The sequence below is a fragment of the Jatropha curcas genome, chromosome 5, assembly GCF_041381405.1.
Source record: "Jatropha curcas cultivar XTBG-Jc1 chromosome 5, XTBG_Jcur_1.0, whole genome shotgun sequence".
Taxonomy (NCBI): Eukaryota; Viridiplantae; Streptophyta; class Magnoliopsida; order Malpighiales; family Euphorbiaceae; genus Jatropha; species Jatropha curcas.
The window spans coordinates 13,815,304-13,887,392 of record NC_143155.1 but is presented as its reverse complement, the minus strand read 5'-3'; the positions used below and the strand labels follow the sequence as shown (position 1 = coordinate 13,887,392).

The 72,089-nt window shown below is 37.3% G+C and overlaps 2 protein-coding genes across 3 annotated transcripts; both read left to right on the top strand.

Moving 5' to 3' along the window:
- Nucleotides 1-35,691: 35,691 nt before the first annotated feature.
- On the top strand, nucleotides 35,692-36,348 carry LOC149496247 (uncharacterized). The gene is made up of 2 exons (XM_089721309.1): nucleotides 35,692-35,843; nucleotides 35,937-36,348. The coding sequence occupies exons 1-2, from the start codon at nucleotides 35,692-35,694 to the stop codon at nucleotides 36,346-36,348; spliced, it is 564 nt and encodes a 187-aa protein (XP_089577435.1).
- A 6,107-nt stretch (nucleotides 36,349-42,455) lies between these two features.
- On the top strand, nucleotides 42,456-51,647 carry LOC105648926 (CDPK-related kinase 4). Of its 2 annotated transcripts, none has more exons than XM_012235429.4 (11): nucleotides 42,456-43,253; nucleotides 46,444-46,574; nucleotides 46,860-46,901; nucleotides 47,032-47,140; nucleotides 47,323-47,401; nucleotides 48,378-48,674; nucleotides 48,859-48,968; nucleotides 49,980-50,084; nucleotides 50,238-50,300; nucleotides 51,014-51,181; nucleotides 51,265-51,647. In XM_012235429.4, exons 1-11 carry the CDS (start codon nucleotides 42,729-42,731, stop codon nucleotides 51,400-51,402), a joined length of 1,767 nt encoding a protein of 588 aa, XP_012090819.1. In that variant the 5' UTR covers nucleotides 42,456-42,728; the 3' UTR covers nucleotides 51,403-51,647. The 2 variants fall into 2 exon arrangements, with proteins under 2 accessions (XP_012090819.1, XP_089577689.1); XM_089721563.1 differs by having other exon boundaries at nucleotides 43,114-43,253; nucleotides 46,411-46,574.
- Nucleotides 51,648-72,089: the final 20,442 nt, after the last annotated feature.

Below are 72,089 nucleotides of genomic sequence, written 5' to 3'. Positions count from 1 at the left end.
GTGGCCCATGGGTATACGTACCGTTGGACCCACGCGAAACTCTTTGTTTCACATGTGGTTAGGTATATCCATACTCAAGGTTCAAGGGTCCCTTATAAGCCGATTCTCTATTTGAGTTATAGCCTATAGAACCTACCCTTTAGGGCCGTATGCACCCAATGATGTGAACCATACCACTAAACAGATTATGACGTGTTGTTATGCGCATTCACGACATATCATGAACATGGGGTAAAACACAGAAAGAGAGCAGAAAACACTCTTTTACTTCTCAGTCATGCACAGTTGGATAAAAGAGTCGGTCTACCTCACATCAGTTACTTGATACGCCAACCACTCCACCTAATCCAGCTACCCTCATCCTTACAGGTGCCTACAATCCAAGTGCCAGACACGCCTACAGCACTATCACCAGCTTCACCAGCTACACCTGCTTCACCTATAACTCCAACGACCCTACCTGCACCAATGGCATCACTTGCTGATATCCAAACCCTCATTGAACAACTAGAGGCTAGAATGGAGGCCAGAATGAATGAGGCACTAGCTGCCCAGAGGACCGCCCTGATAGCTGAATTGGGCAATGGGAATGGAAATGGAAATGGAAATGGGGCTTCTGCCGGGGGAAGTGGACCTGCTGCCTCCAACCAGGGTCCTGCTGCCGAACCTACAAACCATGCCCTAAACCTGGATGATATGCCCTCTAAAACTGCTTCTGAGCTGGAAGCTTAAAGAATGAGAGAGAAGTTAGAACTCCTGGAAAGATCCATCACTGCTCTCAAAACCCACAAGGAGGTGGTGGACATGGACTCTTTGTCCTTGTTCCCCGAGGCGAGACTGCCAACCAAGTTCAAGATGCCCAACATGGACAAATTCGATGGAACCACTTGTCCTAAAACTCACTTGAAGATGTATGTGGGTGCCCTTAACCCATTTGGACTGAGCAGCGAACTCCTTGCTCAATTGTTCAAACAATCTCTCACCGGTGCTGCTTTGAGGTGGTTTGTCAGCTTAGACCGATCCAAAATGAAAATCTGGGAAGACATCTGCAATGCATTTAATTCCCAATACCACTATAACATGGAGGTGGATGTCACTCGAAGAGAACTAGAAACCACCAAACAGAAAAATAATGAGCCCTTTTCCTCGTTCCTTACGAGGTGGAGAGCCAAGGCCGCCTAGATGATTAACCGGCCCTCTGAGCAAGAACAGGTAGACATAATAATCAAGAACCTACAACCTGTCTACCAACAGCAGTTGCGGACCCAGTATCTACCAACGTTCCAGTCGCTCATTGCCACTGCTACGAAGGTAGAAGATCTTATTCAAATGGGGCAACTGAAAGAAGACTCAGGAACCTCAAAGTACAAGAAACCTAGCCAAGCTAGCAAGGTCCACGAAGTGGCTAGTATCACCCCCACGAATCCTTTACGTGTGGGGAACATGAGAAATAATAATCAATCGTCCAGAAGAACTTATACTGATCTCGGGATGCCGATTCTTGTGTTATTCCGAGAGGCCGTCAAGGCCAACTACATTAAGCCTTTGGAAGCAAGGCCACCACCAAATCCATTACCAAGGAATTACAGGGCTGATGAATACTGTGAGTATCATCAAGGGCATGGGCACAAGACCGAAGCGTGTTGGACGCTCAAGAATCGCATCCAGGACCTGGTGGACAACGGTTCAATTATTCCCAAAAGTAAGCCAAACATTAGTACTAACCCCTTACCAAATCACGGGGTAAATGCTATTGTGGCTGATCAGGAATTGATCGATCCTTTCAAACTGTTCCTAGAAATGAATAACATCTGTGTCTTGGATTTGAATGACCTAACCGGAGAACTTGATGCTATAACCAGGAGCGGGAGACAATACGAACCGTTAGTTTTGGACAAAATTCAAAATAAACCCTACCAGAGGGCAGGACAGCCAAAGGAGGACCCGGTGCTGTCACAATTAAAAAAGACACAAGCTAGGGTGTCAATCTGGGAACTTTTGGCATCATCCTTTCCTCATCGCCAAGCTCTTTGCAAGGCTTTGAGTCAACTTCAGACGCCTGTGGAAGTTAGCCCTGAAGTGCTAGTATCCACCCTCACCCAATCATCTAAAACACGAAGCATCGGTTTCTCTGATGACGATTTGCCCAAGGAGGGAGGCAGTCATAACAATGCTCTTTATGTCACTGTTCAGACTCGAGACAAAACCGTTCCCATGGTTCTCATTGATAATGGGTCGGCGCTGAACGTCTGCCCACTGAGAGTAGCCAGCTGTCTAGGGTTGGAAGAAACTGACTTCACTCCTTCGGACCAGATAGTGAAGGCCTATGACAGCACCCGGAGGGAAGTGTTGGGGGTTGCTACGCTAAAGTTAACAGTTGGGCCAGTTGTGATGGAAGTCCCCTTCCAGGTAATTGATGTACCGACTAGCTTCAACCTGCTTCTAGGTCGACCGTGGATACATCACACTAAGGCAGTACCCTCATCTCTGCACCAAAAGGTCAAGTTTCCCTATGAAGACAAAGTTATCACCATACAGGGGGATGACTACAGTCAGCTCAAAAGGCCAAAGGGCTAGCCTCTCTTTGAGGTTAACCCTGAGACTGCCAATTTGCCCCTTTCTGGATTTCAATACGACACTGTACAGTTTATAGAGGGAAAGACCGCAAGCTCTCGAATTCTCTTTGATTTCGGGACAGTGCAAATAAACTGCATGGTGCCTCTAATGTTGAAAATGTCCTACCTACCAGGAATGATTATGGCAAGGTCCGGGAAGAAGTATCCTGCACTGCAAGCCTGGGAATGTCCAGTGAATGAAGGGACCTATGGTTTGGGTTATGAGCCCACTGATGAGGACCGTGCTGAGAGGACCCGAAGAGGAAGGAAAGAGAATGTACAGATGCGGCCTTACCTATTGACTCTGAACAGCTACTTCTGCAAATCGGGAGAAGCAGTTCCTTACTGTGGCTTCCAAGAACCCTTTTGCTGCCCAACCGCTAGGAAGATGCTGCCTGGGTTAAAGATATTCTCAGATGTCTGGGGCAACAAGTCCGAAACCGTAACTGAACTGGATACAGAAGACTTCATGCAGCCTAGTCTCTTTGACGAAGTTGCGGTTATCACAGGAAATGACGGGAATCGAGACCTGCTGGATCTGATCAAGCCGAATGAAGGACCTCTCACCAACTGGTACACCGAGGAGGAGCGCGCTGTTGATAAACCCCCTCCCGAGTCAAACCTAGTACCTAAGTTGGTAGTCAAGTCCTGTATTGAGTCTAAGTCTGACCCCGAGTCTGAAACCGAGTCAGAGCCCAGTTCCAGTTTTGAGTCGTCTGCGTCGGATCTAGAAGATCCAGATTTCAAATTTGATGTATTCTTTGAAGATGATTCCGTCATAATTAATAAAGGCTTGCAAATTCTTGATTACCCTGCGTGTCTATCTTTCCAAGCATTTCCAATCAAAAATAATCAAATAAATGAAATAAAAAATGAAAAGGAAAAAGTAATGATTGGCAAAGAAGAAAACGAACATACATACATTGCATCTGATTGCATGAACAGGGAACAGGTTAGTGAATGTTTGAAGAAATTTGCTGATTGCTTCATGTGGAAAGCAAGCGACATCACTGGAATTGACCCAGCAATAGTGGTGCACAAGATTCCAGTATACCCAGAGGCTAAGCCAGTGAAACAGAAGCTAAGAAGGCTGAAAACAGAATGGTCCTTGAAAATCAAGGAGGAAGTTGCCAAGCAGCTGGAAAACAAGTTCATAGAACCTATTGCCTACCCGACGTGGTTAGCGAACATCGTGCCGGTGCCAAAGAAGGATGGAAAAGTGCGAATGTGTGTGGATTACCGGGATTTGAATAAAGCATGTCCGAAGGACGACTTTCCCCTGCCGCACATTGACTTGCTAGTGGACCGAATGGCTGGACACGAGATGGTCTCCTTGACTGATCTTGCTGTCGGTTATAATCAAATAATGATGCATGGGCCAGACAAAGAGAAAACGGCGTTCATCACAGAATGGGGAACTTACTGCTACAGGGTCATGCCTTTTGGGCTCAAAAATGCCGGGGCAACTTATCAAAGAATGGCAACGACCATCTTCCATGACATGATTCACCAAGAAGTAGAAGTATACGTTGACGATATGGTTGTTAAATCGAAAACAGCCGAAGAACATACAACAGCACTTGAGAAGTTCTTCCTTAGACTTCAAAAGTACAATTTAAAGCTCAATCCGGCAAAATGCCTGTTTGGAGCTACATCCGGGGTGTTTCTGGGGCATATGGTCAGTCGGAAGGGCATAGAGATTGACCCTTCGAAAGCCAAGGCCATTCTGGAAATGCCAGCACCAAGGACAGAAAAAGAAGTTCGGGGTTTCCTGGGAAGGCTACAGTACATCAGCCGGTTCATAAATCAATTGGCCGATACTTGTGGTCCGATCTTCAAATTACTCAGGAAAGGAGTAGCGGTTAAATGGAATGAGGATTGCCAGAAAGCTTTCGACCAAGTCAAGCAATATCTGCTATCCCCACCAGTGTTACAGCCACCAAGGCTAGGAAAGCCTTTGTTATTATACCTATCGGTGACAGAAGAAGCAATGGGTGCGATGCTAGCTCAACAAGCTGAAGATACGAAGGTAGAAAACGCCGTGTATTACCTTAGCAAGAGGATGCTGGAATATGAGCTAAAATACAATAAGATAGAGAAGCTGTGCCTGGCTCTAGTTTGGGCCTGTACAAAGCTGCAGCACTACCTCTCGTCTTACACTACGTATGTGATTTCTGAATTGAACCCCTTGAAATTCCTTATGGAGAGGCCGGTTCTTGACTGTAAAATGGCTAAGTGGGTGTCGGTGCTCGCAGCCTATGACTTAAAATTTGTACAATGGAAGGCAGTGAAAGGCGGAGCCTTAGCTGATCAATTAGCAGAATTGCCGGTCGAAGACCAAATGCCGGAAGTAGAATTTCCTGATGAAGACTTGTTGAGCGTGGAAAGTGAGGTCTGGGAGATGTACTACCATGGAAACGGGGTTGGAGTCGTATTCAAAACTCCTTGTGGAGAATACGTCCCAATCGCAGTCAAACTAGATTTCGACTGTACTAACAATGAAGCTGAGTATGAAGCTTGCATCAAGGGGTTGGAAGCGGCCCTGGAAAAAGAAATAAAAATCCTTAAGGTTTTTGGAGATTCCAACCTGATAGTCTCTCAAGCTCTAAGGAAATGGAAAATTAAGGAAGAAAGTTTGGTTCCTTACCTGCAACGTTTGGACGAATTAGCTCAGCAGTTTGAGGAATTATCCTTTCACTACTTGCCGCGAGCCAAAAATCAGTTTGCCGATGCGCTGGCTACTTTAGCTTCCATGGTTAATGTAGAGGGAGACCAGGTCATTCGCCCTCTGACAGTCAGGCTACAGAAGCAACCAGCACATGTCATGCATCTAGTCGATGACAAGCCGTGGTTTTGGGATATACAGAACTATCTTCAGAATGGAGCCTACCCGGACGGGTCCAAAAAGGCTGATCAATGAACATTGAGACAGTTAGCATCCGGATATTTCCTTACCGGTGGAATTCTGTATAAGAAAAGTTGGAATGGCCTGCACCTAGGGTGCGTTGATGAAGGAGAAGCTCAAGCCATTATGGATTCCTTACATAATGGGGAGTCTGGTCCACACATGCACGGGATAGCCTTGGCTCGGAAAATCATGAACCTGGGTTATTACTGGTCAACCATGAATGCAGATTGCGTGAGGCACGCGCAGAAGTGCCACGAATGTCAGATTTTTGCTAAGCTGCAAAGGCGGCCTCCGGTCAACTTGAATCCCATTACTTCACCATGGCCCTTCGCAACTTGGGGTATAGACATAGTCGGAAAGATCTATCCAAAGGCCTCCAATGGCCATCAATTCATCCTGGTTGCTGTTGACTATTTCACTAAGTGGATTGAGGCAGCCTCCTATTCGGTCTTGAATGCCAAGAAGGCAGCGCAGTTCGTCCGTACCAACATCCTTTGTCGGTATGGAACACCATTCGAGATCATTACTGATAATGGGTCCCACTTTCAAAGCGAATTCTCGGATCTACTGAAGCAAAAGAAGATTCAGCATCACAAGTCTTCACCCTATCGTCCACAAACAAATGGGGCTGTAGAGGCTGCAAACAAGGCTATAAAAGTCATTTTGCAGAAGACAGTTCAAAAGCATAGAGCGTGGCACGAACAATTGCCAAATGCCTTGTGGGGATACAGGACTTCAATCAGAACACCTACTAGGGCAAAACCGTATTCCTTAGTATATGGCATGGAAGCAGTATTGCCTATTGAGCTGGAAGTTCAGTCGGCGAGGGTTATCCGGGAAAGCCAGATCAATGAAGCAAATTGGGCTGAGAATTATCATTTGCAGCTCTTGGGTATGGATGAAAAGCGATTGCGAGCAATCCACCAAACTCAAGTTTATCAAAGAAGAATGGCGCGACATTTTAACAAGAAGGTCAAAGACCGGAAACTGGAAGAAGGTTGTTTGATTCTGAAGGAAATTAGACAACCGGTCATAGATCCACGGGGGAAGTTCCGTCCTCATTGGGCTGGACCCTATGTGTTTAAGAAGATCTTGTCAGGCGAAGCCGTTATTTTGACTGATTTGGATGGCTTGGAATTCACTAATCCATGTAATTTAGATCGGTTAAAAAGATATTTTGTGTAAATTGTAATCATTTGCATAATGTAAAACGAACTACATTAGACCTGATTCTCTTTGGAAAAAAGAAATTATATATTGGAGATATGTAGGCAGCCTTCATTGGGCGCGGTCTAAACATTAATAAAAAATCATTTCATAATTCATCTCTTCTTTGCCAAATAGAAAAAAAAAAAAAAGAGGAAAGAAAAGAAAAAAAAGTGAAAAAAAAAAAAAAGAAAAACCCGCTAGGTCGAAAACCTGAAAGGGCGGCTTAGGCAAAAATGGGTAGCTCGCTAAGTTGAAAACCCGAAAGGGCAGCTTAGGCAAAAATTAGAGCTTGAAATAAATAAAGTTGGAAAATGCTTGGAAAGCTAAATGATATTCGCAATTTAAGCTAAAAAGTCAAATCTCATTCTAATAGCAGCCCAAAGTCAGGCAGAAAGCAATAAATCCAAACAAAATAAGCAAATGATGAAATCTAAAGTCCAAGTCCAAAGCAAAGGCAAAACTACATCCAAAATCCAAAGCCAAAACAAAAAAAAAACGATAAAGTCCAAAAGCCTGGAGAAGTCTAGATGTCCCGTCTCCTCCGTGGAGCAACATCCTCTGAGTCACCCTTAGCTGTTAAACTGTGATCCACCTCACCTGTCTTAGGAGCCAGCACAATCTCCTCACCAGTCCCAATCTCATCAGCCTGAACCCAACCCTCGAGTGCACTCAGCAGTGCAGTCCTTCTTGGTCTCTCAATTGGCCAGACAGTGGCAATGAACCAGGCTCGATACTCAGGAGAAGTCTGAATACTGGCAGGATTAGGCAAGGGCCTAACCATATGGTGATCTCTAACCCAAGCCCTAAGGACGGCTCGGGTAACAACCGGGGTGATGGCCGAATCAGCAGGAAAGTCATCCATAATCGGAACAGTCTGATCTACCCCCATCTGTCTCAAGACGCGCGAAGCACAGTACCAGGTACAATGTGTAAGGCCCAGAAGGTAAACTCGGGTGTGATGAAGGCTAACCTGGATAAAACGGTTGATGTTGTACCAGGAGATGAACCACAATATCTCGTTTGGGCCCAACTCGATCAACCATGAAGCCCATGCATCAGTAGTAGGATGCGAGATTAAGATCCTCCGCATGCGATACTGAGATGGGTTATAAGGAAGGGAAGTAGGAGCAGCAACCACTTGTAGGTGATCCTTCAACCAAACCTGAGTAATGGATCCTTTATATTACGAGGGAATGGTTTAAAAGGAAAAAAAAAATGAGAAAAGATAATAAAGAGAAATACCTGGAGAATAATGGGAGAAACTATCCAGTCATCAAACCCCAAAGCAGCCCTGTCAAGGCTCCTGATGGTTTCTGCCAGCACAATGCCACCAATACAACCCATATCCTCCATTTGTAGAACCATGGGGCAAAGACGCAAATCCCCAAAGCCTGGGTCTCGGTTAAATATAAAGCCAGCCAATAAACAGAAAACCAAGGCCCGCATCCTCAGCCTCATCCGGTTTGGGTCATCTGGGCAAGCCTCTGAGAATTCGTCAATCAGAGGCAGCAGAATTGCTTTTTGGTCATCAACAATCATAGCCCTAGCCTGGGGTCGGTTGAGCTGAAACAGGGTCTCAAATGACCTAACATACCCAATTTTTACCTCATGCTTGACCAAAGGGGCATTGGGGTCACTCCCTATAATTGCACAAAACTCCTCAAAGAGAGGGCACATTTCCTCCATCATCGCCCCAAACCGGAAAACATGGGCCTCAGGATCCCAAAGTCTAATACAGGCCCTTAAGAAAATCCAGTCAACTACTACACCCCTAAGAGTAATAACGGGGGAGAGACCATACCTCCCCAAGTTGATCTTTTCAACTTTGGAGAGACTCCTAGTCCAGCTGTGCATGCTATGGTTGTAGAAGGGATTCATTGTCCTTTTAGTTATTCTTTTTTATTTCTTGTTATTATTTATTGTGTTCTAAAAAAAAAAGGGAAAAATAAAATAAAATAAAAATACTGTAATAATAAAAAAATAAAAGAAAAAAAAAGAAGAAGAGAGAAGAAGAATCAGTGAGATAGGAGAAGCAAGCTAAACAGAAAAAATACAGAAATGGAGAATGTTCTTTACATTACCTCCCAGAAATAGAAAGTCCCGCTAAGCTTGCCATGGCCTCGGCTCAGGTCACACATATCATCATACATGCGACTCAAGATAGCACCGGCCCAATCATACTCCTTTAAAAGAGCCAAATTTTCCAAGCTCCTCAAGATAGAAGGATTAAACTTCTCCTTCCTGTTAGACCAAAAGGTCGAAGCAAACAACAACAACAAAGTGAACCTGGCCACCTGGGTAGCCGTCAACTCTCCTCGTCCGTAGCTGGCATAGATGCTAGGGGCCTGGAGAGATAACCAGCGTCTGGAAACACTCAAAGCAGGGGTAGCAGAACCTGGTTCGACCAGCCGAGGCAGATCTATCCCAATCAGCTCCACCATTCGGTCAGAGGAGATATCAATCCTCCAATCATCATATAGCTCGATCGGCCGAGTCCCAAAAGGGATCCCGGATATCACAGAAAAGTCTGCAGGGGTCATTGTCAGCTCGCCCCAAGAGAAATGGAAAGTATTAGTGGTATCCCACCACCTTTCGGCCAAGGCACACAATAACTCCTTGTAGTTACTCCGTGCCATGTCGAAGTGTCTCAGATAGCCCAAGTAAGATGGTCGGATGATCGCGCCAACCAGACAGTTGGGATCGAATAGTTCGAGTGGAATCCCAGCCACAGAACTCTCACCCACATCCAATTTGATGCGGCAATCCTAAAAAAGTGAAATCAACCTAAGAGTTACCTCCCGGTTCCTTACTAAGGGGAAACATCTTAATTCTATCCTAGCATGCATAATATTTAAGCACAGGCAATGTTCTCAATTCTGGCCTAAGGCCCAGAAACCACAATTGTGGCCTAAGGCCCAAATAATAGATAATTTGTACGCATAAGAATGAAAGGGAACTCACCTGGGCATAGATTCCGGTCCTGGAGGCGTGAGTATCTGCGTCTGCCATGAGGTCGACCTCGTCGAGGGTAATCCCTAGGGACTCGAGGAAGTCCTCATCGCTGCTATAGCTTGGAAGAGCCATGGAAGAAGGTGGCCTTGTAGCTTTGAGAGTTGAGAGGATTTGACAGAGTTTTGGTATGTGGGAAGTTTAGAATGAGTAAAATGAGTGATTCTTAAGCTATTTATAAGCAAATAGCCAAAAGGCACTTCTGGACGCGTCAAATTTTCGCCTCCAAAATTTGTGTTTCGAACAAACCACCGACTCCCATAAATCATTTTCCTATGGTCGCCGGTGGGGGGCAACTGTGAATACCCAAATTTTGAGACTCAAAGAGCCAGTTTTCCCGGACTGCAAACAGTCCGGCCGGACCGGAAGCCATTCGGAAAGTTCACCAGAAATATGCCAATATGGTACTTGAAATGTCCGGAAAATTATAGGGATCACAGAACCGGTCCCGGAATATTTTTTGGAGGTCCAGAACTCCCGGAAAAGCTCTCGGAGTGTTAAAGTAGCAAAACCACCAGGCACGGCGGTCCAGCCGCTGGCTTCCGGTGGCCCGAACCGCCGAGCACCGGCGGCCCAGCCGCCGGCCACCGGCGATCCAGCCGCCGGACGCCAGTGGCCAGAGCCGCCGGTAACAAGCGGCCCAGCAGCTGAGTCTCGGCAGCCCGGCCGCCTGAGTCCCGCGGGCCGAGCCGCCGATCATAGGCGGCCCAGCCGCTGAGTCCCGCCAGAGACCGGCGGCCCGGCCGCCTGAGTCCGGTGGTCCGGGCCGCCGAGCCACGGCGGCTCAGCCACCGAGCCCCGGCGGCCCAGCCGCCGAAACAGTTTTTTTTATTATAAATAGTGGCCCCAGGCCTTCTGTTTTGGACACTCAGTCTGTGTTGACGGACGCTCTTTCTCCCCTACGCTCTTTGCGATTCTTTACTGCTTTCTTGCATTTTAATTGAGTTTTATCACTTTCTTACTTTGTTAAGTGGTCACCAAAATTAAATTAATTAAAATTCCCTTAACGAGGAGCTTAACCTGGAGTTAAGAAGCGGTCGACGATTAAATCAGGTACGTAAGTTAAACTCTGCCTATTTAATTTTAGCACTTCATGCATGCTTCTTTTCTACTCCTAATAATTCTACAATTGCATAAAAGCATTTACGTCAATCATTAGGCAAATAAACTGCCTCAAATAAATAAGTTTAGGCTAAACGCCCGGTTAATCAATAATCGTGGTGTTAAGTTTAAATCCGACAATATTGGCTAAAAAGCCTAGTTAACCAATAACTATGGTGAAATTGCCTTTTATTTCGAACAAATTCAGCTTAAGTCCAATTAATCAATAATTGTGGCCAAATAGCCTTCATTACACACATCATTTTTTTTTTTTCTTGGCAATCAATTGCCTACATTACAATTCAGTTGATCAATTTTTGGTAAACCAATTGCCAATAAATTAGATTAACCACTTTTTTAGCGACGAATCGCTTAAATCAAAAGCTTTAGCAAAATGTCTTAAAATTAATCAATCTTTTGGCTAAAAGCCTTAAAATCAATCATTTTGGTGACAATCGCCTAAAATCAATCATTTTGGCAATCAAATTGCCTAAATCACTCTTTTTTGGCTAAAAGCCTTAAAATCAACCTTTTTTTTTTTGGCAACAATTGCCTAAAGTAAATCTTTTTGGCTAAAAGCCATTATGTTTTCGCCCAAATCCCCCCGAAGGACCTGAAAACATCTCTTTTCGTGGTTTTTGATAAAATGTGTTTATTTTGATTGCGGTGCCAATAAATCGGTCTTATAAACAATTTTGAGTCGCCACCCATTGTTTAGGCAATGGGACCATTTTTATAAAAATGACTTCATTTTAAACCCAATTTTGTTTTAAGGCCAAATTATTTTAAAAGACTGGTCAGGCGCACCAATGCGATTCTGGGTAAGGGAATTGGGTACGTCGGCCCGTTGGAAGCCGACGCCCGGAAAAACCGGCCTCTATTATTAACCTATGATTTCTAATTTATTTTTATTAGAAAAGCCAAATTATTTATTTACTTAAACCCAACCCAAATAAATCGGACCGAGTTCCTATTTGGAAAATTATTTAATCGTCCCAAACAAATCTAATTATCACATAGCAATTATTCAAATTAAAGCAATTAAATCAAAGCAATCAAACCAAATAAATAAAAGACCCGCTCTTGCCTTATGGTTCAAGGCGGGCGACAAACTGAATCAAAAATAATAAATCAAATAATAAAAGACCCGCTCTTGCCTTATGGTTCAAGGCGGGTAACAAACCGGATCCAAAAATATATATACAGATCAAATGAAAAATTAAATCCATAAACCAATAAAAATTCATACAAATAATAAAATAATAAAATTCATACAAATAAATATATATAATCACATTTTAATATTTTAAGCTTAATTAAATTATAATCTGTTCATAGTTGGGCATTCTCAGATTTATTGAAGAAATTAAACTTTATTTTTGTACAAAATTTATATTTTTTTTATTATTATTTCTGGAAAAATTGATGAATAATACTGTTCATCGATGAACAAACAGTTACTGTTCATCGATCATTTCTGGGAAAAATAATGAATAGTGCGTGAATAGTGTGTGAACAGTATCAATTTCTGGAAAAATTAAGAACATTCACTGTTCATCGATGAACAAACAGTTACTGTTCATCGATTAAATTCTGGGAATATTGATGAACAGTTACTGTTCATCGATGAACATTTATGTGATTTTTGCCCAGAATCCATTTTTAAGTATTTTTTTTACATTATTTCTTGTTCAAATGTAATTTAAGAACACATAAAATGGCCAAATATGAACAGAACATAATTTAAAGAAGCTTAAAATATTAAAATCACAAGAATATGTAAAAACACAAAAATATGTAAAAAAAATACAAAAAAAAACGTTAAAGAAATTACCTGATCCTCAAATTGAGGATTGTAAATGGATCAAGATCTCCAGAAGCTTTTTTCCAAGGATTGATATATTTTTTTATCTTTTGATTTTTTTTTCTTTTTATGATTTAAATCACCTAAAATTAATATCTAACACCAATTTCTCTTCAAATCAATTCATAAGAATTTTTTGGAGAGAAATTGAGCAACACAGTATATTGTGGAGTTGTGAAAATTGTGTGTTGTTGTGTGAAAATTGTGAGAAAGAGATAAATTTATAGAGCTAGGTTAACACTGTAGCAAACCAAATACTGCAGCACACGGCTACTGTAGCAAACCGAATACTGTAGCACGCGGCTACTGTAGCACGCAGCTACTTTTTTTTTTTTTTAAATTAATTAATTTTAATTTTAATTAATTAATTTAATTTAATTTTTTAATTAATTAATTAATTTTTTTTATTTATTTATTTTTTTATAAAAATCTTTGGATGAAAAGACTTCTAAATACCATTAATTCATTTATCCTCGTGTCCTCATCGGATCAGGCGGGGCATAAAAAACACGCGTCAACACATTAAAATCAACATTTTTGGCATCAAATGCCTAAAACAATCAATTTTTCAGGCAAAATGCCTAAACAAAAATGCACAAAGCATACACACACTCATGCATTAAGCATACCCATTCAAAGCCCTTCAAAGAAGGCCTATCGAACTACGTCGACTTTGATCTTCCATTCAAACGGAAGTACGTAGGCACGTTTGGGATTTAACCCCGAGCGGCAAGTCAAAATCACATTTCATTCGTCTAAATCACATTAATCACCCTGCAAAGCATTCATTCATAGGTTAGTTCCTCAGCATGACATAGTCTCGGGGTCCATCTCGGGTTTGTAGACCATGCTTTAACATTGGGTTAATTAATCTAGTAATTAGGTTAATTAAAATTTGAGTCAACTTAGGTTTTTTTTCCTAGTTTACCCTAAAATAATTAAACAAGGTGGCGACTCACACATCACGTGCATTTCTTCCTTAGTCACATGCATCCATATGCTATGATGTTTGGGGAGGGGTCCACACCCAGCAGCTGAAGCCACATGAGAAGAACTACCCTACCCATGATTTGGAGTTAGCAGCTATTGTGTTTGCCTTAAGAGACATTACTTGTATGGTGAGAAATGCCACTTGTATACGGATCATAAAAGCCTTAAGTATTTGCTTACGTAGAGAGAGCTTAACCTGAGGCAGCGCAGATGGTTAGAGCTACTTAAGGACTATGAGTTCACTATTGATTACCACCCGGGTAGAGCTAATGTAGTGGCAGATGCACTCAGTAGAAAGGCATTAGTTGCTCTTCATGCTATGAATGCACACTTATTATGACTAGAGATGGTGCTCTTGTAGCAGAGCTTATGGTGAAACCTAGCCTACTACAGCAGATTAGAGATGCACAGCAGGGTGATGAGACTATTACCTTGTGGAAAGGCTTAGTCAGAAAGGGTGAGAAAAAGAGATTTATGATTAAAGATGACGACTGCCTGTACTTTGGGGATCGGATTTGTGTGCCTAAAATTTCAGAGTTGAGAAAGAGTATCTTAAAGGAAGCTCATAGTAGTCCCTAAGCTATGCATCTTGGCAGTAATAAGATGTATCATGATTTGAAATCACACTATTGGTGGCCGGCGATGAAGAGGGATATCACAGATTATGTGTCGAGGTGCTTGACGTGCCAGCAAGTGAAAGCAGAGCATCAGTTTCCTTCTAGTTTGTTACACCCTACTTCTATTCTATAGTGGAAATGGGATAAGGTTACTATGGATTTTGTGATTGGATTGCCTTTAACTCCTAAAAAGAAAGATGCTATATGGGTAATAGTTGACAGGCTAACTAAGTCAGCACACTTTCTTCCTGTTAGGACTGACTTCACCATGGAGCAGTATGCAGAGCTTTATATAGATGAGATAGTGAGATTACATGGGGTTCCTTCTTCCATCATTTCAGATAGAGATCCGAGATTTACTTCTAGATTTTGGAAGAAGCTACATGAGGCCCTGGGTACTAAGCTGAATTTCAGCACAGCTTTTCATCCTCAGACTGATGGTCAGTCAGAGCGGGTTATTCAGATTTTGGAGGATATGTTAAGAGCTTGTGCTATTGAGTTTGAGGGCAGTTAGGAGAAGTACATTCGACTTATAGAATTTGCCTACAATAATAGTTATCAGTCGAGTATTCAGATGGCCCCTTTTGAAGCATTATATGGCAGGAGATGTAGGACTCCACTATGTTGGTCAGAATTGAGTGAGGGCAAGATTATAGGTCCAGATTTGATTCGAGACACAGAGGATAAGGTCAGAATTATCAGAGATAGATTGAAAGCAGCTTCAGATCGTCAGAAGTCCTATGCAGACTTGAAGAGGAGGGATATAGAGTATGCAGTGGGTGATAAGGTTTTCCTTAAGGTATCTCCGTGGAAAAAGATATTGAGATTTGGAAGAAAGGGTAAGCTTAGTCCTAGGTTCATTGGTCCATATGAGATCATTGAGCATGTGGGTCCATTAGCCTATAGACTAGCTTTACCACCAGACCTGGATAGGATAAATAATGTTTTCCACGTGTCTATGTTGAGGAGGTATCGGTCCGATCCATCGCATGTGATACCAATTGAGTTTGTTACCATAGAGCCAGATTTGACCTATGAGGAAGAACCAGTGAGGATAACTTGCGAGGGAAATCAAGGAACTAAGGAATAAGAGAATTCCTTTGGTAAAGGTCCTTTGGAGAAACCATAAGACCGAGGAAGCTACATGGGAAAGTGAAGATATCATGAGACAACAGCATCCTCAATTATTTACACCAGGTAAATTCGAGGACAAATTTCTTTTAAGGGGGGAGAACTGTAACAGACTGATTTTTCTTTTAGTGTCGGTAATAGTGATTTACCAGTCTGTGAATAGTACCATCGGTCCGGGACTTGGTATTATTTTAGTCCGGAAAAATTACTATGCATAGTTAATATTTTATTTACTATTTTTGGAGCATGTTTGCATGATTTAGGTGGGTAGAAAATATTTAATGAATATTTTTGGAGAGTTTATGTTACATAATATTTCTAGTGTGGTATACTAGAGGAATTATTTTAGTGGAGTTAATTTAATTAATTGGTGGAGTTAAATAATAAGTAGAAGAGAATTATTTGAGGAATATTTAGAGCCATTGGATGAGATTATTTAGGACTTGATCTTAGCCACACATTTGGCATGTGTGAACCCCTCCCCCAAAAGGATTAGGCATGTGAATGCATGTGACTAAGGGCAGAAATGCACGTGAATCTATGAGTCGCCACCTCATTTAATTATTTTAGGGTAAACTAGGAAAAACCCTAAGTGACTCCAATTTTTAATTAACCTAATTATTAGATTAATTATCCCAATGTTAAGGCATGGTCTACGAACCCGAGGTGGATCCCGAGACTATGTCATGCTGATGAACTAACCAAATGAATGAATGCTTTGCAGGGTAAATGATGCAATTGGACCAAATGAAATGTTTAAGTGATTTCGACTTGCCACCCGGGGTTAAATCCCGAACGTGCTTACGTACTTCCGTTTGAATGGAAGATCAAAGTCAACGTAGTTCGATAGGCCTTGTTTCAAGGGCTTTGAAGGAGTATGCTTAATGCATGAGTGTGTGTATGCTTCGTGCATTTTGTTTAGGCATTTTGCCAAAGGATCGATTGATTCGATTAGGCGTTCGTCGCCAAAAATGTTGGTTTTAAGGCATTTGTGCCAAAAATGGTTGTCAGGCGATTTCTCGCCAAAGTTGATATTTAGGCTTATTATTGCCAAAATTGATGTTCGGGCTTATTTTTGCCGAAATGATTGATTTTAAGGCTTTTAGCCAAAATGTGTTGATTTAGGCAATCTGTTTGCCAAAATGATGTGATTGGGCGATTGTCGCCAAAATGATTGATTTTAAGGCTTTTAGCCAAAATGTGTTGATTTAGGCAATCCGTTTGCTAAAATGTGTAATTTAGGCGATTGTCGCCAAAATGGTTGATTTTAGGGCCTTTGGCCGAAATGTGTCGATTTAGGCAACCTGTTTGCCAAAAGTGTTGATTGGGCGATTGTCGCCAGAATTGATTGATTTTAAGGCCTTTGGCCAAAAGATTGATTAATTTAAGGCATTTTGCCAAAAAGTTCGATTTAAGCGATTTGTCGCTAGACAGTGGTTAATCTAATTTATAGGCAATTTGTTTACCAAAATTGATTAAACCGTAGGCAATTTGTTGCCAAAATGTGATTGATTAAACTGTAGGCAATTTGTTGCCAAAACGCGATTGATTAAGGCTTTTAGCCACAATTATTGATTAATTGGACCTTTAGGCGAAGTGTTCGAAATAAAGGCAATTACACCGTAGTTATTGATTAACTAGGCATTTTAGCCAATATTGTCGGATTTAAGCTTTAACGCCACGTTTATTAATTAACCGGACATTTAAGCTTAATCGTGTTTAATTAAGACAGTTTATTTGTCTAAATGATGACGTGAATGCATTTATGCAGTTGTAGAATTATTAAGAGTAGAAGAGAAATATGCATAAAGTGCTAAAATTAAATGAGCAGAGTTCCGGTGTTACCTGATTTAATCGGCGACCGCTTCTTAGCTCCAGGTTAAGCTCCTCATTTAGGAAATATTAATTAATTTTAATTTGTTGAATTTTAGTGGACAAATATCACAATAAAAATGCAATAAAAATTAAATTAAATGCAAAAAGCGGTAAAGAAATCGCAAGGAGCGTGGGAGGGAGGAAGATCGTCCGTCAACACAGACAGGGGTGACGAAATGAGGCTGAAAATGGCCTATTTATAGGCCAAAAACGGGTCCAGGGCGGCAGGTGCCGCCGGCGGTCCGGCGGCAGGTGCCGCGGTGGCCGGCGGCATGGGCCGCCGGCGGTCTGGCGGCAGTGCCGCCGGCGGGCCGGCCGCCGTGCTAGGCCACGGTTACTTGGGCTTTTTCACTCCGGAGGAGTTTTCGGGAGTTCCGGGTCTACGAAAAATATTCCGGGACCTGTTCCGTGATCGTTGCAACATTTCGGACGTTTTAAGTACCATATTGGCATACTTTCGGTGAGTTTCCAAAATGGCCTCCGGTCCGGCCGGACTGTTTACAGTCCGGCAAAACTGGCTCTTTGAGCCATGTAAGTCAAATTTACTGTAGCAAAGTCAAACTAATTGGCATGGCACTGTTGCAGGCCGGACTGTTTGCAGTCTGGGAAAACTGGCTTTTTGAGCCTCAAAATTTGAGTATTCACAGTTGCCCCCCACTGGCTATCATAAAAATGATTTATGAGAGCCAGTGACTGTCTGGAGGAGCAAATTTTGAGGATGGGCAGAGGAGGAAACCCCGCCGTTGGTTTTTTTTTTTTTTTTTTTTTTTTGAAATGAAATGATCAAATGCATGGATTTATGTTTGCAGCTTAAAGATGTTTTTGCCTCTTTGAGGACTTGAAAAGATGTTTTGCCTCTTAGAGGGCTTGAAAAGATGTTTTGCCTCTTAATGAGGGCTTGAAAAGATGTTTTGCCTCTTAGAGGGCTTGAAAAGATGTTTTGCCTCTTAGAGGGCTTGAAAAGATATTTTGCCTCTTAATGAGGGCTTGAAAAGATGTTTTGCCTCTTAATGAGGGCTTGAAAAGATGTTTTGCCTCTTGATGAGGGCTTGGAAAGATGTTTTGCCTCTTAGAGGACTTGAAAAGATGTTTTGCCTCTTGATGAGGGCTTGGAAAGATGTTTTGCCTCTTAGAGGACTTGAAAAGATGTTTTGCCTCTTAATGAGGGCTTGAAAAAGATATTTTGCCTCTTAATGAGGGCTTGAAAAGAGATTTTGCCTCTTAGAGGACTTGAAAGGATGTTTTGCCTCTTGATGAGGGCTTGAAAAGATATTTTGTCTCTTAGAGGACTTGAAAAGATGTTTTGCCTCTTAATGAGGGCTTGAAAAAGATATTTGCCTCTTAATGAGGGCTTGAATAGAGATTTTGCCTCTTAGAGGACTTGAAAAGATGTTTTACCTCTTAATGAGGGCTTAAAAAGATGTTTTGCCTCTTAGAGGACTTGAAAAGATGTTTTTGCCTCTTAATGAGGGCTTGAAAAGAGATTTGTTTTATTTTTGTTTTTTTTCTTTGAGAACCAAGGGTCCACCTAAAGTCGAAATGATCAAATGGCTTGGTTTTGGATGAAAAACTGTTGGTTATTGGTTAGAGTTTCACCCTAGGTTTTATGTAGAAAAAGGTTAACCATTAACCGGGTTCTACCCTGGGTTTGTGTAAAAGAGATTGACGATGGTTGGGTTTCACCCTGGGTTGTGTATTATTTTTTTTTTATAACACTTGCCCCTGAATCCGACTTGGAGGATTTTGCCCCCTGCTTGAGAGAATTGATGCCCTTATTAGCTGAAATAGAATTTCTTCCTAATGAAAGACTAAAAATTCCGTGATTACTTCTGTGATGAGAGAATGGTGAAGGTTCTTATCACTTCTTGCCCACAGAATGGTGCTGACCATGGAATACTTCAAAACATTGGTGTTGTACTTGTCCAATCGATTGAGGAATCAAAGAGAACAAAGCCACTTATATGCTCGAGGAAACGGACAACGTGGATGACATCGCTCGTCTGAAAGGATCGAAGAAACGATGGTCCGAGTGGAGACGAGGTATTAAAGGATTACCTCTCAACGATTGTGTTTGACATTTTTTTTTAGGGTTGTTTTGGAAACCCCGGGGATTGAATTGACATTTTCCTCTCTCTCTTCTTTTTTTTTTCGAGGAATGACTCAAAGAGTGACGCTTTCAAATGAACTTTTGAGAATGACTCGATTTTTGTGACTCGTTGTGGAATGACCACTGGTGATGGGGACTTGATTTTAGAGACTCATTGGAGACTCGATTTAGAGACTCAAATTTTTCTTGTAGTGAATTTTGACTCGAAGGAAATCAGTGATTCCTGAAAAAAAATGATTTATATACTCCCAAGGAGACCTTTGAAAGCTTTTTTTTTTTTTCCTTCTTTTAAGGACATACTTTGCTGTTTATCCTACAAAAATGGACTCTAAAAGAATTCATGAAAGCACTTTTTTTTTCTTTTTTTTTTTTTTTGCCTAGTAGCCGCCCTTTCGGGTTTTCGACTCTAGCAGGCTCTTTGCCCTAACTTTTGCCTAGACCGCCCTTTCGGGTTTTCAGCCTAGCGGGCTCAATTCTTGCCTGAAGTCGCCCTTTTGGGTTTTCAACTCCAGCTGTTTATTTTTCTTTTCTTCTCTTTTATATATATATATATATTTTTAATTTTTTATATTGGCAAAGAGAAAATGCTTTTTATGATGCAAACTTAGGTTTGTGACCGTGCCTTTGCGGCTGCCTACGTATCTCCAAGAACTCTTCGGGGGATGGGGAGAATCAGGTCTTTCGTAGTTCCTTCCGGGGTGCGAACTTCGTGCTCGGCTGGTGCGGAATTCATCTCTGTCTTGATGTTAGTGCGGAATTCCTTTCCGTCTTGGTGCGGAATTTATTTCCGACTTGCTGTTGGGGCGAAATTCAATTCCGACTTAATGCTGATTGTGGAATTCATTTCCGATTTGATTTCTTCGGGATTCCTTCCTGACTTGATATTAATACAGAATTCATTTCTGACTTGATTTCTTCGCGGGATTTCTTCCCGGCTTAATGTCTTTGCGGGATTCCTTCTCGACTGGATGTCTTTGCGGGATTCCTTCCCGACTTGATGTTGATGCAGAGTTCATTTCTGACTTGATTTCTTCACGGGATTCCTTCCCGGCTTGATGTCTTTGCGGGATTCCTTCCCGACTGGATGTCTTTGCGGGATTCCTTCCCGACTTGATGTTGATGCAGAGTTCATTTCTGACTTGATTTCTTCACGGGATTCCTTCCCGGCTTGATGTCTTTGCGGGATTCTTTCCCGACTTGATGTTGATGCAGAATTTATTTCTGACTTGATTTCTTCGCGGGATTCCTTCCCGGCTTGATGTCTTTGCGGGATTCTTTCCCGACTTGATGTTGATGCAGAATTTATTTCTAACTTGATTTCTTCGCGGGATTCCTTCCCGGCTTGATGTCTTTGCGGGATTCTTTCCCGACTTGATGTTGATGCAGAATTTATTTCTGACTTGATTTCTTCGTGGGATTCCTTCCCGGCTTGATGTCTTTGCGGGATTCTTTCCCGACTTGATGTTGATGCAGAATTCATTTTTGACTTGATTTCTTCGCGGGATTCCTTCCCGGCTTGATGTTTTTACGGGATTCATTTCCGACTTTGATGATGTTGAATCAACTTATTGACTCGAGCTCGTATGATAGTGATGACCCTAGGCGAATCTGACTTTGTTGTTGTAGTGGTTTTACCACTGGTTGACTGAAATATGACTTGTATTCATCACAAAGAGTTTTGAATACCCACATTATGGTGGTAACTTGAGTGGCTTGAGTGTTGAAGAAGCTTTTATGCTTTGAGTTTGTGGCTTTGCCATGTTTGAATTCTTGAGGTTAATTTGATTCCTTTTCTTGAACTTTATCTTCCTCTGAACTTGGAACTTATTTCCTCAATGGTTCTCCTCTCCATAAGGAATTTTGAGGAGACTCTTCCTTTTCCTTGTTTTGAGAAATGATCCTTGTTTATAAGGACACTTGTATTTGTGCCATGTTTGGCGCTTGATTTTCAAGGTGTTTGTTGTCATCCAATTCGTGGAAATGACTGCTTCTTTTAACTTGCTTTTTTAAAATGTGAGCAGCCGCTTGGTCTTTGTCCTTATGGCTGAAATGATCTGTCATCTACCCTTGATGGGCTTGAATTTAACGGAGAGCTTGCAGTTGACCCATTTTTGACAACTTGATTTCCTGTAGCTTTGTCTTTGATTTCTTTTTGTGCAGAAGTTCCTTTTGACCAGGGGTTCCTTTTGTCCCATTTTTCCTTTTGCTTGCTTAGAAGCAGCCTCTCCATAAAGAATTTCGAGACAACTTGATTCTGAGATGACTTGAGTAGTGTATGGATAGCATTGCGACTTCGTGCAGACCCAACCCAATTCCAAGCATAACTTCTTTATTCTGTTGCTTTTAAGCTCAAAATTCAGACACCTCTCTATCGGAGCATCTTCCATTCTTGGGTTTTCGGAGAAACCATTCTGGCCCTAACCCCTTCAATCGGCTTTGTCTCGGTACTGTTTGAAGTCTTGCGTACCCTTTGCTGGATCCTTTCCATGATTACCCTTCAAAACTTCCCCTTTGATGGTGCTTCTTAAGATGCCCCCAGCTTTGATTGATGCAGAGCAAATGAATGCATTTTTCTTTGCCAATTTTTATTATCTTTTTTTTTTTTTTCATCATCATTTTTTTTTTAATTTTTTATTTTTTTTTCACAGGGAAGGATAGGGAAAGAGTATAAACATGATTGGAACGTAAACTGATCACGTTTTATTGATAAGACAAAATTTGTGTACAAAAGACACTTAGATTTACAGATGAAAACTTGAATGGAAATGAAAATGACAAGAAAAAACTAGACCCTAAAAGATAGACTCTAGGTGGACTGTGATGGACTAGGATTGGATTGACTGTAGTGACTTTGTTCTTCTCGATGCTTAAATCGATCAGACAGGTTGTTGTTGGTCTTGAACAATTCCTTTGTTCTTTTGGAGGTTTGATCTCAACCTTCTCAGACATAAACTTCATTCATTTCTAAGAAAAGTTCGAAAGGATCGAACGATTCTTGTTCAGCAATTTTTTTTTGCATTAATCCCATGGTTAGGCAAGGGATTGGTTGATGTTCAGTTTGCTCTTGGGGATGATAGACCCATTGTCAACCAGGTCTTGTAGGCGGTTTTTTAAAGTCCAGCATGATTCTACTTCTTGTATGAGTCTTCTTTGAGTTGGCCCAACTGGATTAAGTCTTCCACCTTAGTTGCAGTTGCAATGTGCGACTGGAATGTTGGTAGGTACTGGGTTTGTAGCTGCTGTTGGTAGACAGGTTGCAGGTTTTTTATTATTATGTCCACCTGTTCTTGCTCAGAAGGCCGATTAATCATTTGGGTGGCCTTGGCCCTCCACCTCATAAGGAACGAGGAAAAGGGTTCATTGTTTTTCTGCTTGGTGGTTTCTAGTTCCCTTCGAGTAACATCCACTTCGATATTATAATGGTATTGCGTGTTGAAAGCATTGCATATGTCCTCCCAATTCTTCATTTTGGAATGATCTAAGCTTACAAACCATCTTAATGCAGCACCAGTCAAAGATTGCTGAAACAACTGAGCAAGGAGCTCGCTGTTCAGGCCAAACGGGTTGAGGGCACCCACATACATTTTCAGGTGTGTTTTGGGACAAGTGGTTCCATCAAACTTGTCCATGTTGGGCATCTTGAACTTAGTTGGCAGTCTTGCTTCGAGGAACAAGGATAAGGAGTCCATGTCCACCACTTCCTTGTGTGTCTTGAAGGCAGTAATAGACCTTTCCAATAGTTCCAATTTTTCTCTCATTTTCTGAGCTTCCAGCTCAGAAGCAGTTATGGAGGGCATGTCATCCAGGTTAAGGGCAGGGTTTGTCGGTTCAGCAGCAGGACCCTGATTGGAGGTAGCAGGTCCACTTCCCCCAGCGGAAGCCCCATTTCCATTATCACCACCTAGTTCAGCTATTAAGGCAGTCCTCTAGGCAACGAATGCCTCATTCATTCTAGCCTCCATTCTGGCTTCCAGTTGTTCAATGAGGTTCTGGATGTCGGTGAGTGATGCCATTGGTGCGGTTGGTGAAATTGGTTTTGTGGGTGAGAGCTCAGTTGGCGTTTCGGGTGCAGGTGGTCTTTGGAGGGGTACCTGTGAAAGGATATAGTCAAAATGATTAGACTAGCCTATATAAGGTGTTTTCATAGGGGATGTGAGATAGTGTGAGGTAGGGTAGTGTAAGGGTAAGGTATTTGGAATTGACCCTTATGATGTGGGGTGGTATGACCAAACAATGTAGGGTAGTGTTGGTAGGCTAGGACACCTAGGATAGGACCCAATGGGATGTGATATGTAAGGTAGAGTGCTTAGGGCTGGACACCTCGACTTTTCGAAAGGCCCTAAGTTCTCAAAAAAAAATTTTTTGGGCCTTAGGGGCCAAAATGTGAATTTTTGGGCCTTTGAGGCCAACATGTGAGTTTTTGGGCCTTTGGGGCCAAATTGAGAATTTTTGGGTCTTTGGGGCCAAATTGAGAATTTTTTGGGCCTTTGGGGCCAAGATTTGAACTTTTGGACCTTAGGGACCAAGATGGGAATTTTCGGGCCTTTAGGGCCAAATTGGGATTTTTTGGGCCTTAGAGGCCAAAATGTGAGTTTCTGGGCCTTAGTGGCCAAATTGTGAATTTTCGGGCCTCTATGGCCAAATTGTGAATTTTCGGGCCTCTGTGGCCAAATTGTGAAGTTTCGGGCCTTAGTGGCCAAATTGTGAATGTTTGGGCCTTAGGCCAAATTGTGAATTTTTGGGCCTTCGTGGCCAAAATGTGAATTTTTGGGCCTTTGTGGCCAAAATGGAAATTTTTGGACCTCTGTGGCCAAATTGGAAAGTTTTGGGCCTCTGTGGCCAAATTGAGAATTTTTTTTTTGGGCCTTTGTGGCCAAATTGGGCATTTTTGGGCCTTTGTGGCCAAAATGTGAATTTTTGGACTAAAATGTAATTTTTCAGGTCTCAGGGACCAAAAATGTAATTTTTCAGGTCTCAGGGACCAAAAATGTGATTTTTCAGGTCTTAGGGACCAAAAATGTGATTTTTCGGCTTTGAAATGGAATGCCTTTTTTATCATTTTCCATACCCTTTTTGTTTTGTGAAGTATGGGATGAATGCGTGAATGAGCACAACATCACAACATAATTCATTTTAATGGAATGATTCAGCATCATTGGGTGCATACAGCCCTAAAGGATAGGTTTTATAGGCTATGACACAAATAGAGAATAGGCTTATAAAGGGACCCTTGAACCTTGAGCGTGGATATACCTAACCACATGTGAAACAAAGAGTTTCGCGTGGGTCCAACGGTACGCATACTCATGGGCCACCCCCAAAAGGATTAGGGATGGTTTGCGGTAACAGGGAGGACGCTTTGGCTGTCTGTCGACATAATCAAAGAGACCTGCCGATCAGCGCTACTTGCTATCCAGACTCAGAAGTTTGAACAGAAGGAGAAGAAATCCGTTTGAAATTCATTTTTTTATGCAATGGAGAAAAAGATTCTCAATCGTGCAAATAAATCAACAAGTTTTAATGTTTTAATCACATTTTATGATTAAGTCCAAATTTCCTTATCAAGTATTCTTAAAGAAAGAACACTTGATTCGTGCTAGGATATCCTGCAAAATAAGGCACAACAAAATAATACCCTAAAGAAGGGCAAGTTAGTCGACACAGCAATTGTAGTCCACTTTTATGCAAAAAGATTACATAATTAATTTCCCCAGTGAAGTCGCCAAACTGTGAACCCCTCCCCCAAATATCATAGGCATGTGAATGCATGTGACTAAGGGCAGAAATGCACGTGAATGTATGAGTCGCCACCTCGTTTAATTATTTTAGGGTAAACTAGGAAAAACCCTAAGTGACTCCAATTTTTAATTAACCTAATTATTAGATTAATTATCCCAATGTTAAGGCATGGTCTACGAACCCGAGGTGGATCCCGAGACTATGTCATGCTGATGAACTAACCAAATGAATGAATGCTTTGCAGGGTAAATGATGAAATTGGACCAAATGAAATGTTTAAGTGATTTCGACTTGCCACCCGGGGTTAAATCCCGAACGTGCCTACGTACTTCCGTTTGAATGGAAGATCAAAGTCAACGTAGTTCGATAGAACTTGTTTCAAGGGCTTTGAAGGAGTATGCTTAATGCATGAGTGTGTGTATGCTTCGTGCATTTTGTTTAGGCATTTTGCCAAAGGATCGATTGATTCGATTAGGCGTTCGTCGCCAAAAATGTTGGTTTTAAGGCATTTGTGCCAAAAATGGTTGTTGGGCGATTTGTTGCCAAAGTTGATATTTGGGCTTATTATTGCCAAAATTGATGTTCGGGCTTATTTTTGCCGAAATGATTGATTTTAAGGCTTTTAGCCAAAATGTGTTGATTTAGGCAATCTGTTTGCCAAAATGATGTGATTGGGCGATTGTCGCCAAAATGATTGATTTTAAGGCTTTTAGCCAAAATGTGTTGATTTAGGCAATCCGTTTGCTAAAATGTGTAATTTAGGCGATTGTCGCCAAAATGGTTGATTTTAGGGCCTTTGGCCGAAATGTGTCGATTTAGGCAACATGTTTGCCAAAAGTGTTGATTGGGCGATTGTCGCCAAAATTGATTGATTTTAAGGCCTTTGGCCAAAAGATTGATTAATTTAAGGCATTTTGCCAAAAAGTTCGATTTAAGCGATTTGTCGCTAGACAGTGGTTAATCTAATTTATAGGCAATTTGTTTACCAAAATTGATTAAACCGTAGGCAATTTGTTGCCAAAATGTGATTGATTAAACTGTAGGCAATTTGTTGCCAAAACGCGATTGATTAAGGCTTTTAGCCACAATTATTGATTAATTGGACCTTTAGGCGAAGTGTTCGAAATAAAGGCAATTACACCGTAGTTATTGATTAACTAGGCATTTTAGCCAATATTGTCGGATTTAAGCTTTAACGCCACGTTTATTAATTAACCGGACATTTAAGCTTAATCGTGTTTAATTAAGACAGTTTATTTGTCTAAATGATGACGTGAATGCATTTATGCAGTTGTAGAATTATTAAGAGTAGAAGAGAAATATGCATGAAGTGCTAAAATTAAATGAGCAGAGTTCCGGTGTTACCTGATTTAATCGGCGACCGCTTCTTAGCTCCAGGTTAAGCTCCTCGTTTAGGAAATATTAATTAATTTTAATTTGTTGAATTTTAGTGGGCAAATATCACAATAAAAATTAAATTAAATGCAAAAAGCGGTAAAGAAATCGCAAGGAGCGTGGGAGGGAGGAAGATCGTCCGTCAACACAGACAGGGGTGACGAAATGAGGCTGAAAATGGCCTATTTATAGGCCAAAAACGGGTCCAGGGCTGCAGGTGCCGCCGGCGGTCCAGCGGCAGGTGCCGCGATGGTGGCGGTAGGTGCCGCCGGCGGGCCGGCCGCCGGTGCCGGTGGCAGGTGCCACCGTGACGGTGGCCGGAGCCACCGTGCTAGGCCGCGGTTACTTAGGCTTTTTCACTCCGGAGGAGTTTTCGGGAGTTCTGGGTCTCCGAAAAATATTCCGGGACCTGTTCCGTGATTGTTGCGACATTCCGGACGTTTTAAGTACCATATTGGCATACTTTCGGTGAGTTTCCAAAATGGCCTCCGGTCCGACCGGACTGTTTACAGTCCGGCAAAACTGGCTCTTTGAGCCATGTAAGTCAAAGTTACTGTAGTAAAGTCAAACTAATTGGCATGGCACTGTTGCAGGCCGGACTGTTTGTAGTCTGGGAAAACTGGCTTTTTGAGCCTCAAAATTTGAGTATTCACAGCATGATTTTAGGAAGTGAAATTTGACTTTGGCACTTAAAGTAACACCACAACATTTTTTTCTTTCTTCTCTTCTCTTCTCCACGCCATTTCCATCTTCTTCCTTCTTCTTTCATTTTCTTCATTTTCTTACCTCCAAATTTACCACCAAAATCCCTCATTAAACCATAGAATAGGACTTAATGCTTAAGAATTAAGGAGTAGAAGTTGAGATTGGTGATTAAAAGCAAAGAGAAGTGAAGTTACCATTGAAGCAAGTAAGTTGTGGTTTTTGAGTTTTGTGAATTGTTAAGTAGAATTCATGGTTTAGACATATTATTGATGCATTAAATCATGCTCCAACTATTTCTTTTGTCAAGTTATGCTTGTAATGTTGATTTTTCATGCTTTGAAGAGGTTGGAGAACCATCCTCAAAGGGTAAAGAGAAAGTCAAGGAGTAAGGCTTTCCAAGCTTTTTCAAGCTTGTTAATAAGGTTAGTGCAATCATAATTTCACTTGTTTAAGTTGTTTTTACATGGTTAGGGTTTTGAATATATTTTGGGAACTTTGTATGTTTTGTAGAAATTGCTGAATTTTAATGTGAGATGTGTTCTGCCGTGGGATTGGAACTCATTTTTGACCCCTTTATACTTCCCATTTGTTTCTGACTTCTTCATGAAAGTTGTAGCTCTATTTCTCAGCTTTCCAAAACATATTCTTATGTCTAATTCCAATACTTGTAGCTCAACTTGTGATTTAAATACCAAAACTGGTTCTGTTATGATGTCTTACCTGTCTATCCGAAATGATTGTCCATTTTGACCACTCAAATGGCAAAATAACGTTTTATGTTCTTCATAAACATTATATCTTTACTTCTTATCTTTCCAACCCATCCTCATGTGTCCAAATTGGATATACATAGCTCAACTTATGGCTGAAACACCCAAACTGACTCTGTTGTGTCGGGCCACATGCATTACTAAATTGAGTGCCCATTTTGACCACTATAATGATAAGATTAGGTTCTGAGATCTTCATAAAAGTTGTTTCCCTGTGTCTTTAGAATTCTCTCGTTCTAGATTGGTTTCATTTGAGTGTTTGGTGAAGTAGGAATTCAAGAAACATTGGACTTGGTTCTGCTGAATCAGGTCTGATCTGTTGGTCTGTGTTCTGAGCTTTTGTTTGCTATCTTACTGTTTGATCTGGGCTGTGGTCCCTTCTAAACATTTGTATAATTTTGTCTTAAATTTCTAATGAATCTAATTTCATTCAATTTGGAGACCCATAACTCAAATTAGGTGTTAAAAACCCAGAAAAGGTCAAGTTTGTGAAAATGCTGAAAAGTTCTTGATTTATGTACTTTTATACTATCTTAAGTATATATACATCTATAGTGTTTTGAGTAAAAATTTTGAACTGATGAGTACTAAATGAAGAGGTTTTGATTAAGAATTATTGCTTTTGTGAAAGAATGATTTTGATTTGGGCTCTACTATGCATGATTGAGACGTGGTATGATGAGATGGATTTTCTTATTGTGAAGCTATGATCATATGCTAGGGTTATCAGCCCTTATAAATAGGCGGACGCGCTTATTTGTGTGATGGGGTGGTGCTTTCATAGGCCACGGTGGTGCTTTCATAGGCCACAATTGTGTGATGGGGGTGGTGCTTTCATAGGCCACGGTGGTGCTTTCATAGGCCACGAGTATGTGATGGGGGTGGCGCTAACATAGGCAACGATCAAATCTGCTTATGTTCATTCTGCATGAGTATGAGCCTTAACGAAAAATGAAATTTTATTGTTGCTATAAAAGAATGAAGACATATTTGTATTTATAATCTTCTCATTGCTTTCAAAGTATTTGAATTAAATGAATGCGATATCGGTATTTATAAAGTTGAGTAATTTAAGTTTTGCCTTGGTTATTATTGTTAATTAAATTGTTGGTTATTTAGCACCACTGAGTCTTCCACTCAGCGCGTTGATTTTTATCACGCGCAGGTTAGGAGCGGAGGGTGTTCTTCAGGACCAGAGGACGAGCATCAGAGTAGATATCACATTTTGGGTAGGATATTTTGTAAATGGTGATTTTTGGCATGTATATAAATATTGTGTTGTGAAGGTTGGATATAATAAGTTTGTCATGTATTAAGAGTTATGAGTATTTAAGGAAATAACATCTTATTATATTTTTGGTGTATGATGATTATAGATTCCTTGAAAAGAATGTGTTTCGAATATTATGCGTATGTTGATGGATATTTAGAAGTGCTTGTGGTATGTTGTGTTGAATTGGAGTTTTGGGGGTTTGGAGAAACTTGGAAGTGTGTATATTTTCTTTGTGTGGCAAGTTAATTTTTAGGGGAAACTCTTGGGAAATTTTCGTAGGAATTTCCTTAAACATTATTTTTGTAAAAAAAAAAAAAAAAAAAAAAAAAAAAAAAAAAAAAACAAAATGTTAATTACTTGCCTCTTATGAAAATTTAACCACTTCTAATTTGTGATCTAGCTTTTATAGTGACATAAGATGGTGCTCCGGCACCGATTGTGGCATCCACCGTCTGGTTCTCTGGGATTGGTCGGTGGGTGTTACATTAGTTTTGGTGAAAAAGTAGGTTTTAATCAATATTGTCAAAAAGCTTTAAATTCTTCTAGTAAAAGAGTGCCAAGAAATACAGTAAAACAAAGCATTATTTCTTTATATAAAAAAGGAAAAAAAGAGTTAGAACTTTTATTTTCTGAAATGAAAATTTGTGATTCAATTTGTTATGATATTTGGAGTGATCATACGCAAATGCATTCTTATATGGGTATTATATGTCATTCGATAGATGATGATTAGAAAATTCAAAAAAGAATTATTGCATTTCGTGCTTTTGATGATAAAGATACTGCAAATAATATTTATAGAATAATTGTTTTAATTTTAGATGAATATAAATTGACCAAAAAAATTTTTTCAATTTCATTTGATAATGCTTATGCCAATGCTAAATCCATTATTGAACTTAAATCAATTTGTGAACCAAATATTGATGAAAAATTTTTTCATATTAGATGTGCATGCCATGTTTTAAATTTATGTGTACAAGATGGTTTTAAAGTTCTTGAATCTTTTATTTCTTCAATTAGAAAAGTTATTTAATATTTATGGGGACATCCCTAAGCGAAGAAAAATTCGGCTAAATTTTATAAGGAAAATAAGAAAAGACCAAAACTGAAATAACCCGAAATTTTCTTTTCAAAGATTTTCCATTTAAATTTAATAAACTGACAGCCTGAAAATGTGTTTAATTATTTAAATGCAAATTAATAATTCGTATAGTGTTAAACCGATAAAAAAAAACCGGCTGGAAATTTGAAAACCAATTAAAAACCATGATTTGGACCGAACCAAACCTGAATTGAATCAAACTAGCCCAACTCACCCAAACCACTTCTAGAACCCTCTTCTTCCCCTATTTCCAGCGCACACTTCATCCTCCCCTTCCCCATTCTGTGCCTCCACCTGCATGCAGCACCACCACTGCCTCCTCCTTCTCCTTCTTCTTCTTCTTCTTCTCCTTCTTCTTCTTGTCCGCTCTTTCCCTGCGTCTGTGTCTGCATCTGGCGAGGCTTAGAGCAGTAGCAGCGACACCAGGTCGATCAGGTCTCCTTGCGTGCCACCTCGCTGCCGCTCGCCGTCGCAGTAACTCCCCCAGCAGTCTTGCTTCGTCCTCGGTCGAATCGCGCAGCACCACAGCCCCTCCTGCCTTTGATCGAGCGAGCGCAGTCAGCCACAGCTGTTCTCCTCCCTTGTCACGACAGTTGCCGGTGGTCTAGCTGCTTCAGCGCAACCCCGGCCACCAGCCTCCACCTGCTCTTTGTTCCGGCACGCGTAGCCTCCATTTTTGGTCAAGCAAATTTCGGCAGCAATATATTGGATCGCTCGGACCGTTCTAGTGTTCCTCTTGGGCAGAATCAAAGCTAGAGCTTCGTTCTCCACCACTGAGTAATAATAAATAATGCATATTAACACTGCATTTGCATAACATTTATTTATAAACATTATATTTATATATTAACAGTATATTATTATGCGTATCTTATAAATATATTATGTCACTATTACTGTATAATTATAATTTTATGGTTGCACATTTGGATGGATTTGGTGTAATACATTGAATGAATTGTTTGATTACTTGTGTTGTGACTATACTGCGATTTGTTTGTGTGGAATTGCGATGAAGTGGGTCACCATGGGTTTGTGAGACCGTTACCGTTATATGGATCCTAATTATGATTACCGTTAGCCGGGTAAATGGGAGATCGGCGCCCCCGTGTGCACCTACCGTTATGATCTGTATGGTATGGAAAACCACATGTTGGTCTCTTTATTTGGCGCACTTGATAATCTAGATTTGATCACAGCCCGCAGGGTGGCCTCCTGTTGTGAGCGCCTGATGATCTAGATTTGATGGAGACGACCGGATTACCTCCTGTTGGTATAAAAAAAAAAGAAAAGAAAAGAGAGACTGGAAAAATAATGATAGGACTGGTCGTGTGAGGATTATACCGATCGGCCAGAATGAGGGATTGGCTCCTGGTGCACACGTGAGTGGATGGGCCATGTGGGAGGACGGCTCATCGGGGTTTCAGTGACGCCACTGACTAATTTCCACGTGATGTGATTATTTGAAGGTGATATTAATTGTGGGTGCTGAAATGATGCCATATGATTGACTGTTGTGTGTTCATTCAATACTCTAGGATGCATTTTGCGTGACTGTATGTGGTGTGTATTATTAATTATTATTAACTGAGTTGCAAAACTCACCCCACCTCTATCCAATCTCTCAGGTAGTAGAAAGTTGCTGATTCGACTGAAGCTCTGCAATCTTCTCCGCAGAGTTACAAATGTAAAATTCATAATTTTGTTATTTAAATTGGTTGTATTAATTACTCTGCTTTCAAATTATTATTGAACTCCGCAGTTATAGGGTTGTGTATTTTCAATTGGGCCTTGCCGTATGCGTTACTTTATAAATGATTTGTTTTATAATTAGACACAGGTGAATCAGCATACCTATATTATGAATGTGATTTATCATGATTAGGCCCAAACTAAACTTTATTTGAGATAATTAAAATTGGGCCGGATTGTATAATATTTATTTATATTTATATCCTAACTTGTATGGGCTTACTGTTCCTGTTAAGTAGTGTGGTATGTATAAGTTGAGTAGTTTAGGCTTACTACAGACCTCGGGGGCCTTAAGCTTACCTAGGCCCTAGTGCCGGTCTGGCCCATGGAAACGGGTCGTGACAAAAGTTGTATCAGAGCATAAGTTTCTAAGTCTAGAAATGACTGCGGAGTTATTTCTGTCATGTCTTGATATAGTTTTATCTTGCCTCTTAAAGTTCAGCATGATTTCCGTTAGAGTCATAATTTAAATTAGGCTAATCAGCTAATTGATATTAAAAAAGATAAGACATATTATATTTTTAATAAATTCTACTTTATACTTTGAATTTCAGAATGGTGAATACTAGGAGAAGAGCATCCGAAAATACGGGGCGAGAAGCTCTAGACGAAGCCTCTTTCGGGCATCCAGCCAACCTTAGACACCGAAGGGGTAGACGTGTTTGAAATGTAAATAATCAGGATGAAGGTATCCAGGAAAATCAAAACGAGGAAAATATGACTGGAAATCCTATAGAAATGAACACATTAATGACCGGGCTTCAGCAGGCCATAGCTGCGATGAATAATATGTTAATGCAGTAACAACAATTCTTTTAGACTTAGCAGCAACAACAACAGATGCATCCACCTATGCCCGATCCAGTAGTGCAACCATTTCAGCCGACTCCACCTCCTACTGTTTTGAGGGCTGCTAATGACAACCTTTATGACAAATTCATTCGTTACAAACCACTTTACAGGCACTGAAGATGCTTATTCCTTTTTTGCCAGAATCAGAGAGTTCTGCATTGAGTTGGGTTGTGATGATGAGAGGTCCATCATATATGTGGGCCGCACAATGGAGGGCGTGGCTGAAATGTGGTTTAGAGATTATGTCTTGCCTGTTGTTAATGGGATGATTTGGCAATAATTTTCTTCTCTCTTTATGGACCGCTTCATACCAGAGCGAACTAGGAGGGCTAAAATGAGGGAATTTGAGTCCTTGGTACAGGGAAATTTATCTGTGGATGAGTATGCTACTAGATTCATAGAATTGAGCAGGTATGCTCTGGGGTCTATACCTGACGAGGGCACAAAAGTATATAGGTTTATCAGCGGGTTGAACGCCGTATACGCGACTCTATTTCAGCAGAGGGGGCAAGATTTTAATGCTGTGGTAGATTCAGCCAGGCAAATGGAGACTAAATATATTTTTGATGGAGTTATTTCAGACAGAAGGGGTAATAGAACCGTAGCTCCGCTTGGGACTCTAGGCATACCAGGGATGAGTGGATCCTTCGTTATGGGTGCACAGTCTTCGAGTTCTCAACTCCAATGAAGAGGAGATTTTGGTAGAAGAAAAGATAAAAGGAGACAGTGGCCAAGAAAGAGTGCTCATACAGGTGGTTCCAATAGTGGTTACAGTTCAGGTAGCAGCAGACCGAGTGTGACTGTCTGTCACAGGTGTGGCAAGGCTCGTAAAGGAGAATGTGACCTTGATGCTAACACTGGCTTTAGGTGTCACCAGACGGGACACTATGCTAGAGACTGCCCACTTCCACCGCCACGATATGTGCCACCCCAGTCTTCTATGGGTAGTATGTCAAGACCTCATTTTCTACACCATCTGCATCAGGTACCAGGTTTGTAGGCCAGCGCGGCCGTGGTTCTGTTAGTACGGGCAGAGGTCAGAGTTTTGGACAAAATTCGTATGCTGTAGGAGGACAACCCCGACTCTTTCACTTGACTCTAGGAGATGCTCAAGCATCTAATGATGTGGTGGCAGGTATTCTTATTATTTGTTCTTTTGAAGCACGAGTATTATTTGACCCAGTGCCACCCATTCATTTGCATCTCCTAGGTTTGCTATGAAAATAGACATAGTGCCCGATCAGTTAGAGTTTCCCTTACTGATATCTACACCTTTAAGTGAACCTGTTTACACTAGTACAGCCATTCTGGACTGCCCTATTGTTCTTGAAGGTGTAGACTTACCTACGAACTTAATTATTTTGGATGTGATAGACTTTGATGTTATTTTGGGAATGGACTGGTTATCAAAGTATGATGCAGAGGTTCACTGTAAAAGGAAAGAAATTGTTTTTAATCTACCAGATGGCAAGAAGCTTATCTATAGGGTAGATAAGAATATAGCTCCTTACAATTTGATTTCTACAATAAGTGCTAGAAAGATGTTGAGAAAAGGCTATTAGGGGTATTTAGCACTGGTAAAGGACACTACGACGGAAACTTGTAAAGTTGAAGAAATTCCGATCGTGAATGAGTTCTTGGATGTGTTTCCAGAAGAATTACCTGGTCTTCCTCCAGACAGAGAAATTGAATTCTATATTGATTTAATGCCCGGCATAGAGCCTATATCTATGCCACCATATCGGATGGCACCTTTGGAATTAAAAGAGTTGAAAGAACAGTTGCAAGAATTGTTAGATAAAGGTTTCATCAGACCAAGCACTTCACCTTGGGGTGCTCCGGTCCTTTTTGTGAAGAAGAAAGACGGTTCGCTTCACCTATGCATTGATTATAAGCAGTTGAACAAGGTGACTGTGAAAAATAAATATCCGCTTCCAAGGATTGATGATTTATTTGATCAATTACAAGGAGATACATGTTTCTCAAAGATCGACCTTAGATCTAGTTAGCATCAATTGAAGATCAGAGGACAAGATGTTCTAAAAATAGCTTTCAGAACCAGATATGGTCACTATAAGTTCCTTGTTATGTCCTTCGGACTCACTAATGGCCCAGCAGCTTTCATGGATCTGATGAATCGTGTATTCAAGCCATACTTGGATCAGTTTGTGATCATGATTATAGATGACATTCTAGTTTATTCTAGAACCGAAGCAGATCACATATACCATTTGAGGATTGTGCTACAAACTCTGAGGGAGCATCGATTATATGCTAAATTTTCCAAATGTGAATTCTGGCTAGGGAATGTAAACTTCTTGGGTCATGTGGTGTCTAAAGATGGAATTATGGTTGATCCGAAGAAAGTTGAGGCAGTTATCAATTGGCCAAGGCCGACTACTGTCACAGAAATCCGTAGCTTTCTAGGTTTAGCTGGCTATTATCATCGTTTTGTGCCAGACCTTTCAAGAATAGCTGCATCATTAATAAAATTGACCTAGAAGAATGCTAAGTTCGTATGGTCCGATTCATATGAAGCAAGTTTTTAGAAGCTAAAAGAGTGCTTAACCACAGCTCCAGTATTAGCCTTACCATCAGGCAATGAAGGATACGTAGTGTTTTGTGATGCATCCAGAGTGGGGTTGGGATGTGTTTTAATGCAGCATGGTCGAGAATGGCGTATGCTTCCAGACAGTTGAAGAAACATGAACAGAATTATCCCACTCACGATTTGGAAATGGCAGCAATCATTTTTACACTGAAAATATGGAGGCATTACTTGTATGGTGTATCTTGTGAGATATTCACTGATCATAAAAGTCTGAAGTATATTTTTGATTAGAGAGATCTGAATTTGAGACAAAGGCACTGGATGGAGGTCCTTAAAGATTATGATTGTACCATTCAGTATCATGCTAGGAAGGCTAATGTAGTAGCAGATGCTTTAAGTCGAAAATCGTTGGGGAGCTTAACTCACATTGCAGCGGAAAGGAGACCGTTAATTCGGGAATTGGATGACATGCGTGATGAAGGCCTTAACTTGGAAATACCTGCTTCAAACTGTTTGTTGGCTCATTTCAAAATAAGACCGATGTTGTTTGACAGAATTAAAGCTGCACAAGACAGAGACCCACAAATACAAAGAATTGTGCAAGAGGTAATTACTGGTGGGTCAGTAGACTTTTTGGTAGACAACGATGGTGTACTCAGGAAGGGTACTACTCGTCTCTATGTACCCGATGTTGATAATCTGAGAAAGGAGATCTTGGATGAAGCTCATTATGCTGCCTATAATGTACTCCGGGTACTACTAAAATGTATCGGGATCTGAAAGAAAATTTTTGGTGGTCGGGAATGAAGAAAGATGTAGCAGAATTTGTGTCCAGATGTCTCGCTTGTCAGCAAGTCAAGGCAGAGCATCAAAGACCTTCTGGATTAATGCAACAATTACCGATACCAGAATGGAAATGGGAAAGAATTACCATGGACTTTGTGGTAGGACTACCAAAAACACTAGGAGGCTATGATTCGATTTGGGTGATAGTGGATCGACAGACCAAGATAGCTCATTTTCTACCAGTAAGATCCTCTTATAATGCTGACAGGTTGGCAAAGTTGTACATTAAGGAGATAGTGCGCCTTCATAGGGTTCCGATATCTATCATCTCTGACAGGGGAACACAGTTCACTTCGAGATTTTGGCAATCATTGCAGAGGGCTTTGGGAACCCGGCTTGACTTTAGTATAACCTTCCATCCGCAGACTGATGGGCAATCTAAGAGAACTATTCAAACTCTAGAGGATATGCTTTGAATGTGCATATTAGATTTTGGAGGATATTGGGATACGCAATTACCATTAATAGAGTTTGCCTATAACAATAGCTACCAAGCGAGTATAGGCATGGCACCTTATGAAGCTCTGTATGGCAGAAAATGCAGATCTCCTATCTGTTGGGAGGAAATAGGAGATAGACAACTGGTAGGGCCCGAGTTGATACAAATCACATTTGAAAAGGTTCCTATCATTCGGGACAGGATCAAAATAGCATTTGATCAACAGAAAAGCTACGCGGATCCTAAGCACAGAGAAGTGACATTTCAAGTGGGTGATTTAGTCTTTTTGAAGGTATCTCCTATGAAAGGTGTCCTTCGTTTTGGCAAGAAAGGGAAACTACCTCCAAGATATATTGGACCGTATCCTATAGTTGCAAGAATTGGGGAAGTAGCTTACCAACTGGAAATGCCTAATGAATTTTCTCACGTACATCCAGTTTTTCATGTGTCCATGCTAAGAAAGTACGTTCCTGATCTGTCTCATGTGTTAGAGCCGCAAGAGGTTCAGGTGGGTGAAGATTTGACATATGAAGAGACACCAATTAGAATCCTCAATTTTCAGATTCGTAAACTTCGATCCAAAGAGATTCCTATGGTCAAAGTTTTGTGGAGGAACCATTCTATAGAGGAATGTACATGGGAAGTGGCAGCTGAAAGGCAAAGAGAATATCCTCATCTTTTTCCCTCCATGTAAAGTGTTTTTGTATCTTTAGTGATCGCCTTTGAATTATTTCTCTTTGGCTGAATATGATCTTTCTTTGTTGCTCGTATATACTTTGACTTTATTTTGCTTACTACTAAAATTCGAGGATGAATTTTTATAAGGGGGGAAGACTGAAATAACCCGAAATTTTCTTTTCAAAGATTTTTCATTTAAATTTAATAAACTGACAGCCTGGAAATGTGTTTAATTATTTAAATGCAAATTAATAATTCGTATAGTGTTAAACCGATAAAAAAACCGGCTGGAAATTTAAAAACCATGATTTAGATCGAACCAAACCTGAATTGAATCAAACCAGCCCAACTCACCCAAACCACTTCTAGAACCCTCTTCTTCCCCTATTTCCAGCGCGCACTTCACCCTCCCCTTCCCCATTCTGTGCCTCCACCTACACGCAGCACCACCAATGCCTCCTCCTTCTCCTTCTTCTTCTTCTTCTTCTCCTTCTTCTTCTTGTTCGTTCTTTCCCTACGTCTGCGTCTGCATCTGCATCTGGCGAGGCTTAGAACTGCAGCGGCGACACCAGGTCGATCGGGTCTCCTTGCGCACCACCTCGTTGCCGCTCACCGTCGCAGTAACTCCGCCAGCAGTCCTGCTTTGTCCTCGGCTGAATCGCGCAGCGCCACAGCCCCTCCTACCTTTGATCGAGCGAGCGTAGTCAACCACAGCCGTTCTCCTCCCTTGTCACGACGATTGCCGGTGGTCTAGCTGCGTCACCGCAACTCCGGCCACCAGCCTCCACCTGCTCTTTGTTCCGGCATGCGTAGCCTCCATTTTTGGTCAAGCAAATTTCGGCAACAATATATTGGATCGCTCGGACCCGTCTAGTGCTCCTCTTGGGCAGAATCAAAGCTAGAGCTTCGTTCTCCACCACTATGAGTAATAATAAATCATGCATATCAACACTGCATTTGCATAACATTTATTTATAAACATTATATTTATATATTAACAGTATATTATTATGTGTATCTTATAAATATATTATGTCACTATTACTGTATAATTATAATTTTATGGTTGCACATTTGGATGGATTTGGTGTAATACATTGAATGAATTGTTTGATTACTTGTGCTGTGACTATACTGTGATTTGTTTGTGTGGAATTGGAATGAAGTGGGTCACCATGGGTTTGTGAGACTATTACCATTATATGGATCCTAATTATGATTACCGTTAGCCGGGTAAATGGGAGATCGACACCCCCGTGTGCACCTACCGTTATGATCTGTATGATATGGAAAACCACAGGTTGGTCTCTTTATTGGGCGCACGTGATAATCTAGATTTGATCGTAGCCCGCAGGGTGGCCTCTTGTTGTGAGTGCCTGATGATCCAGATTTGATGGAGACGATCGGGTTACCTCCTGTTGGTATTAAAAAAAAAAAAGAAAAGAAAAGAGAGACTGGAAAAATAATGAGAGGACTGGTCATGTGAGGATTATACTGGTCGGCCAGAATGGGGGATTGGCTCCTTGGTGCACACGTGAGTGGATGGGTCATGTGGGAGGACAACTCATCGGGGTTTCGGTGACGCCATTGACTAATTTCCACGTGATGTGATTATTTGAAAGTGATATTAATTGTGGGTGCTGACATGATGCCATATGATTAACTGTTGTGTGTTCATTCAGTACTCTAGGGTGCATTTTGCATGACTGTATGTGGTGTGTATTATTTATTATTATTCACTGAGTTGCAAAACTCACTCCCCTCTATCCAATCTCTCAGGTAGTAGAAAGTTGCTGATTCGACTGAAGCTCTACAATCTTCTCTCCAGAGTTACAAATGTAAAATTCATAATTTTGTTATTTAAATTGGGTTGTATTAATTACTCTACTTTCAAATTATTGTTGAACTCCGCAGTATAGGGTTGTGTATTTTCAATTGGGCCTTGTCGTATGCGTTACTTTATAAATGATTTGTTGTATAATTAGACGCAAGTGAATCAGTATGCTCATATTATGAATGTGATTTATCATGATTAGGCCCAAACTAAACTTTATTTGAGATAATTAAAATTTGGCCGGATTGTATAATATTTATTTATATTTATATCCTAACTTGTAAGGGCTTGCTGTTCCTATTAAATAGTGTGGCATGTATAAGTTGAGTAGTTTAGGCTTACTACGGGCCTCGGGAGCCTTAAGCTTATCTAGGCCCTAGTGCCGGTCCAGCCCACAGAAACGGTCGTGACAAAAACGTTTTTCAAGGGATGTTCCAACTCGTTGAAATTCAACATATGAATTATTAAACGAGTCTTTTTTTATATAAAGAATTATTGTGCATTTTTGTTACTAACAATATTGATGAAATTAATTTATATCCTCAAAATTGGGAGATTTGTACAAAAATTTTGGATATTTTAAAAATTTTTAATGAGGCTACATATAAATTTAGTGGGGTTTATTATCCCACATCTCATTTATTTTTGCCTATATGCATTAATATTGTTAGTGCATTTTAAGATTTTGAAAATGATATTTTATTACAAAATTGTGTTTTATCAATAAAAGAAAAATGGTTATCTTATTTTAAAAATATACCACCCCTTCTTCTTGTTGCTTGTGTATTTGATCCTAAATGTAAATTTGAAATTTTATCTGAATATTTGTCTCTTTATTATGAAATATTAAATCTTGATATAGAAGGTAGTGCTAATATAAATGTAGTATTGCATGAAGTTAGACAAAATATTATAGAATTATATATTGAATTTGTTCAATATTCTAGTTTATCTACTTTTTCTAATTCTTCTCAATTCAATAATCAATCTTTTCCAACTGAAAGGGTAAGTGTTAGTGCTGTTGAATGTATATTACTACAAAGATAAAAAAGACCTAAGGAATCCAGTTCTTTTTCCGAATTTGATAATTACCTTACTTCTTCTTTTGAGTTTGGTGCTAGTTTTGCAGATAATAACTTTTCAATTCTAGATTGGTGGAGTCGTCGCGCTAATGCATTTCCAATCCTTTCACCAATTGCAAAACAAGTTTTAGTAGTTTCGCTCTCCTGTTGCGGTTGAATAAGTTTTTAGTCAATGAGGAAACATACTTGATGAAATACGATTTTGTATGACACCCGATTCACTAGAAGCATAATCATGCGTGGATAATTGTAGCAAGGCCGAACTAAGAGCACAAGAGAATATCAAAGAAAATAAAGATTTATATGATCTTTACGATTGGTTCTCAACGGGAACATCAACCGGTGGTGGAAATAGTGACTAAGGTAAAAGGGTTAAATTAGTACAAGGTAAGTAAGAACTACGTGAGCTTTGATTTCTCTAAACCCAAAAAGGAGCCCTATTTTTTTTAAAAAAAAAAAATTAAGTTCCAACTTTTTAAAACAAAAATAAATTTAGTTGAAGACTTTTTTTTTTAAAAAAATAAATTAAGTTCAAGTCTTTTTAAAAAAATAAATTAAATTCAAGCATTTTTTAATTTTTTAAGTGTATTTTTTTAGAAATTATTTCACAAATTTTTAAATTTTAAATTTTAAATTTTGAAGAAAAATGTTCTCTACTTTTTTATTTTATAATTATGCGATTCCCTGGAAAACCAGCAAGAACTGTTGGTTTTGGAACCCGTAAGGATTCAGAATCGGAACTGAAATCGTTCGGTTCCAAATCGAAACCAAAACCGTCAATTTTGGGTTCTAAATTTTTTAGAACAGGAACCAGCGGTTCCAGAACCGTGACCATGTCTAACTACTTATACATTTGTATATGAGATGAAAGCAACTTTTGTTGTTGAAATTGAGGTCCATTCTTTAAGGGTGATCTTAGAGACTAAGATTCGTGAATAACTAGATAGAGGTCATTACTTGGAACTAGCTTTATGAAATGGGAGAAGGCATATATTACATCCAAACATATTAAAGAAGGATAGTTTCAGCTTTTAATAAGCAAGTCATTATACCTAATTAGGAAGTTCAAGCTAAGCTGATCCTTTCCTTGTTAAGATTTTATATTTAAGTAAACAACTAAGCTATGTATCAAGAAAATAATGAAATAGTCGAATTTGTCAAGGTGGATTACCTTAAAAGTGAAAAAATGATTTTTTTTTTTTTTTTTTAAGTTGGCCTTTAGCATTGCTATAGTTTGATTTCAAATTTCGTTTTCAAATTGAGAATAAAAACATATTGAAGCATGTTAGAAGTATCATAAGAATTCATTGAATTAGAGTCGAAATGCACCTATAGTTGAAATTGGAGGTTCAATTTTGGTTCCAAACCAATTAAAAAAAATTGAAAATTTACCTTGAAAATTAATTGGAACTAATCTAATCCAACGAACTAAAATATCAGGTTTGGTTTCGATTACTCCACTTAGAAAACTGGTTCGGTTCGAACCTTGCCGGAGGCAGGCTAATTGGCCCACCTAAGACAATTATTCTACCTCATCTCCACTCGTGGCAATGGAATTTAGAGATAAATATACAGTTTCCATAATGCAATTTCTACATTTCCTTTACTTATCACATTCTTAAATTGGTGGTTACTTCTTTGAGCATGGAAGATAATGCAGCCAATTGATGCAGCTTCCTATTAATTGTCAACACTGTCTACGCAAGCGATGCCTCCAAAGGCCAGGCTATGCGAATGCGACCAACTTCTATAAACTTCAACGCCAAATCTGCGCGTCGTTTCCTTTGCTGAAAGATACCGACTACTAGTAGACATATGGCCCCTCTTTTCAACAGGAAAAACGAAAAAAAAAAAAAAAATGGAAAAACGCGTCTTCTCCTCCTTGCCTACACAACAGAATTGGCAAGTATATTGTACTTACTATATCAAACATACGTGGCCCACTGTACACTTCATGATTGCTCTTGTCAACGGCCGCATCTACGGCTTTTACCACAAATACGTAAAGTTGAATGTCACGCTAGCTCATTCTCTCTCAAACTCTTTTCAAATTTATACATAGAGAACTTGCCCGCATTTTCAATATTTCCTTCATTTTCTCTCTTTCTCTCTTCTTCTTCTTCTTATTTGTTTTTATTTCTTATTTCCGAGTTTTGATCGACTCTGTTGCCATAAATTTACATAGATTGTAAGTTTATCTGAGCTAATTTCTCCGCCGCCTATGATTTCACTGTTTCCTTTTATTACTTGATCAGACAGACTCTGACCTCTATATCCGACCATGGGCCATTGTTGCAGCAAAGGTGTTTCCGTTGTAAAAAATGATGGAATCACACCTGGTAACTCTACCGCCGGCAACCACTCTAAGACCCCTTCCGCGCCATCTCCAACTGTACGTCCAGGGGAGACTCCTTCCTCCACTGATTTTAACTCCTTCGCAGCCAGCCCATCCCAAAGCCCTCTGCCTGCGGGAGTGCCGCCATCTCCTTCTCCGGCGGGTACTCCAGGAAGAAAGTTCAGGTGGCCGTTGCCGCCTCCGTCTCCGGCTAAGCCGATCATGGCAATCATGAGGCGTCGAGGGCAGACTAAGCCGCCAAAGGAGGTGCCAATACCAGAGGACGGAGAGGGAGCGGAAGGAGAGAGACAACTTGATAAGAGTTTCGGTTACAATAAGAATTTTCCGTCCAAGTTCGAGTTAGGGAAGGAAGTCGGGCGAGGGCATTTTGGTCATACTTGCTGGGCTAAAGGCAAGAAAGGAGAGCTCAAGGGACAACCTGTCGCTGTCAAAATAATTTCCAAAGCAAAGGTACTATTTAATACTATAATTACAAGACTTTGCTTAAATTTGGGGCATGAAAAAGTTAGTCAATGGAGTGTTATTTAGTATGAGTGGATTTCAATAATTTCCCTGGTCAAAATTGGAAGCCTTACGGTTTTTTGAACCTAATTTTTAGCAGTTGTTTAATCTTTTGGTTAAATTAAAAATTGTGCATGTTAGCATAACACATTGATAAGAGTATGAAATTAATTTTGATTATTGAAATCAGGCGAGGAATAAAAAAATATTTTGACTCCTTACAACTCAGTGTTAGTTTCGAAACAAAGCTTGAAACTCAGTGAGATGATAGTTTGTAAGACTCATACTGAGGTTTGATTGTTGCACGGAAAATAACACATATATGAAAAAATTTTTGGGTAAGCGAATGAATTAAAATTCAATTGGAAATTATTGCTTGGTGTTTGTAACATATTAAAAATAATAATTTTCCTTCATTTGGGAAGATAGTGAAAACATTTGAATCTATTAGAGTTTAATGTTTGTAGAGATTTACATAAAAAGTGTAACTAGTGCCGGTCAATGAGGATTGGTGATGCCTGATGGCTATGGCAATTGTTGCTAGTTGGTAATATAGTGGATATTAATTATTTAGTCCTCTTGTGCATTCCGCTCCTTTTTTTTTTTTTTTTTTTTTTTTTTTTTTTTTTTTTCAGTTTGTTTGAATGTGGAGGATATAAGTGGGAAGTCATTTTCCTTCTTTGAAAATGGCATACCTTTTACTTTTCAGTAGGAAAATATTTTCATATTGGCAATTTCTTCATATACTTCAAACATCACACCCTTAAACAAATGAATCCTAAGATCTGAATCAGCGGGTAGAATTTGCCAGCTCAGGCACATTTCTCTAAAACATTTTGAATCTTGTAATTTCCCTCTGTGGTTAGTGCTGGAAATTTTAATGATGTTAATTCAACATGTTGAGACTTAATTTAAAGACATATTTGTAGGTTGAGTCCTAAGATATGAAAGGAAATGTTATAGCAGTTGGATGGAAAGCAGTAACTGATATCATTTATGCTTGCCGGAATGGTGCAATATGCCTATAAACATGGATTGACAATGATGTAGGAGGAAATGATCAAAAGTTTAGAATTTAGGGTTTCTGAAATTATTATTTGTGGTATTATAGCATCCACTGTTCCCAATACTCTAGCGATTCTTACATTAATGTTATTTTATACTTTATTTAAGTTAGACTCTTTTTATCATTCAAAAAAAAAAAAAAAAAAAAAAGAATAAGACTCTTTTTAGATTAGTTAAGTCGTTTTCCAATTAGGCTTTACTATTTTGCTTGACACCAAGTCCTTATTGTATTAGCATCTATAATTAAAAGGCTTAATAAGGTTGTCTACAGCAAACTTTATGTGCTTTTGCAAATTTAGCCCATTTTAAAAATTTGAATGATTATACCCCAATTTTTTAATTTGTTTGCAATGATGATACTGTCTCTGTCAAAATTGGATCAGAACAATAATATTTAATTCTAGACATAAATAAAAAGATTAAATTTTCTGTGTTTCAAATTTCTCTTTCCTTTTTTTCTTCGAGTAAATCTTGCTTACACTGGGTGTAGTCCCCTTTCTATTTCTAATTGCATACGTCTCATTCTGCTGAACCAAAACACATAAGTGGTTTCTCTTTTACTAATACCTGATGGTCATTGTTTCAACTTTAGAAGGTTACTCAATGACATACCTAGGAAGCTTTCTAGTCCTAATTGATCATTTATTGATCAATTGAAACAAATAAAATGATTAGACCAGCAAGAGTCCTATAAAATGATTAGACCAATAAAACGATATTTCAGATGCTAGGTGAGTGTGCTTCAAAAAGGACACTAATTGAGGGGAAAGATATTTATGCGAATATAATTAGAAGTAGGATAGAGCTAGAGTCTAGTATTTTCACAATCTGAATGCAGTGGATTGCAGGAGCAGTTAGTAAGAACTAATTTAGAAGTTTCTGTTCAAATTACCGATTTTCATGGATATTCTACTTTCGAAATAGATCCAAAAAGTAGCAATTGGGGAAGAACAACATTGAAAGATATTGATGGCCCTAAGGAGAGTGAAAAGGAGAGAATTTTCTTGTTTTTAGTGTGTTAAAGGGAGCAGGCAGCAGCTCTAAAAAACAATGTGCCTTTGATTATTTTGGAAGCAACGCACTTTTGTGTGTCCTTATATATGCCTCCTTAGTCACCAAATTATTTGTTGGAGGTTGTACCTGATAAAAGAGATTCCTACAGTGAATATTACAATGAGGAAGAGGAAGAAATTAACATGGTATCTAGCCAAGGTGAAAAATTCATTGTTCAACAGATTCTCACTACCCCCTTCAGTAGAAAAACAAGAAGATTGGAACTTTGAAAGTGAGAAAAGAAAGGAAGATTGTTATTCTTTAACATAAAAGGAGCTTAGGCAAATGATCCTATTCTCATAGCTTATATATCTAAACTTTTCTATCTGGAGCTGAGTTCTCTCCATCCTGGAGGAATTGATTGAGGAGGAAAGGACTAAAAGTTTAGAATTTAGGAATTTTCTCAAATGACTATTCATGTTACTGCAGCAGGAATTATTCATGCTACTGTAGCAATTTTCAATTAGGGTTGTTATGCATTTTATTTAAATTACTTTATCTAGAGTAGTTAAGTCCTTTTCAAGTAGGATTTACTATTGAGGATATTATTGTAGAACTATGTTTTAGTCCTTATTCTATTAGTATATATAGTTAACACCTTATTCTACCAGGGATTATATGCTGCATAAAGGGCTTTACTCTCTCTTTACAGGCATATTTCAAAATTGAGTAATAAATGGACCAGTTTATTGGTCTTTGTTTTCCTGGTTGTGTCATCATAAGATTCAGCCCTTTTCTTGGATTATGTTCTATTAATTCACTTTTTTCAATGTTTTCTTGCCAAATCTATAACCTAGCTAGGTTTAGAGTTATTCTTATCACATCAGGCAATTCCAGAAAAATACTAATTGGCAATATAAATTGCATTATGGAAGTTCGGATAATGCCTTAATAAAGCTGCTAAGTATTATTTACTCTGATTTTTTTTTCTCATAAATAGCAATAATCAGCTATCTCAATAAGTTGACAGATACATTTGAATCTAAAGGTGCTTCAGTGACTAAATGACTGTCCATGGCAGATGACAACAGCAATATCCATTGAAGATGTTCGTAGGGAGGTAAAAATATTGAAAGCTTTATCTGGGCATAAACATATGATCAAATTTCATGATGCTTTTGAGGATGCCAATAACGTCTACATAGTCATGGAGTATGTATTCTTCATTGTAGTTCTTTTTGATTAGTATCTTTATTGTATTTCTTTTTCCGGTTTTTTTAATATATTAGCAGTATTTTTCCATGGAGAATATCTTATGTTATTTTATATGTTCATACCCATAAAGCTGATTTTTGAAATGAACTATCCATTAGAAGCCAAAGTTTGCACATAATACTGAGAAAAACGAATTCTATATGGATTAATCTATGCTTATTTTCTATACATCAGAAAACTTAAATATATGTTCTGAAGTATTTTGAATATTGTTATTGGCAGATTGTGTGAAGGTGGAGAACTACTAGACAGAATTTTATCAAGGTAATACAGGGATACTTCACATCACCTCCTTGAGGACAATGTTACTTTTATTCTCTAATAATAGAGCTGATGTCTAGTTAACTTTGAATCATATACATCTGATGTGAATCCGTGTGATTCTATGTTGTAGAGGTGGAAGATACACTGAGGAAGATGCTAAAACCATTATTGTGCAAATTCTAAGTGTAGTTGCCTTTTGTCATCTTCAAGGAGTTGTGCACAGGGATCTTAAGCCAGAGGTATAGCAGAACTCGTGCAAATTTATCTATGCGCATATCACATGCAGATATATGCATACTGTTATCAAATTTGGAAATTATATACTGAATGATAAAGTCGTGTATGTCTTCTTCAAGGTTGCTATGCAATATTCTTCAACTCTGTTTCCAACTTTAAACGAATCATCTTTCTCCACTTACAGAATTTCCTTTTTACAACAAGAGATGAGAATGCTCCAATGAAGATCATTGATTTTGGTTTATCAGATTTTATTAGGCCAGGTAATATGTGCTTATTCATGAATTTATTTTTGGATCTAGTGCTAGTGTTATTCGGTTGTGATGAATACATCAAATCAGAAAAACCCATTATCCTAATCCAAGTTCATTTTGTGTATTTGGTTTGACTTCGTTATACTTCTAGTCTCTGTATGAGATTTTTACTTTGGCTTATTAATATGACCTTCAAGTGAATTTTGATTTTTTAATTTCTAACGTTCAATTTTGAATATGCTGTTATTCTCCTTCTTCTTGATAATGCTTCAGAAAAACCCTTTTACAGCTATGGTATGACAAAAACACAGTAAAAAAAGCTTGCTTCAAACACATGCATGGTTAAGAGTATATGTAAACATACTTGTTAAGAAATGGATTTTCTGAACAATTTGATTTAGAACTCAATGTGACCAAGTTTATTTGTTTGTCTCATCTCATTTTCCCATACAAAACACTTTTTTCCATGTAAAATTATATTTTAAATGTTTTTTACTCATATTATTACTGCATTTTCCGTGTTTCTTCATTTCTGTTTCTGTGTGCAACATAGGCCTCAAGTTAGGTGATGGTAAACAGTCCACCTCATACACAGAGATCTGGTTGTTGCTTTTGTGGGACAAGGAGAGGAGAGTGTTCTGGTCCAATTTATTTCATAATATAGCTGGTGTGAATTCTTTGGAAAATTTATCAATTTTGGAATTTCCCAAATTTATTTAGTGCTTAAAATAAAAAATTGCAGATTTGAATGAAACCTTTTGAGGTCAAAACAGGACATGCATGGACCTTTAAATAAATTTTTAGGAAATTTAATTCGTTTGATCCAAGTGAAGGAGAAAAAGAAACATCGATGCTTTCAGTAACACTAGCAAGGATTCCATTTTTACTTATGCGGCTGTAGAGAGTCAATTAAATTTAATTCATGTTTTTGCTATATTCAACTGCAAGCTTGAAAACAATATGTTTTATTCTTATACATGTGCAGATCAACGTCTCAATGATATTGTTGGCAGTGCATATTATGTTGCACCTGAAGTGCTACATAGATCATACAGTGTTGAAGCTGACATGTGGAGCGTTGGAGTCATAGCATATATTTTGTTGTGTGGAAGTAGACCTTTCTGGGCTCGAACTGAATCAGGAATTTTTCGTTCCGTGTTAAGAGCTGATCCTAACTTTGATGACTCACCTTGGCCTGCGATATCACCGGAGGGAAAAGATTTTGTTAAAAGGCTTTTGAATAAGGATCATAGAAAGAGAATGACTGCTGCCCAAGCTCTAAGTAAGTTATTTCTAAATATTTCAGATACCTCCGTTTCTTCAAAAATTAACTTTGAACATCTGGATGTTCTCTCCCTCCCCCCGTCCCTTGTGGTTTAATGAAACATATAGTCATACATGCTATTTGCTGATGATGACACTTTTATGGCTCTTGGTGGTGGTAATAAACAAACATATGTGTGCAGCTCATCCATGGTTACGAGATGAAAACCAGTCTGTGCCTTTGGATATTTTGATATACAAATTGGTCAAGTCATATGTTCGCGCCACACCATTCAAGCGAGCAGCACTGAAGGTAGTTATACATAAAGATACTTGTATCAGTAGATGTTTTTTCCCATCCCTAGACTGAAATAAAAAAAATGGAAACATATGCTTGGCCATGCCTTTTTACGGGCATTGCCACTACGCCGGTTCAAACCGGAAACAGCCTGGAATTTAGTGAAGCAAAACCACTATGGAACTGGTTCAAACGGGAAACATCCTGGAATTTAGTGAAGCAAAACCACTATGGAACTGCCGGTTAAGGTTCCTTTAGTTGCAAACAATTAATTGCAACTGGTCTGGAATCACGGGTTGAACAGGCGGTCTAGTCCTGTTTTGGTTCATTAAATAAATAAAAAAAAATTGGAAGATATAAATTTGAATTTCATATCTGAGTGCTTAATGTGTATGCACACACATTAATAGTCTTATACAACTGATGAGTTTCCATTGAAACGTTTTTGAGTTTTAATTGGACTTCAATTAGTAGTAATTTAGTTTCCTTTTTTTACAATAGTGACTACTTATTTTTGGAATAAATTTAAGTGGTTTAAATTACATCATACAATTTCTTTGTATTTGCTTATCTGTAATTTTTCTTAGAGTTACACGATGTTTTTTCTTTTATTAGTATTGTAAAAATTTTCATGAATAAAATTTATCAACATTTTCTCAAAGTTCCGGTAATGTTTTTCCAAATTGTTCTCTCCCCCACCCACCCCCACAAAAAAAAAAAAAAAAAAAAAAAAAAGAAAAGTAATGCTGGAACAACCGGAACCTCTTTTTGTTGGAAATGGACATGAGCTGGCCGGAATTGGAACCAGCCTGAATCGGATGATTCACGGCCCAGTTAAGTTTCCTCCTTATGAGTGAGCTTAAACCATTGGTTCACCAAACTGGCCATGCCTACCATTTTGGCATCTCTGGGAAAAATGACGTATATGGTCCACTTTTTGATGATGTTTGATAGAAATTATGTAGAATGTGCTAAGATTAGGGTCATCTATAATATAATTTTTTTATGTTTTTATTATGTTTGCAGGCTCTTTCAAAAGCTATTCCAGAAGATGAGCTGTTTTACCTTAAGGCTCAATTTAAGCTTTTGGAACCCAAGGATGGTTTTCTTTCGCTTAATAATTTTAAATTGGTTAGTCAACGATTGTTGCATTTGGCTTTTACTTCTGCATGAGAAATGTGTAGCAAGTAGGATGATATAACATGATTAATGGAGCCAATTTGATGTAGTAATTCGTTGTATGCATGATATGCTGACAACCTTTAAATGTATGGTCAATTGCAGGCATTAATGAGACATGTTACTGAAGCCATGAAGGAGTCTAGGGTTCTTGACATTTTCAATTTGGTGAGGTTTCTTTATCTATTTATGGACCTTCAGCAAGATAATTTGATACTTTGGTTGCCATAATAAAAGAAAGAGATGCTGACAATTTCTTGTCAGCATTTTAGTTTGGAATTTTATTCCATTCTGTCCAGTGATGAGGGATTTGGAACGATCCATGGATGTGGTTGAAGTTCCTTGTCTGGCACAATAAAAATAAGGTAAAACTCCATGGATTGTTCAGAAACACTGGTAGACTGCAATCCCTCATTATGATGGATTTTGGAATCACACGAGAGATGTGACTTATCCAAATCCCTGCATTTTAAATGGATTTTGCAATTGCACATGAGAGGTTGATTTTTCCGAATCCCCTCATTTTAATGAATGAAGGATTCTTAAAAAAGTTTTATTTATTTACAAAGATAAATTAAATAAATAAGAACCTTTGAACTCATTTAATATTTTTATACTAAATAGGATTAAGTCGTACAAATATATGGAATAAAAACCTACAAATCCATGGATTTTAACAAACTCATAGAGTTAAAAAATTCTTAATCCGAACATTGCCTTAATTGGTAAGCTAACTACTTTAATCTCAAATTGGATAAATTTGATGATTCTTTTACTTTGTCTTCCATGATAATTTGAGTTCAATTAATGATATGATTTCATAAGGTATTGTGATCTAAGGTTCTAATGGTTTCCACTAACATTTTAGCTTCTTATTTCAGATGGAACCACTCTCCTATAAAAAAATGGAGTTTGATGACTTCTGTGCTGCTGCAATCAGTATATATCAACTTGAGGCCCTTGAAGAGTGGGAAGAAATTGCAAGGACAGCTTTCGAGTACTTTGAAGAAGAAGGAAATCGTGTCATTTCAATGCAGGAATTGGCTGTGGTATGTGCATCTACTACCTCTTGGAAATTTACTCAGTAGTTAAGTTTGGAAGTATCTATCTTACCATGCAATAATCTGTGCAGGAAATGAATTTGGGCCCTACTGCCCATTCTGTAGTCAATGATTGGATTAGAAGTTCTGATGGGAAACTGAGCTTCCTTGGATACACCAAATTTTTACATGGTGTAACAATTCGTAGTTCAAATACAAGAGTTCGATAACATAGCTGGAAATATAGAATTTTTTACCATTTTTTTAATCTTAAATGTTATGATTTTTGCCCCTATAATCTGATTAGAAGTGTAAAAATGGGAGGTCTAGACAGGGAAATTGTTGGAGTACATGATATTAACTCATTGATCCCTGAGTATATGAAGTCATCATAAATTTATTTGCAAAGATGAATGTGCAGACAGTAAATGTTCAAACCTTGAATTCAAATATATCTTAGTTTATTTTTTCTCTCTCTAGCATCTCAATATTCTGACTGCAGGAGACAGTAAATATTCAAACCTAGCAGTTTCTTTGCACTAGTGCCTCGTGGGATTTGAAATTTGCATAGTTGAATTTTCATCACCAAATCTCTAGTAGACGCCAATATTAGAAGAGTAATGCACGGAATAAAAAGTTGTTAAACACTGGAATCGAATATTTTGAATAAAAAAGCACGAAAAAGAAAGAAGAGATAAACCTATGAAGCTGCCACATAACGTTTATGGCTTGCATTGTAACCCAAACCTTTTATTGTGGAATTGAATTTATGGAATTATTTAAAATATTTGTAAAATATATTTGTCTCAAATAGATTGATTGCTTATAGCGACCAGATTTTGGTTATATGGAACCAAATTTTAGTTGCAATTTATGAAAACACTAATTCTCAAATTTCAATTATGTGATAAGAACACTATAATTTAAAAAAAAAAAACATGTTCGCGATTAAAACTTTTGCGACCACAATTATATAGTTTCACAAAAATTCAATTGCGACCAACAACTACTTCCCACCTAGTAAAATTTTTTGCAGCGAAGCCTATTGTGACGGTGTGAGACATGATGATATATTCGGTTGCAATTTGTTTTTATCTGTTGGGAATATGAGTTGTTGCAATAAACTATTTTTTTGCAGCGAGAGCAAAAGGATTTTAAATCTTTAAATCCCCAACTTCAAACCCATCATTGAGCAAAAGCCAATGCCAATCAAGCCCGCCACTTGCCGGTCTCCTTCTCCATGGTCATCGGCTTTAAGTCTCGCTGGAATCTTTCTTTGCTTTCATTATCCCACAGTTGATTTTGCTCATCTTTCATTTACATTAGCTACTGTTGATTTTGCTTGGTCATTTACTTCTTTGCTCTTGATTCGGTTTTGCAATTAGCTTGACTTCGAAGCTTGTTCCTTTTGCCATTTGATTTATCGATTTTGATATCAAACTATTCCTGCAACTTCTGTTTTTTTTTTTTTTTTTTTTTTTTTTTTTTTTTTAAGTAAAGAGAATATTCCAAGCATATTCTCATCCTATTGGATTTGTGATTTCTTCCCTCTTTAATTTGCCCTAAATTAGTGTCTCTGTTGTTTCTTACATTTAAAAGAAGATATCAAAATCCAACCTAATTTTTTGGCTGTAAAATCACATAATTTATGGGAGAATGACGTCAGAATTTAAACACTCAACCTACTTTGTGTGTGATTAAAGATCACGCATGCTGACCATACGAAAAAATAAATTTTTATCAATTATTGTGGAATTTTATGAGCAAATTGCAAAAAAGTTTATTTATGGGCTTTTAATTAATTGGACTCAAGTTGATGGGATAAATTTAATATTCTTTCATAATTAAATTTCAGAATAAAAGCCAATTTAGCTTCTAAGTTTTGTTTAGGAGTATCAAAAAATTAGATTTGAACTTTAAGCCAATTTAGCCCCTGAATTTATTTAAAATTATTAAAAAAGGTTGGATTTAACTTTTTAGACCAATTTAATTCATGAAATTTTTATAAATTAATAAATTGATTCAATTTAACATAATTGATTTTTCTTCATTCTTGTTTCGTACTAAAAACATCATATCAAACTTTTCAAACACTTTTGAATTGAATTTTAAATTCATAAAAGTGTCATTTTTAGTAAATTTACAAAACCTACCGTGTAACTTTAATCTGTTCAACATGAGAAATATATGGATTTCATATCAATTTTTAAATATTCAAATTAATTTATATTTATGAACTCAAAATCATTAGTCAAGGTAAAGAGAATATAATATATGGTTTTCCTTTATTTCAAATTTAATTAATTTTTTTAATAAATTACATAGTCTGATTCCAACTATAATCTTAAATATTTTTAAATATAATGAAGAATCAATGGCTAAATTAATTCAAAATATTAAATCTGGTATTTTTAATTAGTTTAAACAAGTTCACGGGATAAATTGACACAAAATCTTAAATCTGATTTTTTTAATCATTTTAAATAAATTCATGGGGTTAAATTAACCGAAAAAGTCAACTCTCACTTTTTTTTATCTCACTAAATAAATTCATGAGCTAAATTAGCCAAATTGCGAATAACATGGTGCTATAATTGATAGATACTTGAAATCTCTAAAAAAAAAAAATAATACATATCAAAAATAAACAAAACAATACAACAAAACCCTAAAAACAACATAAACATCAAGAAAGATATTTTATTTTCCCAAAAAAAAAAAAAAAAAAAACAAGAGTCAACAGATGATAAATTATGGGCTATTAGGCTTGTAATTGAATCGACTATTTACTTGCAAGGCCAAAACTACAAATTGAAATAAATTATTTTACAAAGTTTATAATTACATAGGATTAATAATATAAATATTGTAAATATTTATAGTAACTAATTTTATACGACGTGCGATATGTTGTTATTGCTCGTTATTTACTCCTTGTTTATACTTAATTTTTATATAATACTAAGTATTAATCATAATTTTCCTGCTATATTGTCTAAATTTTTATTACATGATTTTATATTGAGATTAAGATAAATACAACAACTAATTAATATTAAACTTTATAATAATAATTAGCTATATTTACTGCCCAATCTTTGTAATGCAAAATCCATAGAAATTAATTTAGAAATTAACATAATATTTAAATTTGAATTATTAGTTCTAATTGTTATGCATTTTCAAGGTGGCTTAAAATTTTCTTTTGGAGATTATTAAATTCTTGTAAATTTGAAGATTTATTATGAAATTGAGAATTTGTGCATTTATGTAATGGAATTTAAATGGAAACGCTCAAGTATTTTTAGGAGCTCTTGATTTGAGGAAGAAAGGGAACTCAATATGACGTTTAGTTTTGATATGGTGATTAAATAAATAGGAATATAAATTAGAAATTAAATGGAGGGAATTAATAAATTAGAAGCACAAATTTAATGGATTAAGTCAGAGATTTTAGTTATAAAAATAAATTGAGGGACTTATGACTCAATAATCAAGTAAAAAACAACTTGACATTTTTGAAATTCTTACATTAGTAAGATTATTTTAGAAAATGACCAACTAAAACTCAATTAAAGGATTCCATATGGCATAAACTTTATTATAAATCCATCAAAATATAGACTAGCAAAATCTTATCTATCCATAACAATAAAAATCTCATGTATCTAATTTTCACTCCTTTCATATCTCTCTCATTTTATTACATTTTCCTAAAAACCGAAAATAAAATCCAAACTTAAAAAACAATAAATGTCTTAAAATCTCACCACGGGAGGTATATAAATCTTTCCTAAACATCTCATCTAAACATATTTGAGTAAGAAAAGCAAGAAAACTAGGAGATTTATTTCATATGATTTGGCCAACTTAGAACTAGAAGGGGAAGATAAAGAGTGGAATTTCTTTAAGAAAATGGACTAATCTGGTTTAAAGGAGTGTTTTAATCTTTAAATCCTGAATTTTTGAATCTAATGTTATGTTGTACAATAATAACAATAACACTACACCTGAATATAAATCCAACTTAATAACAACCAAACTTAATATGAAATTTTGACGATTTATTATGAAATTGAGAATCTGTTTATAACCACATACTTAGTGGTATCGAGAAATAGTATTGTGGAATCTAATTGCCTTGTCCAATCTGCTAAAAACGAAATCGGAATGCTCATATTGAGTTGGATTCATGGTGTGAACCCTATTTAATCTAATTGCTTTCTTTGAAAAGGAGTCGCCACATGCATTTTTTTATTTTGAGAGAAACAACTAAGGAAAATCCTAATTTGACTCCGAACATTGGTCAAAATAGATAAAATGCACTATAAATCGAAATCGAAGAGGATTCAGGGACTAGGTTTTCGATTCAAAAGGCTTTTGATCTTAAAGGTAGATCCGTCTCATCATCCATACATAACAAATTGGTGTGGTATATTCATATCATAACATATGAATAGTAGGAACTAGCATTCTTATTGAGACTAGAACTCATAGGGAAGAAAATAGATTTATGGATGGAATCAAATATGCAGTATTTACAGACAAAACAATCAATTAAATGTTAATGCTTCGTCGAATAAAAATAATTTTGAGATGGATAAGAAAGCAGTAAAGAAAGTGATTAAAGAAAGCGATAAAGGATGAAAGGAAGTGTCATTTCTAGCCTTATTTAGAAGATTCTAAAATGGCCATACATCTCCAAATTAAGGCAAACAAAGTAGCGAATGAATAAATTAATTAGGAAATGCCCTCTCTAGCCCCTTAAGGGGATTCTAGGATGACCACATGTTTTCATAAAATCAAAGTAAAGAAAACATTCATAGAAAGCAATAAAAAGGAAGCGTATATAACATAAAGAAAGGTGCAAAGAAGGGAGTATTGCCTCTAGCCCCTTTTGGAGATTCTAGGACAATCACACATCTCTCAATCAAGCACATAAAATAAGCAAATCCGAATGAAGCAAGAGAAAAGAAAAAAGGGGGAAAAAATGATTTTTGGTTCGCCACTCGAGTTTAATAATCAAGTTAGCCCACTTATCCCATTGAATAGAAATCAGAACCAAGCAGTTATTCCTATTGTGAGATTCGAATTTTCAATTATGAAAAGTGTGTGTTGTGTGTGTGTTTTGATTAGAGGTTGGCTTTAGTTGCCATTTTGAAAGAAATAATGTCGTTTGATTTGAACAAGTACCTTTAATCGCCAATTGATTGAAAAAGTGACTTTAGTCACCAAGTTGATGAAAATGCGGCCTTAGTCGCCAATTGATTGAAAAAATTGGCTTTAGTCGCCAATTGATTGAAAAGTGGCTTTAATCTCCAATTGATTAAATAAGTGGCTTTAGTCGCCAAGTTTATGAAATGTAATCACCATGTTTGAGAAATGTGACTTTAGTCGCCAATTTGATTAAAAAAGTGTTCATTTACTTTAGTCACCAAAGGTTTTGAAAAAGAGGCTTTAGTCGCCGTTTTGGTGTGAAGATGGATCATTTGGCATAATTGCCAAAAGTTAAAGAGAAAGACTTTAGTCTCCTATTTTATGTGAGAAATGGTTCATTTGGCGTTTTGTTGCTAAAAGTTTTAAAAGAAAAGAAAAAGAGATGAAATAGTGCTTATAACGAGGCAAAGGGAACAAGCAATTCCAAATCATTCATCTAATATAAGCATGGAGGCATCCAAAAATATCCAATGTGGGATTGGGGGAGAAAAAAATTTTTCTAGGCAGCTGACACAGGCTGGTCAGCAGCAATGGCCAGTCCATCGGTGGCCAGGCTAGGTTGGCCGGCCTAGGTCAGCCTTTTTGGTTTGGTTTGATTTTTTTGGCTGATTTGATTGGTTCGAGGCCCATTTCAACTCCAATTTCAACCCGTGATATACTGTTGAAAAGGTCTTTTAGTCTGGAAAATTGCTTTGTAGAGAGAACTATGACTGAACCAAAGTGATTTACTTGTCTATTTTGCATTGATTTTTGATTTATTTGGTTCATCTCAGGTTTCACTGATTTTTTTCTTCAAAAATCTAAATGTAAAAAATAGGTGCTCATAGATATCCTCCATTAGGAGTGTCAAAAATGATTTGGCACGAGTGATGGTTATAAACCATGTCTTTTCCCTTGTTGAATGTTGTAAGGTTACATATGAGAGCCTTAGTGGCTGATCGATGTTGACAGGCTGATTGATAAGGGCATGAGAGCCTTCAACTGTTGATGTTAGTTAGATGACGGACAAGGGTGTGAGAGCCTTTAGCTATTGATTATTGTAAGCTAATTGACAAGGGCATGTGAGCCTTCAACTGTTGATTGTGGTAAGCTGATTGACGAGGGCATGTGAGTCTTTAGCTGTTGATGTGATGGGAGATTAAATCCCATTGAGATGTTGAAGGCTGTCAGTTTGTTGAAGCCTGTTGATTGATGGGAGACTAAATCCCATTCTCCCATTGAGATGTTAAGGTTGTCAGTTCGTTGAAGCCTATTGACTTAAGGGAGACTGAATCCCATTAAGATGTTGAGGCTGTTAGTTCATTGAAGCCTATTGATTTAAGGGAGACTGAATTTTGTGAAGATGTCCAATCTTTACTCATTTGTGGGTGCTCTAGTCAAGAAAGGATCTCTTCGTGGTTGATTTGACTTAATTGGTTTCACTTATAAGAAATGATCTTCTAAATGAAGGGTTTTGCTCATTTATGATATGACCTAGAGGATGGCTGCTAGGTTAAGCACTTTTCTGACTAATCAATGAGGAGCAGTATGAATGGCATTAAGGGAGACTAAATTCCATGAAGATGTCCAATCTTTACTGATTTATGGGTGATCTGGTCAAGAAAGGATGTCTTAGTGGTTGATTTGACTTGATTGGTTTCACTTATAAGAAATGATATTCTAAGTGAAGGGTTTTGCTCATTTATGATATGCCCTAGAGGACGGTTGCTATGTTAAGCACTTTTCTAGCTAATCAATGAGGAGCAGTATGAATGGCATTAACTCAGGGATGGAGAGCTTATTGTAGAAGAATCTGAAGTTGATGGATTGCATCCTTTATTCCTCCATGGTTGTTAGCAGTAATAGTTTGTAGCATGAGTGCATGTTGTATTTGCATTAATTGGACGATGTATGAAATGTATGTGAAATGTCTTCATAGCTTATGCACATTTTGTATGCATGAATTGAATGATGTGTAATTTTTGTGAGGAATGTATTTGCAGCTTATGCATTTTGTGCACAAATGCTGATGTATGATTAGAAAAATGTATGATTTTGTGAATGCATGCATTGTGATGCAGTTGATGGGTTTGTCTCTAGTGATGTCTTACCAAGAATTAGGATTGTGAGGTAGAGGACATGTTCTTAGTGATGGTTTGTTTTTATTAGTCCCATTGTTCTGGCTGGGGATATGGTTAATGTCATTGTGAGAGGAGGAATTAGGTTTCTTCACTCAGCTAGACCTAGAGGTATGTTCAGAGTGTAAAATGAGTATGAAACTTGGCTTACCATTGTTGCTTGGTCATGGAGGAAGGTCAAAGGGTGGACTTGGGGCAGTGTGGTTTTGCCCCTGTTTCAGTGAGGATTTGCATGAGATTTTCAAAGATACTTTCTATGGTTTGCCCTAGTTGGAAAAGGTGTGGCTCTGTTTAAGGTCTTGCATGCTTTTGGATACCGTTTGGAGGATGCCCCATGTTTAGGAAGTTCAGTGTTGCCAATGCACCTTTAGTAAAAGGCATGATTTCAAAGATCTAATTTTGCTAGGAAGATGATGATCAAGAGTCAAATCGATTTCAATTCTGAGGCTTCCATGGGATATGGGTTTTAGTTCATCTTATAAGCTCAAATCAATTTCTGCCTTGATTTGGTAAGTGCAATATTTTGGTTTGAGGATGAAAAGATTGAAGGAATCAAATGGTTCAGGACCTTTCTTGTGTATAAGTCCAAATATGGTATAGGTGCATGATAGATCATGTGGTGGTGATGGACTTGCAACAAGGCAAAGGGCCTTGCTGATAAAGCCAAAATGAGACACTACTATTTACAAGAAAGACGATAAGGAGAGTAAGAATCATGATTTAAGAAATGTACATTTTGGTGTTTTGCCTGGAGGTTTGTTGGGCCTATGAAAAGGGAGAGTTTTAATGGTCATTTGAAAGATGTGTTGCTTATGAGGGTGTACGCCTTCATAAAGAAGACAACTAGGCTTAAGGATGATAGTGATTTTGGAGGATGACTCAAGGGACATGTGCCTTAGAAGGAGTAAATTTTACCTAGGCCAGACATTTTTCGACAAATGACAAGAGTAGGATTTTCAAGTTGGAGTAGTTATTCCAGACAACTTGACGATTCTACTTTTATGCTTCCCACCTCTTCTCTCCCAAACATGGTGACGAAGGCCAAATGAATGCTTTTCTTTTGAAAACTAGATGACTAAATCATCTAACCTCATTTGTAACCTTTATTTTAGCTTAGTTTTTATTCTCTTTAGTATTAAATTTGTTTATTTTGTTAGGTTTCATTTTGTTATTGAGTCTTGTGATGGTGAGATGGAAATATTTAAAAAAAGGCTTTATTTTGAGTTGAAAAGTGTATAAGTATTATTTGTGAAAGATAGGTTGAAGAAGACAAGCATATTGGAGGTTTCAGACTTAACACGACCTAGCTTCAAGTGCAACACGATTGTGCCATGAACTCCTATGAGCTGCTTTCTTCTTAGTCGCAACACGAAAGAGGTACACGACTGTGTTACATGATTTCTTGTGAACAGAAATCCAAATAGACCTGACAAGGACGGATTCAGACTCAACACGTCCATGTTGATTCCATAGCATCAAGGCTTCACTACTCGCCATTAGGTCGACACCGTCATGTCATTTCATGACATCCCCATCCTTTGAGCTATACAACAAATCAGTTGGAGAAAATTAAGGAGATAACGCTCATTTTGAATTTTGAATTCCTTTTAGAAAGTCCATAAAAGGGGAAGCGATAGAGAATAAAGAAAGAGACGCACGAAGGATTTAGAGACTTTTCTTATCATAAACAAAGGAAAGCAAGAAAGAAAATACTCAAACCACCATTGGAAATCTTTGTTTAAGAAGAGGTTTTCTTTATTTTTCTATTCATATTTGGAAGAACATTAGTTGCCTTCATTATCTTGACGAAAGAAGTGTAAGATATGTTATTTTAAGGAGTTTTTATCATTTAATTATTTTGTTATATTGTTTAACAATTGGACCAACAATATTTTATAATCCAATACAATTTCTTTTGTTTAATTCCTTAGTAGTGAACTAATTTCTAGATCCTAGGGTGTATGATCTCCTTAGTTAATTGATTGGTTAAGTATTTGTACTATCTCTTTTAATTGAATCCTTTGACTCATTGATATAATACGGCCGTATTTAGCTTTGAGTTGAAATATTAATTGATGAATAGACAGGGATGAAGATTAATAATTTGTTTAATTAATAGAAATTAGGTTGTTAAAAGTGACCATCTAAACAACTTAATAAAGAAAGCATTAATTTAATTTAAGATTGCACTGCACATTTGAAAGATAACATTTTCAATTGAGAATTGAATTGATTATACAATGATGACCATGTTAGTTTTATGCGCTATAGCCAATTTGATTGGCTATATTTTGAATACAATATTTCATGTAATAAATATTTAATTATTAATAAAAGGCATTTATTTATCTTTTATATTCTATTTATTGAATCTTGGTAAAAGATAAAGTCAAAGTCCATGAGACAATATTGTTTTGTAAAGTAAATTATAATATGGTTATAACTATGAGTTTTATTTTGCATTAAAAGAATATTTCTAAATATTCCTAATCAATGTTCTCATCATTATTGGATGAAGATTAGAGCTGTTGAGACTGATACATATTATGTTCTTTCCTTAGGGAAGCAACTATTTTCATAAGTTGAGATATATGTGATACCTAGAACTAATATGTAGGTGGTTGTTAATTGAACAAGTCCATTGAATTGACCTGTATGAGAATTCTATGTGAAGAGTTACCTGTGTCTATGGAATACCCAAATGATGGTTGTGTAAGTGATCCTTTGACTTGAAATTACTAAGCTATCTTGTATGGGCATGATTATGTTTTGATTCTTCATTCACATTCTTCATTTATGAATAATAAGCAATGATTAATTGGACATAGTAGGAACTGTATAGATATACTTGTGTAATTAAGATAGGATGCATCACCTTAGGTAAATTAAAAAAAACGTTCTAATTGTTTTCTATTATTATCGATTAAGAAATCCTTACGCAATCTAGATGAAATTAGCAAATTAGATTTGAACTTTCATTCAAATGATCAATGGCTAAGATTAAGAGAGCTAATATGATTCAGTGAAGCAGACACACTCCATGCCTAATTACTACATCAGAAAATTAATGATGAAGGGATATTAATTACACTGAAAAATCATGCACTGAAAGGTTAAGTCAAACCACTTTGACTTTCCTAATATTTGGATAGTCATGACTAGGGATCGAAGCGGGGCGGGTGCCACGAATTTTAAACTATCTGTATTTGTATATGTTTAAAATTATACTAACCATACATGTTAAAAATCCGTTTAAATATCTGTTTAATTATCCGTATTCGAACCTGCTAATTATCTTACTATCCATGTCTGTTTAAAATCCGTTTAAATCGGATAGGGTACCAGCAAAATTTTAATAACCCGAACTTGAATCCGTTTAACATCATTTAAAATTAAAGATCAAACTAGTAGTTTTTTTTTTTTTTGAAACTAAAATCAGTAGTCATTAACATCAGAAGCTTAAGTAAAACTTGTAGAATCATAAGTGAAACTATTAGAACTTATAGAATCTTAAATAAATAAGAAAAAGAAAGTTAAGATTCTTCCAAGAAACATCCACATATGGATAAAAATTTGTTAAACTAACAACAACATATAAAATAAAAATTCATCCAAATACACAACCACCATTTAAATATCCTTGTTTTTTTTTAAAAGGTCAAAAGTTCAAATCTCTAAAACAACATTTATATGATAAATATATTATTATTATAGATAAATGGGTAGAGTATCCGCAGGTACTCGCAAGGCTAGCCATTTAACCTAACGGGTAGTGCATTGACTGAAATTCATACTGTAACACCCCTTCCCGGTCCACCCGTAAACCCGAATGAACCGAACCGAGACGTTACAAACTGGTTGACTGTATGGCCTGACATGCTGAAGTCATAATGTATATTGAATATAATAGCATGCTGATGTTATTTACAATAATAATGTAATTTATATTTACAAGACATGATACTAATGTCAAAATGAAATGGGCCCAACTGTGTGCCCTGTACATGCCATAAAAAGGGGTAGACAAAAGATACACATCCAAATGAGTAGCTACCCTGAAGACTGAGTCTTCTACAGATGAACTGCAGCAGTTGTAAGCCGACTCTCTATGGTCCAATCTCAAAACCTGCGAGTTAAACAGGTAACTCGCTGAGCAAACAAAGCTCAGTGGATATCTCAACAGATAAAGAAACAATTAAGCACATCCATAGATAGAAATAAGCATATAAATGCATATGGATAATTAAACATATAAGCACATATAGCATAATCCTTTCAGTATACCTTGATTATCTTTAGTACTGTTTATAATACTGTATGATTCATGAAATGTTATGTCAAGATATCTATATGGCTCCATAAGGTTATAGTGAAACCCAAGTGATAAGAAAAACTGTATGAAACTGGATGAATACTGTATGCTTGGCTGCTGTTGACGCGTGTTTTTATGCCTTGCCTGATCCAATGATGATACGAGGATGAATGGGTCAATGCCGTTTAGAAGTCTTTTAATCCAAGGATTTAAACAAAAAAATAATAGTAATAATAATAAACAAATTAAAAATTAAAAAAAAAAAAAAAGGAAAAACGCGTAGCTACAGTAGTGTAGCACAGCGTTCCCTAAACTCTATAAATACCACCTATTTACTCTCACAAGAGATTCTCTATTTTTTTTCTCTCTCTCTCTCAACTCTCTCAACATTCTCAACTTATTACACTACTAATAATTACAATTTATAAATTCTACTATTCTTCATAATATTCAGATTTCTCTACAAAAATTCTTATGAATTAATTTTGAAGAGAAATTGCTATTAGATATTAATTTTAGGTGAATTAAAATACAAAAAAAGAGAACATAAAAAAAAATCACTTAAATTCTTGGATTTAAAGCTTCTAGGAGATTAAAAAGACATTTGATCCATTCACAATCTTCAATCTGAGGATCAGGTAATTTCCTTAACATTTTCTATATATTCTTGTATTTTTATATTTTTTTTACATATTTTTATGCTTTTAGTAATTTATGTTTCTTTAAATTATAGTTTATTTATATTTGGATATTTTATATATTCCTAAGTTATATTTAAGTTGTATTCTTTTTACGCACTGTTTATTACTGATTATATATTTTTCCGTATGAATTTTATTATTTTTTGGTTGAATGCAAAAATGAAATTAAACTAAAAAAATAATAAAAAATTTTAAAATATGAGTTAGATATTGAGTAATAATTATGTATGGTTTTATTTTTATTAGTTTATGGATTTAATTTCTCATTCGATTTATATATATATTTTTGGATCCGGTTTAATTATGTGTTTATTTATATTATGTGTTTATTTATTTTGACTTTACAATTTATGTTTAAAATAAAAAAAATTAAATTAAATCTGTAGATTCATTAATAATTTGCATATTCAGAAAATAAAAATAATTATAATGCTTAGAATTAAGTTTGTAAATTTATTTATGTTTAAGATTAATTTACATGTTTATTAATAATAATTTGCATGTTTAGTGTTAAATAATAATTATGTGTGATTTTGTTTTTGTAATTTTTTTTTTGTATTTAATTTTGAATCGATTTATATAATTTTTGGATTCGGTTTGTCGCCCGCCTTGAACCATAAGGCAAGAGCGGGTCTTTTATTTATTCAATTTATTCTTCGGTTTGTCGCCCGCCTTTAACCATAAGGCAAGAGCGGGTTATTTATTTATTCCATTTAATATTTTTGATTCGGTTTGTCGCCCGCCTTTAACCATAAGGCAAGAGCGGGTCTTTTATTTAATTGGTTTAATTGCTTTGATTTAATTGCTTTAATTTGAATAATTGTTATGTGATAATTAGATTTGTTTGGGACGATTAAATAATTTTCCAAATAGGAACTCGGTCCAATTTATTTGGGTTGGGTTTAAGTAAATAAATAATTTGGCTTTTCTAACTAAAATAAATTAGAAATCATAGGTTAATAATAGAGGCCGGTTTTCCGGGCGTCGGCTTCCAACGGGTCGGCGTACCCAATTCCCTTACCCAGAATCGCATTGGTGCGCCTGACCAGTCTTTTAATAATTTGGCCTTAAAATAAAATTGGGTTTAAAATGGAGTCATTTTTATAAAAACGGTCCCATTGCCTAAACAATGGGTGGCGACTCAAAATTGTTTATAAGACCGATTTATCGGCACCGCATCCAAAATAAAAATATTTTTTCAAAAACCACAAAAAGGATGTTTTCGGGTCCTTCGGGGGGATTTTCGACGAAAACAGATTGGCGACTCTGCTGGGGATACAACCACTAGTCCCCGATTATTTTTAATAATTAGTTGGTTGTGATTAGGAATTAACTCTAAAAACCTATGTTTTCTAAAAAAAATAAAATTGGTTAGAAAGCCGTTGGAAAATTATTTAATCGTCCGAATATGTTTAATTGCTTTCCTTTTCTTTCTAGGATTTTTGCATTCATTCGCATTTCTCTCTTCTCACCTCATTCTACCCATGCTACCCTTCGGTACTAGTGTTAAGTTTGACGGTGGATCTAGCCTAAACCATGCGATTTAGGTGCATCCATCTGAGAATTAACATTACTACCAACCGCAAGCCTAGTACCTCAAAGGTGCGTCAAAAGGAGTAGGCCTAACAAAGCCCGAATCCTGTTTGCGGAACCCAGACTTTGTAAAGCCCAATGGACTGAAGCCTATGCATGTAGTTAAAAGCCTTAGTCACTTCCCCTAAGGAAAACCTAATGTTGTTTGCTGTTGTTCTATTGCATTCATTCCGAGAGCTTATATCGTCAATCTCAAAACCCCCTGTTGGTTGTCGAGATTAGACCAAATCCTAGGAAACAGATGTCGGAATTTATACCAACGGAATTCGTGTGTGGGAGAAATAAGGTTGGAAGGCATGCATTTCCCAACTCCCGTTCCCCTGTATGATATAAACTGTACATATGTTGTGTCATTCATGCGTCATTTAATATTTTTTGTTTCAGCCATACATTAATAAGAGCCAATTTTTGGTACGGACGTTTGATCTTGATTTTGAGACGGGACCTCAAATTCGTTTTGAATAACATAATGCAATCGTTTATAGTGAATTGATACCCAAAAAAAAAAAAAGAGAGCTATAAGGGGGGTTGAGATTCCTTTGAATTTTCACATATCCCGCATTATTTGAAAATAAGCGTGAGATTGCAAAAAAAAATTGTAATTAATCAAAATAAGATCCTGCTTGGGACCATTTGTTCCAAGGCAAAAAGTAAGGACACAAAAAAAAAATTTCCGCTTGGAAATTCTTTCATTCCAAGGCAAAAATTAGGGACTTGAGAGAAAATAGCCGACTGTAAAATCCAAAAGGAATGGTCGACGACAGATAATGCCAGAAATGTTTTAGTGCAAAGTAAATAATTGCTATGTTATTCATGCTGAATTTTAAGTCCAATCATAATAAAACAAGATCTTATTTCCATACTGATCATTAGCACATTAGATTTGCATTTCTCATCCATGTGCCTATATTCTTCATGCATATAAGTGCAAAGACAGAAAAAAGGCAAAGCACCATTCACATCGTCTTCTCAAACAAGAGAAGTAGATGCCTTACAGCAAACACAGGAGAATTTGCAGATCACAGTTTTTGACATGGGACAACAACTGCACACGATCCAGGCAAACCAAGCATGCATGGAATGGAAGTGGATGAGATATTTCCAAAAAAATAAATAAATAATAAATAAATAAAATAAAAAAATAAAAAAAAATCTTTTTTACTCTGTCACCTTCAGGTTCGGGAGGCCTAGGGATTTTCTGTCCTTTGTTTTTCATTTCTTTTTAATTTCTTGTGTGTTTTATGCATGTGCATTTTGTATTTTATGCGTGTATTCTCCCACGATGAAGACATTGTGTCTTTCAAGTGTGGAAGAGAACTATATTTTCATTTCATTTCACTTATAAAAAAATCGATTGACAAAAAAATAATAATAAAAAAAAAAACTTTGACGAAAAAAAGGGTCAACTTCTTTGCCTTAGTTCAATGTTTTAGTCTCTACATGTTGATTGGTTCGTATTTTACTTGTTGAGATAGAAGTCTTGAATAATATACCATGATTAAGAGATTTAAATGCTTTTATGAACTTAGTTATTAAGATATGACATATAAAATATTTCTTTGCAAATATTAATCTTTAATTTATCTTTGACTTTAAAGAAGCATGAATCCTAACTTAAATGAAGAATAGGAAGGAAAGGGAAACTAAAGCCATAATACTTGTATGTTTCGAGTCAATAAAGGATGAGGGTATTTTAAGAGAAAAACAAAAAAAACGATAGAGGGAATAATGGAAATCGGTTCTAAAATAAAGTGGTACGGAGCATAAAATGCGACCACTTATTATTTACATTCCCACATCTCTCTAAAAAAAAAAAAAAAAAAAGAGAGAAGAAAAAAAAAAAAGGGAAAATGTGGTATAGAGCATAAAATGCAACCACTTTGTGAAAAAGAAATAGGTTATCTAAAAATACCTTGAGATAAGAAACAATACATCTGTGCTAGAATTGTCCTAAGTACTTCCTATTTTGCATTTTAAGGTAGGAGGATTGCTTATCTCACATTTTGAATGACTAGATTTTGTATAGCCATATTGACAATTTTGAATGTCATATTCATTTATACTACTTGGTTCATAAACACTTCAATCTCTTATCTTTGGTCTATTACTTAAGAAGTCTAAATCAACGAGCAAAAATAAACATGATCAACATGAGTTCAAAAAAGATTAATGTTTTGCTTAGAGACAAGCACAGAACTAAGTGCGGAGGAATTGATAGCCTCACAAAGCGGGCAAATTTTGTTACGGTATTTTCATTTGATTTGCATGATTGCATGTTGTTTTTATACATTTTACGTTTGCTCGTGGTTATTTTAAAGTGATTATAGGAATACAATTCGAAAAAAAAAACAAAACAAAAAAAATGTTTTTATACATGAGGGAGTTGCACATTTTATCCAATCACCCTCTCTTTCCAAAAAAAAAATGTAAATTTTTGTCCTCAGCTAAATAATCCGCTTTAATGTGCTTTCATTTTTTAATCCAAGGGCAAGAGGCCCAAATGCTAATCCAACAAATAATTTCAAAAAAAAATTTTGTTGTTGTCTTTTGCTATCTCTAAGTGCAGAAAACAGGAATCAATAAAGAAAAAAAGCGGTGTAGATGGGCATTTATGCCCACATTAATTGGACAACTCTCGCAGGTGAGTTGGATGCCTCCTTTTTATTTCTGTGGCTTTGGTTAGCTTTCATTTTTATTGCCTTTTGTCCGTTTTGGAATAAAGAAGATGGGCATTTATGCCCGCATTAACAAGGTGGACCACTCTTGCGAATGAGTGGTATGTCTCTTTTTGTTTCCGTGGCTCTGTGTAGGAACAAAGCAAATAAAAAAAAATCAATCAAAAAAAAATCAATCAAAAAAAAAAAAAGAAAAAAAAGCAGCACACGGACAAATGACGTCCGAATAAAGCGGTAAGTCTTCTCTTGCGTCAATTCTAGCTTTCATTTTATTGCCTTTTGTCAATTTTGGAATAAAGTACATGTGCATTTATGTCCGCACTAACAAGGTGGACCATTCCTGCAAGTGAGTGGAATACCTCCTTTTTGTCCCTATGGTTTTGTTTTCTCTGTGCAGGAACAAAACAAATCGAAAAAAAAAGGATAGCGGTGGAAACATCCAGAGATGCAGGAGATGAGGCATCCGAATAAAGTGAAATAAAGCAACAGTCTCAAAAAAAAAAATTAAAAAACAATCAATTTGGAGTCACTTGCCACACAGGGGGCAAACTCAGCACATCCCCTCAACCTCCAGGTAAGTTTTCTTTCAACACCGCATCAGGAAAAGTATACCTGAAAATTTGAGGAAAAAAAAAGCAATTTTTGTTAAAATTTAAAAGACTTTTGTTAAATTCAAAGTTGCAATGGATAAAAAAAAAAAAATTTTCAAGGTTTGCTTAAAAGATAATATTTTTGGTCTCAAGACAGAATTCCAAACTGGGGGCAAAAATAAAATCTTTTGTCCTGATGCAAAATTCCAAAATTTCAAAATTCATGATTATCAATGCATGGGGGCATGTGATGCTCCAACATTTAACAAAGGCAAGATCTGTTTGTACACAGAAATTGCTCTTTCCTTTTGAAAATGTTTTCAGGTCAACCGGTGAAGATTTCACGAAGCCGTTAGACCCCACCGAACAGTGATGATGTGTTGCGAAGCTGTTTGGATCTTTTTCCCGATCAATGATGATTTGCGAAGTTGATCGAGTCAATCCTTTTCCTGATTAGTGATGTTGTGTTGCGAAGCTAATCGGAACAATTTCAACCTCTGAACAGTGATGATGTATTGCGAAGCTGTTTGGGTTTTCTCATCCCGATCAATGATGATGTATTGCGAAGTTGATCGAATCAATCCCTTTCCTGATTAGTGATGATGTATTACGAAGTTGATCAGGACAACCTCAATGACTAAACGCTCAAAGCCGTTAGGTCCCACCGAGCAGTGATGATGCATTACGAAGCTGTTTGGATCTTTTTCTCGATTCGTGATGATGCATTACGAAGCGGATCGAGTCAATCCTTTTCCTGGTTAATGATGATGTATTACGAAGTTGATCAGGACAATCTCAACCCCACCGAACAGTGATGATGCATTACGAAGCTGTTTGGATCTTTTTCTCGATTCGTGATGATGCATTACGAAGCGGATCGAGTCAATCCTTTTCCTGGTTAATGATGATGTATTACGAAGTTGATCAGGACAATCTCAACCCCACCGAACAGTGATGATGTGTTGCGAAGCTGTTTGGATCTTTTTCCCGATCAATGATGATTTGCGAAGTTGATCGAGTCAATCCTTTTCCTGATTAGTGATGTTGTGTTGCGAAGCTAATCGGAACAATTTCAACCTCCGAACAGTGATGATGTATTGCGAAGCTGTTTGGGTTTTCTCATCCCGATCAATGATGATGTATTGCGAAGTTGATCGAATCAATCCTTTTCCTGGTTAATGATGATGTATTACGAAGTTGATCAGGACAACCTCAATGACCAACCGCTCAAAGCCGTTAGGTCCCACCGAGCAGTGATGATGCATTACAAAGCTGTTTGGATCTTTTTCTCGATTCGTGATGATGCATTACGAAGCGGATCGAGTCAATCCTTTTCCTGGTTAATGATGATGTATTACGAAGTTGATCAGGACAACCTCAATGACCAAACGCTCAAAGCTGTTAGGTCCCACCGAGCAGTGATGATGCATTACGAAGCTGTTTGGATCTTTTTCTCGATTCGTGATGATGCATTACGAAGCGGATCGAGTCAATCCTTTTCCTGATTAATGATGGTGGATTACGAAGTTGATCAGGGTAATCAAATCAAAATCCTTCGAGCCAATCAGACCGCGCTTCGGAGGTAACTTCAAGGCCAATCAGACTGTGCTTTGGAGATAATCAAACAAAATCCTTCGAGCCAATCAGACTGCGCTTCGGAGGTGACTTCAAAGCCAATCAGACCGAGTTTTGGAGATCATCACCAATCTGACTGGAGCCAACAAAGCCGATCAGACCGAGCTTTGGACGTGACCAGATGATCAAATCAAATCAAAAAATCCTTCGACCCAATCAGACCGAGCTTCGGAGGTATCTTCAAAACCAATCAGACCGAGTTTTGGAGATCATCATCAATCTGACTAGAGCCAACAAAGCCGATCAGACCGAGCTTTGGACGTGACCAGATGATCAAATCAAATCAAAAAAAAAATCCTTCGAGCCAATCAGACCGAGCTTCGGAGGTATCTTCAAAACCAATCAGACCGAGTTTTGGAGATCATCATCAATCTGACTGGAGCCAACAAAGCCGATCCGATTGAGCTTTGGACGTGACCAGATGATCAAGTCAATTCAAACCAAAATCCTTCGAGCCAATCAGACCGCGCTTCGGAGGTGACTTCAAGGCCAGTCAGACTGCGCTTTGGAGATAATCAAACTAATTCAAACCAAAATCCTTCGAGCCAATCAGACCGTGCTTCGGAGGTGACTTCAAGGCCGATCAGACCGAGCTTTGAAGTTGATCACTAATCCAATTGGAGCCAACAATGCCGATCAGACTGAGCTTTGAACGTGACCAGATGATCAAGACCTTCATCCAACCCAATATTGAAGGCGCGTCAGTGGGCCACTTTAACATTAATCGTTTATGCAATTAATGCTAAAGTGTGGGGGCAAACTGTTGACGCGTGTTTTTATGCCCCGCCTGATCCAATGATGATACGAGGATGAATGGGTCAATGCCGTTTAGAAGTCTTTTAATCCAAGGATTTAAACAAAAAAATAATAGTAATAATAATAAACAAATTAAAAATTAAAAAAAAAAAAAAAGGAAAAACGCGTAGCTACAGTAGCTGTGCTACTATAGCACGCGTTCCCTAAACTCTATAAATACCACCTATTTACTCTCACAAGAGATTCTCTATTTTTTTCTCTCTCTCTCTCAACTCTCTCAACATTCTCAACTTATTACACTACTAATAATTACAATTTATAAATTCTACTATTCTTCATAATATTCAGATTTCTCTACAAAAATTCTTATGAATTAATTTTGAAGAGAAATTGCTATTAGATATTAATTTTAGGTGAATTAAAATACAAAAAAAGAGAACATAAAAAAAAAAATCACTTAAATTCTTGGATTTAAAGCTTCTAGGAGATTAAAAAGACATTTGATCCATTCACAATCTTCAATCTGAGGATCAGGTAATTTCCTTAACATTTTCTATATATTCTTGTATTTTTATATTTTTTTTACATATTTTTATGCTTTTAGTAATTTATGTTTCTTTAAATTATAGTTTATTTATATTTGGCTATTTTATATATTCCTAAGTTATATTTAAGTTGTATTCTTTTTACGCACTGTTTATTACTGACTATATATTTTTCCGTATGAATTTTATTATTTTTTGGTTGAATGCAAAAATGAAATTAAACTAAAAAAATAATAAAAAATTTTAAAATATGAGTTAGATATTGAGTAATAATTATGTATGGTTTTATTTTTATTAGTTTATGGATTTAATTTCTCATTCGATTTATATATATATTTTTGGATCCGGTTTAATTATGTGTTTATTTATATTATGTGTTTATTTATTTTGACTTTACAATTTATGTTTAAAATAAAAAAATTAAATTAAATCTGTAGATTCATTAATAATTTGCATATTCAGAAAATAAAAATAATTATAATGCTTAGAATTAAGTTTGTAAATTTATTTATGTTTAAGATTAATTTACATGTTTATTAATAATAATTTGCATGTTTAGTGTTAAATAATAATTATGTGTGATTTTGTTTTTGTAATTTTTTTTTTTGTATTTAATTTTGAATCGATTTATATAATTTTTGGATTCGGTTTGTCGCCCGCCTTGAACCATAAGGCAAGAGCGGGTCTTTTATTTATTCAATTTATTCTTCGGTTTGTCGCCCGCCTTTAACCATAAGGCAAGAGCGGGTTATTTATTTATTCCATTTAATATTTTT

Coding starts and splice junctions, on each gene's coding strand:
- LOC105648926 (XM_012235429.4), top strand. CDS start 42,729: ATGGGCCATTGTTGCAGCAAAGGTGTTTCCGTTGTAAAAAATGATGGA. Junction 43,254..46,443: donor AAATAATTTCCAAAGCAAAG/GTACTATTTAAT, acceptor TGTCCATGGCAG/ATGACAACAGCAATATCCAT. Junction 48,675..48,858: donor GACTGCTGCCCAAGCTCTAA/GTAAGTTATTTC, acceptor ATATGTGTGCAG/CTCATCCATGGTTACGAGAT.
- LOC149496247 (XM_089721309.1), top strand. CDS start 35,692: ATGGCGTATGCTTCCAGACAGTTGAAGAAACATGAACAGAATTATCCC. Junction 35,844..35,936: donor ACTGATCATAAAAGTCTGAA/GTATATTTTTGA, acceptor GTATCATGCTAG/GAAGGCTAATGTAGTAGCAG.